General features: G+C 31.8%; 2 protein-coding genes across 3 annotated transcripts; one reads left to right on the top strand and one right to left on the bottom strand.

The window, feature by feature from the left end:
• Positions 1-33,822: 33,822 nt before the first annotated feature.
• Positions 33,823-47,415, bottom strand: LOC139522356 (uncharacterized). The gene is made up of 4 exons (XM_071315885.1): positions 47,209-47,415; positions 38,589-38,781; positions 36,951-37,171; positions 33,823-34,747 (listed from the first exon to the last, which is right to left on the bottom strand). Exons 1-4 carry the CDS (start codon positions 47,333-47,335, stop codon positions 34,281-34,283), a joined length of 1,008 nt encoding a protein of 335 aa, XP_071171986.1. The 5' UTR covers positions 47,336-47,415; the 3' UTR covers positions 33,823-34,280.
• Positions 47,416-51,760: 4,345 nt separating this feature from the next.
• Positions 51,761-69,088, top strand: LOC139523389 (leukocyte surface antigen CD53-like). 2 transcript variants are annotated; one of them, XM_071317400.1, is made up of 9 exons: positions 51,762-51,861; positions 54,157-54,227; positions 61,639-61,869; positions 63,126-63,200; positions 64,833-64,943; positions 65,553-65,753; positions 67,114-67,197; positions 68,327-68,394; positions 68,932-69,088. In XM_071317400.1, the coding sequence occupies exons 2-8, from the start codon at positions 54,168-54,170 to the stop codon at positions 68,387-68,389; spliced, it is 825 nt and encodes a 274-aa protein (XP_071173501.1). In that variant the 5' UTR covers positions 51,762-51,861; positions 54,157-54,167; the 3' UTR covers positions 68,390-68,394; positions 68,932-69,088. The 2 variants fall into 2 exon arrangements, with proteins under 2 accessions (XP_071173502.1, XP_071173501.1); XM_071317401.1 differs by lacking the exon at positions 68,327-68,394 and having other exon boundaries at positions 51,761-51,861.
• Positions 69,089-72,089: the final 3,001 nt, after the last annotated feature.

Raw genomic sequence — 72,089 nt, 5'->3', positions numbered from 1 at the left:
TAGTAAGGATTTTATTAACAGCAATAGATTAAGTGAATGACATTTCCTTCAATAGGATTTGATTAGTACGGAGTGCTTAAAAGCAGCATTTGATCGAGGACTTCTGATTATTTTATAATGTTTGACCTCACAGGTTATGGTGTAAAATGTTTTTGAAATTAGTAAGATGTGTAATGAATATCTTCTGTTTTTGGTGTTAACAGGTTGATATAGAAATATCTTTTGATTCAGCAAACTTAACTAAATTGACTCAACTAGGTTATATCCTTTGTAAAACAAGGTCCAAATGCTGGGAAATATATAGCTTTGTAATGTCATCCAAGACACAGATGAAGTTGTTGTGCAAAATTTTGAAAACCATGTAAAATATGCAATATCAATAACAGATCAAAATTGAATTAAATGTGTAAAGCGGAAATATATGTTATGGATGTATAATTTAATTTTGGATGTAACGCGTCTTCTGATTGGCTGACGTTATTTTGTTATCAGCCCATAGACATAATTTAGTCATGTGACCGTGACGTCATCAATGTGCACCAAATTTTGTATGTTATTTCTTCATAGACAGAAAAAATATTACAGTCATTCCTTATATGTAAAATTGTTGAATATCTTTTAGAAGTATATTATTTAGACAATATGATCTTCTTTACCGGGCCCCATTTGGTGTCTTATATCTTACAAAGTCTATCCATATTATTTTAGCAAAGATTTTCTGCTCAAGCTACTGCTAGAGACCGATTTCAACTTGCAGTGAGATGAGTTTTTTACTCCGTGTTGAAGTCCTTGCTGTGACTTTGAGAAGAAAAACAGCAATAAAAGCGCCGTTCCTGTTTGTGTTTTTGCTGCGCAGGTACTGATTTTGTGTCATACATTGATACCCCATTTCCTTTGTTTTTCTATTTATTTCTGTTAGAAGTATATTATTAAGACTTTTTGATTGTAGTAAACTATCCATATTCTTTGTTTTTCTATTGATGTATGTTAAATTATTGAAAATCTGTTAGAATTATGTTATTAACTTAAAACAACTTGATAATATGAATCTGTGAGAGAAACACATACGGGGAAGGGGGGGGGGATTAGCCATACTTCTAATGTTTATTGAAAGCACTGGTAAAGCTATCGAAAGGACTCTAAATCATTCAGAATTGACACAAACAGGATAAACAAAAAAATGTATTATTGACTTTATAAGTGTCTATCCTTACACGCCTATATTCCATTCCCAAATTGTAAATCATACATAGTATATTTGCTTTCGTCAATCTGCCAATACCATGGGAAAAATCTAGTTGTAGAAATTATATTTATGATGATGGACCCAACACATTTTATTGACCATAATCATGTTACATCTATAAATTGATTAAAGTATTAAAAATGGCTATAACTGTCATATCTAAAAGATGTTTCAATTTCGTATTTTTATAAAGTTCCTTACGATTTTCTATATAAAATGTATGTCAATAGATTATTCTATGCATTGATATGAGACATTCATTTTTAATAAATATATTTTTCATATTATAAAGTGTTGTGCATTTCATTTAACACACTGACAAGAATTTACGACAGTCATTTTACATATAAAGATGTGTTATAATTTATTTACCAAACAGTTAAGATTTCTGCAATTATACCAGAAAAAAAGACAAGATAGGGCAGCGATTCATATTGCCATACAAAAGCAGTGATAAGATATGAATTTGATGACAATAAAAAGACGAGCTCAAGATTTGATTCCAAATACAACTAAAAGACAACTACTACAAGTTTTGCTGCATCTCGCATATTTTAGATATAAATGACACTTTTCCTGTTTTGTCATATTGCTCTTTTCAGAACAAGAGAAAAGAACAGAATATCCATTTATCTTAGGCTAGAGTACTGTAATTCTGGCAATCCTGATATTTTTGGAGAAATTTTAAGTATTCTTCAATGAAATGCATATGAAGGTATTTTTTTAGAATAAGGCCCAAATACTGGGAAATATTTAGATTTTTAATGTCATCCAAGACACAGATGAAGTTGTGGTTATACAAAATCTTGAAAACCTTGAAAATTGTATTAAAAAAAATTAAAATGCGGAATAATATGTCATGGATGTATATAAAATTGTTGAGTCCTTTAGAAGTGTTTTATCTAGACAGAATGTTCTTTTTTTTACCGAACCCCATTTGATGTGTAACATCTTGCAAAGTCTGTCCGAATTAGTTTTGGAAAGATTTTCTGCTCAAGCCACTGCTATGAGCCGTTTTCAACTTGCAGTGAAGTGAGTTTTTTACTCCGTGTTGAAGTCCTTGTTGTGACGTTGAGAAGAAGAACAGCAATAAAAGCGCCGTTCCTGTTTGTGTTTTTGCTGCGCAGGTACTGATTTTGTGTCATACATTGATACCCCATTTCCTTTGTTTTTCTATTTATGTCTGTTAGAAGTATATTATTAAGACTTTTTGATTGTAGTAAAATATCCATATTCTTTGTTTTTCTATTCTAATATGACGTGCTTCTTTCGCTTTGTAAACAACACCGTGATAAAATTCTCGATATATCTATACTTAGCGCAGACTCCAAGATGTACACAAATGGCTGTTTAAATATGCCTCCCACGTAAATCCACATGTATCGCAGTGGCGGATCCAGGGGGTGGTCCCACGGCGCACCGGACCACCCCTATGACGAACCTCAAATTTTTTTTAAAGTGTCTATTTTTTCAATAACTAGCTAATTAACAAATTAACAAATTAACACTTAAGATCAATCCTTTCATCGCACTAATTGGTTATGGATTACCTGGATACCTGGAGGTGTCACAATGATAGAATACGGATCAATGCGTTTCACCTGCATACATGTAATTAAATTGTCAAAACAGCTTGTCAACATGAAGAAGCTGACTTCTTATTTTGAAAGGTAAATAAAAAAAAAATTGTATTTTTAAGTGAAATTTCCATATATAATTGCATTGTCCAACTAACGGAGTTTCGTCTCGGTTTTAAATTTCATTTATGTACATTTTGAAAAAACAATCATTATGAATGAATTAAATTAAATTTGTTTATCTATCTCTTTGAGCCCCCCCCCTCTCCTCCTTTTCTCCTCCCTTTTCCTTCCTAAAAGCTTTAAATGTTTAAGCACGACTGACTGACCTACTATATATTTTAGGTCGTCAAGCTGCCCTAGTCCCAAACGCAAGTTGGAGCAAGATGACAATGTTCAGCCTAGAAAACGTCACAATTCAAATCTGCTATCTATGTATACTTTGTGTAGTTTATATGTTGTATGCCTATAGTTGTTATGACTTTGGTAAATAAAGATATAAGTGACAAGAAAATCTAGATGAACTTTGTGATAGTCGAGGGGGCTCATCTGAGGAGTCACTTTTTGATACAATTGTTAAACCTTCATGTTCACACGCTTGAGACATTGCATTTTTCTACTAAATATGATGTTGGTAATTTTTCATATAAACAGCAACTCAGTGAAAAACCTCTTTTAGATATGGCCTATGCTCACGACAGGCTTACAAAACATTTTGGTAAAGACGGTAAAGAGGCCAAAATATCACATGAATTTGCTAGGGAAAAGGCACTCAATTTTCTTGCTGTGATGGAAAATACCAAAGATAATATTAGAACTCAATCAAACACAAAAAATGCCGAAGTTGTAAGAAAAAATCGCGAAATCTTGTCCTCTGTTATCAAATGTGTGATTTTATGTGGGAGGCAAAATTTGACTTTACGAGGGCACAGAGATGAATCCAAGCATATTGTTGACAAAAACACTAATATTGGCCTTGCTGGACTTTCATACCATTCAATATTCATTTGGGACCAACCCCAAATTTTTTTCTGGATCCGCCACTGTATCGTAACCTATGTGTAAACGGTTGTGGATTTCGCTGTGTTAACAATTACAATTGAATAAAAACCTACAGAACATTTATTCTGATTCTGATGCATAACAAAAAGAATTTACACATTAGAGAACGGAAAAATGGACAAAAACAAAATAAATTAAAATTCCGCGAAATTCCAGTAATGATTTTTGCGCATTAAGGGCATACGATACAGTTTTGAACCTGTATTTACAAGTTGATGAAAATTTGCATATAGGCTATTTTTTACCTGATTAAATCAAATATGTGATAAAAAATATACCTTCATGTGCTACTTTTTGAGTAAAATGAGGTCGAAATTTTGTATATTTGCTCAAAATTAAGATTTGTGTCCGTATTTTCTTTTTCGAAAGAAAGACATAACTTTTTTGTTTTAAAAGATAAACACAAATGGTTTTTTGTTCAATAATCGGTAATTTCTGTACTTTATAAGTATTATAAAAAAATATGCAATTTTTATTGAAAAATAGCTCATATTTATCAAATGTTCATGATAAGAGGAACAAACGTCATTTTTTGCTGCATGTTTATCAAAATTAAAAAAAAATCTCTATTTACAGTTTTATAAAATTTGGGTCACATAATCTCCTTGCAAAATGAAACAAATTGCCGTTTTAAAAAATAGGGGTCCATGAACTCGTTTTCAAATTAAATCAGTTTGAATGATAAAAATCAGTCGAAAAATGCATCTTTTCTCGATATGTCATAGTTTGACGTCGCGAAAATAACATTTTACGTTAGCAACGTCATTACCTACCCTGTAACTGTGTCGTATGCCCTTAACGTCATTTCAAAACATGACGTCATACGGATGAAAACGTCAAAGCTGAAGGTTTTTCTATTGCGTTTGTACCTTCTAAACTCGAATACAATTGCATTAAAATAAAGTATTGAGGTAGGTGTTGCTTGTTTTCTGTTCTATTGCAATATTCCCACATTTACTGATTTCAGCAAGTCAACATGGCGGCTCCTTGGTTACAACATGTCAACAATGAATTTGACGGTAGCTTACGATAAAAAATGCAAATCTAATATTGCAAATGTTGGGTTTACTGAGAAGTAAAAAAAGTAATCACATTTTTTTTCTAGTGGTTAGTTAAGAAATCATTCATGCAGGTTTATTAGATTTGTTTTACATTTATCGAACAGTGGGTAAAATAGAACAGCCACACATACGGCATACCCATCATCGCTTCAGTTTTTTAATGATCGTATTTGTCCTATTAGAATCGAAATAATTCATGGAAGCCATAGATTTGTTGTAAATTTACACATGGCCTGGGCCGTGATATTCGTTAATTTTATCCCTCGCTAACGCTCAGGATAAAATTCGAATATCACGGCCCAGGCCATGTGTAAATTTCCAACAAATCTATGGCTTCCATGAATTATTTCTTAATTGATGTATGTTAAATTATAACAAATCTTTCAGAAGTTTGTTATTAAGACTTTTTGATTGTAGTAAACTATCCATATTCTTTGTTTTTCTATTGATGTATGTTAAATTATTGAAAATCTGTTAGAATTATGTTTTTAACTTAAAACAACTTGATAATATGAATCTGTGAGAGAAACACATACCGGGGGGAGGGGGGGATTTAGCCATACTTCTAATGTTTATTGAAATATTGAAAGCACTGGTAAAGCTATCGAAAGGAATCTAAATCATTCAGAATTGACACAAACAGGATAAACACAAATGTATTATTGACTTTATAAGTGTCTATCCTTACACGCCAATATTGCATTCCCAAATTGTAAATCATACATAGTATATTTGCTTTCGCCAATCTGCCAATACCATGGGAAAAATCTAGTTGTAGAAATTATATTTATGATGATGACCCAACACATTTTATTGACCATAATCATGTTACATCTATAAATTGATTAAAATATTAAAAATGGCTACAACTGTCATTTCTAAAAGATGTTTCAATTTCGTATTTTTATAAAGTTCCTTACGATTTTCTTTATAAAATGTATGTCAGTAGATTATTCTTTGCATTGATATGAGAAATTCATTTTTAATAAATATATTTTTCACATTATAAAGTCTTGCGCATTTCATTTAACACACTGACAAGAATTTACAACGATCATTTTATATATAAAGATGTGTTATAATTTATTTACCAAACAATTAAGATTTCTGCAATTATACCAGAAAATTTAATTTAATACACTGATAAGAATTAACAAAACTGATTTTAATACATATAGATGTGTTATCAATTATCACCAAAAAGTTCAGGTTTTGGCAATTAAACCAGAAAAAAAGATAAGCAGCGATTCTTATTGCCATAATAAAGCAGTGATAAAATATCAAGTTGATTACAGAACGTTCACATTCAAAATTTCATTCCAAATCCAACTACTAACCAACTTCTGAAAGTGTTGCTACATCTCGAAAACTTAAGATATCAATGACAATTTTCCTCTTTTATCGAATTGCTCTTTTTAGAACAAGAGAAAATATAAAATATGTACTTGGTACAGCTGTAATGGTCTCACATCTTCGGTCCCTCATATATGTAAAGCTTACATCTGTTGCTAAACAGAATGACCACACTGAAGCCAGACCATCAAACGACAGAAAGTACAATTCCACTGTAATACAATTGCAGAAAATCAGGAGAGAAATGAAACAAAAACCATAACAACTTACGTTTTTTCATTTTTATAAAGTTTTATTCTTTTTTTTTTTTTTAAGACATATAATAGTTTTATTCTTAAATATTTCCTGTGTACCTTAGTCGTCCAGGATCAGGCTAATGGTCCCTGTTTACAAAGTGAAACCATCTATCCAGGGGAAATAGAAGGTAATAAAAAAAAAGGAGTCCACTTTCAACCTTGGATTTACATTTAGTGTAAAAAATATAACAATATAATGTTAGAAGCATCTAACAGTTCTATAATTTAATACAAAATAGTAAGTAAATAAGTATAAGATACCCACATAAAAGATGTGCATTTACTACAACAAACATGATAGGCTAATACTTTTTTATTACTTTTTTTTATGTTTATATAAATTGATACAATCGATATTCTAATACTATAAACCATAAAAAATGTACTTTGACTCAAGCTATATTATACTATATTAAATGCCTAAATTTTCTTTATTACAGACTCCAAATTTGTCTTATCAATGATATCAACGCCTTTCAAAAGAAGAACAAATTTAAGATTAATTTTCAAGTTTTGTTTCCAGATTTTATAAATATCTTGTGGTGTTTCAGGCGTTTTGTTAAATTTTGTTGAATTCCTAATTTTCCATAGTGTCCATTTAAAATATAAGATAATTATGTTTAAAAAATTATCATATTTTAGTTCTCCCGTGTTTTTACCCAATAAAACGTCCTTTTCACCAAAAGGATTGTTTATTCCTATGTTTGATTTGATAAGTATTTCTTGGAGGTTTATTAAAATTAACTGTGATGTACTACAACTAAAAAATAAGTGTTGCAGGGTTTCTATATTATTGTCATTTTGACAAATGTGGCATTTTCCATTTGATATCCTCATTTTTTTTAATCTTTCTTCAGTATATAAAATATTGTGCAAGGATCTCCATTGGAATTCTTTAACTTTATTTTCAATTTTCAAATATTTTAATCCCGACCACATATTTTCCCAAGGTATATTTGTTCTAAATATTTCCTCCCACTTAATTTGACATTTTGAAGATACATCTTTATTTAAAACCGTACGAATATAATTGAGTTTTAACTTTGGTGGTTTGATTTTTTGGTTGTTTAGGTTAATGATCTCAAGGTCATTTGATATCTTTAATTTACTTTCATAATGCAAATTCTGGTTTCTGCAAGATTTCAAAATTTGCACGAAATCTTTAGGAATTGCCTTTTTTTATTTTTGAAAATTCGGAAATACAATTTCGCCGATCAATCAGCTTCCTATAAATTTCATTACAGCTATCTGTAGTTTCTGAATTCCAAATGTACTGGATAGTTGTGATACCGCTTTTTAAAAAAGAAGAGTGAAACAATGGTTTATTTTTGAAACGAATAGAAGAGTTTCCAAATATCCTTGTATTTAAAATAGCACTTTTATATGGAGGTGAATCAACGTTCTGAATGTCTCCTGCCCACGTATCTATAATTTTCTGATAAAATTGTGGTAGTTGGTTCATATCTAAAACATTTACATACAAGAACGGCATCATTATATTTTTCGTCAAATTTCCGAAGCCAATACTTACCGATCGCATTCCAGCTTTACAATGGCTCCTGAATTAAGCTTACATTGTTGCTAAACAGAATGACCACACTGAAACCAGACTATCAAACGACAGAAAGTACAATTCCACTGTAATACAATTGCAGAAAATCAGGAGAGAAATGAAACAAAAAAACCATAACAACTTACGTTTTTTCATTTTTATAAAGTTTTATTCTTCATATTGTTCATAATGTTATTTTTGACATATTGTATTATTATGTATTCCACACGATTCTAAAACTAAGAAGATCTGGTTTGATTGCAAATAAGACAACCCTTCACAAGAAACTATAGTTTAGCATCGTTATACACCATGAAGTTTGTTTGTTTGTTTTATTTTTGTTCTTCAATTTACCGGCATGCTGTACGCTTACCACTTATATTTACAAGTTTTACTTTGAACTTAACAATCAGTTAAAAATAGGTAAAATGTATGTACGAATTCAACGAATAAGCATATGTTATATATTTGTTTATTAAAACACTCGAAACATTCGCATGAAAAGTATTTATTGTTTTGTCATAGATGACAGCATCAATATGTGTACACACCAATTTTACAGGTCGATATTTATGTAAATAATTTTTCCCGAAATTCCCACGTCGATGAATTTCAAAAAGTATAAGATATTTTATGTTAGTTTAAGGTGAGATTGAATGAAACACAATATGACAAACGCTTACAAATGTAAACCTATCAAGAAGAATGCCATGTTTTATATATTTTTACATTCACTTCAGCTTGTCTTTTCTGTATATAATTGTAGATATTTAACATTATATTGCATTGTATTCTGTTATAAAAATAACAACATTAAATGGTTCCAGTTTGTCTGTATCAGATCAGAATTTCGACAAAAAATTGTGTCGTCAGTAATGCTGAAAGTAAAAATATTTGGAAATGCAAAACCCAATTCAGTGATGCTCGAGGTAAAATTAATTTAAATTTCAAAATGAGATGCGAAATTTGATAAATAATGTATCTTAAGTGATGCACGAGGCAACACTAAATGGAAATTTAAAACCAGACGACAAATCAGGTCTTGTCAGAGATGATCGAGCCAAAACTATTTGAAAATTTAAAGCCATATACGCAATTGTACATCTTATATTTTATAATAATTCTCGAAGCTGGACTATTTGGATATTACAAAGTCAATACCAAATGCAACGTTGAAATACATGTAGTCATAGATATAATGGTGTAATCGAAAAGGGTAAAAACTAATGCAAAACACAGAAAAGAAATGTTAAGGTGCTTTTAATTCTAGATTTCTAAAATTTGATGATTTCCTAAGTCTTAGTACTGAACATTTCATACAATCTAAACTTTTTCTTTCCCTGTTTCAAGGAACATTACTGTGTAAGAAAAAATACTAGTGAATGATTACCAGCAGCAGTAAATCTATTGTTTTAAGTTATAATATGATATGGTAAAAAGAAAAATCACAAAAATACTGAACTCCAAGGAAAATTCAAAACGGAAAGTCCCAAATCAAATGGCAAAATCAAAAACGCATACACATCAAACGAAAGGATTACAACTGTTATTTTTCTGACTAGGCACAGGCATTTTCATATATAATGATGTATTGACCCATTAACGTGTTTAACGTTTCACCCTTATACACTTATCAAGACGCCCACAATTGTGTAATGCTTTACTGAATTTAAGAATCATTGATTAGGTAACCCGGCATAAGAAAATTTCTTTGGAGTGGATATATATATATATATATATATACTGCAGCTGTGCTATTTGAGCAGTCAAATTGCATTGACCGTATATTCATATGTCATATACAGTCACTGACCGTATATCACCTTGTTTATGACGTTGACAATGTGTTTCCGTAGAGTTTTATTTGTGACGTCAATAAAACATACAGGTTCGCGGCAATTTTACGTTGTCAGCTCACAATTAAAGAATGACGGTTTTTACCCTAAATACTTCATTTTGAACAGTTATAAGAGTTGCAGTATATAAAGAATAACCATACATTGTCTCGAAATATCAATCTGTTATTTGTACTCGGCTCGAAACAGGTAGAAATGCTCGGCACAGCCTCGCTTTCTACCTGTTTCTAAGCCTTGTACAAATAACATTGATATTTCGAGACAATGTATGGTTATTCTATATATAAAGTACAATTGTGTAATGCTTTACTGAGGTTAAGAACCATATATTAGGTAAACAAATAATGGCAACAGTAGTATACCGCTGTTCGAAATTCAAAAATCGATTGAGAAAAAAAACAAATCCGGGTTACAAACTAAAACTGAGGGAAACACATCAAATATAAGAGAAGACCTACAACACAACAGAAACACAACCGGCATAAGAAAATTCATTTGTTCAGGCAGATATATAAAGTACAATTGTGTTTTGGTTTACGTAGAGAATAGAACTTTTAATTAGGCCATTTTACAGGCATAACAAAAATCCTTTGGACAGGCAGATTTATAAAGTACAATTGTGTTTTGCTTTACTGAGGAATAGAACCAGCAATTAGACAACCCGGCATAAGAAATTGCCTTGGACAGGCAGCTATATAAATTGCACTTTTATTTTGCTTTACTGATAGAACAGAACCATTAATAAGGAAACCCGACTTTAGAAAATTCCTTTGGACTGGCAGACATATAAAGTACAATTGTTTTACTGCGGAATAAAACCATTAATAAGGGAACCTTGCATAAAAAAAACCCGTCTGACAGGCAGACACTATGCACACTTTAGTTTTGCTTTACGGAGGAATAGAACTATTAATTAGGGAACACGGCATAAGAAAATCCCCTTTACGTGGAGATGTATAAAGTACAATTGCGTTTTGCTTTCCTTAGGAATAGCAAGATTAATAAGGGAGCCAGACATAACAACATTTTTTCTGACAGGCAGACGTATAAAGTACAATTATGTATTGCTTTACTGATGAATAGAACCATTTATTAGGGAACCCGGTATACAAAGATTACTTTTAGATATGCAGACATATAAAGAATGTGGCCCGTTTATAAATGATTGTTAGTGCTAAATAAACCCCTATCTCAAACAAGGGAAATTGGTGACAAACTGACAACGTTGTCAACAACAAAAGAATAAACGTTCAAAATCGATTGGAAGGGCAAAAGTACATGACTATTTTATTTCTTCAGACACATACTGAACAAGAGGCCAGAACTCGTCAGATGGTTACTTAGCACAAAAATAAATTGCAAACACAAGCAGTATCAATCTTATAGTACTCATGGTTATTGACAGACAGCCAATGCTTAATATAAATCATGTTCTCCAAGATTTCTTTTTATGCAAATCCTTCGCAGAATCCTATCAGATTTGATTGATTTTTTTTCTTTCTATTACATAACGTCATGTCAGCATAAAAAAAAGCTATAATGAATTCGCTACACTATCACATTTTCCTAGCCTTTATAGAGCCGAAAAAATATTTTAGAAAAGAGAAAACATCTATTAAAAAGAGTCCACCAAAAACGATAACTAATACTAAAACTCCGATATATCCTATTCTAGCTGCGGATGGCCTTAAGTCTTCAGCTGACGTCTTAGACCGAATAGTTGACGATAACATGTCTTTATCTACAGAAAGGTTTTTTGAAATGTTCCTTGCTATTTCAGCTCTTTGATCTGTTGTTAAAGACATATCTTTACACACGCACTGGCATGGTTCTGCTGTATTTAGAGTTTGTGTGGTAGTAATTGTCATGGATTGTCTTTTGGTTGGTTGTATCGTAGGTCTTCCTTTATTTTTTTTATTTGTTGAAGTTGTTATTAAACTTTGTTTTAATATAGAAGCTGTTCTTGAGTTTTTAAAATCATCTGCAACAAAAATAGGATATCTATTACGTGATAATAAAAATTTGGAATTACACGAAAATAACAAAACAAAACGAAAAGATCTAAAGAAACATAAAAGAAGATATACAATATTGTGTCATTTTAAAACTATAGCTTCAGTCATTTACTATTCCTTATTTAATTCATTTTCGTCATGAATGGGTGTGAACATCCCCGAGGGATATGCGCGGAGTTTTTGCAAAACTTGAGTAGTGGGTCCTTTATATATTGGTCGAACTTAATATTTCAATTTTATCGGTCATCTCATTGTCGACGTTACTCTACTTAGCTGTTAACAAAATTGCATATAACGGCTTTGTGCCGTCAAAAAAGTTGACCCGGCCTTAATAAATGAGGGACGAAAGATACCAGAGGGAATATCAAACTCATAAATCGAAAATAAAGTGACAACGCCAGGGCTAAAAATGAAAAAGACAAACAGAAATACAATAGTACACATGACACAACGTAGAAAACGAAAGAATAAGCAACACGAACCCTACCAAAAACTAGGGTGATATCAGGTGTTCCGGAAGTGTAAGTAGATCCTGCTCCACATGTGGCATCCGTCGTGTTGCTCATGTTATAACAAATCCGGTAAATAGTCTTATTTGGTAGGTCACATTCATGAAAGGGAAGGGGATAATAACTTTGACCCGAACATATCAAAGACGCATAAGTGTTTCAACCAACGTTTATAAGTTTGACCCGAACTCATCAAGTCATTTTCCTGTATGCTTGTGAAACAAACAAACAAAAAACCCCTTCAAAAGACGCAAATACAGCTGGATAAATCTATTATCAGGTTATTTGCATATTGAGATAGTAAAGTAGCAGCTGTTCAACAGAATATTTAGGCTACGCTCATTCGAAAAAAAAGCTTCATATTGTGTCTCGGAGCTGATATTTAACGATATCAATATGCAGACAACCTGGAAAATGGAAGAAACAAGACACCTAAACCATTTTCATAATTATGGATACATATACGCAATGTTGTTATGCAACGTGATCTAGTATTGAATGTATTATAAATCCAAAAAAGTGATTGGATGCATGGAATTTATATTCATATCATTATTATTTTTATGTATTTGGAATGGTGGTTTACTGTTAGTTTTTTAAATATCTTAGTGAATGTTAGAACCATTCTGTTGATTTTTTCCCCTCGAAAATTTTTTGCACGCTTAAATCATTTGGAAATTTAAATTAAAAGTCATTTTCTGTATTATTGTAATTTTGATGATTGATGTTAAGTATAGAGTCCATTTTGCTAGTATACGCATTTAAACTTTATAAAATATTTAAAAAAAAAAAAAGGCCAATTCAACAATAGATGGATGAAATTTGTCAGATACTGCATCATGTGACAAAAAAAACCGGGGAAATAACGTTGTAATACGTTTACCAATCTAATGACTCACATCATTCGACCAACTGTATCATCTGTTCAAAGAAATGATATATACGATACTGAATACCTGACCATCGTGTCAGAAAGTCTTATATCATTATATTTTCTACTAGTTAGAAAATTCTTCAATAGACCAGTGATTTTGTTGTACATTTTAAAATTTCTAAACGAACAGGTTTAGGGCGATTAAACGTAATATTTTCTGTGTTTTAATATAAAAACTGACACAATCTTTTCATAAAATGTGATCTCACGATATTTTTTTAATTTCTTTTCTCATTACTGTAAGAAGGAAGCATCCTTTTACAACAATTATTTTTAAAAATATAAAATATAAGTTAGCAAGTACTCGTATGAGAAATTTAATTCACGTATTGTAATTATTTTTTAAATTATGTTTTTTTAATGAATACGGAGACTTTTGATCGTATTGACAGACGGTCCATGATAATTGAAATCATCCTCAACAAGTGAAGAAATGAAATAAAAATTCAAAAACTCCAGCATTGTGCTATATGTTACTAGTGTTGCATGGATCGTACAAGTCAGTTTGATAACAAATGACACAGTTTGGTTGTGTGGTGTGCGACTCATTGAGTGTTCTTTTACGTGTAAAATCGAACACCTTCTTCGTGACGGCCTTTTAAAGTGGACTTAACGACGAGAGTCTTTAAAACATTTATATAACACTAATCGCAAATTGGGTATCTCAAAATGTGTTCCACCGCTGGAAGCAGTGACATCTTTATAGCGACACTTAAAAAAAAAACTCATCCATTTGCATAATTTTCAAAGCCAGGATATGCTGACAATTTTTTCATTTCTTTTGCAGTCTTTGCTTTTTTGTAAATCTAACCCAAATCAATTGTGTAGAAACTTGATTATTGTTCGAAACCGTATAAAGGCTACCACATTCCTATTTTCAGTTATATTGGCAAGTGGGTATCCTGTCTTATTACCGTATTTCCCCTGTCTATTTTTATACTCGTAAAACTTTTACAATTTTAAATGGGTGTCACTGTAGATTAATATTCTGATTATACTAAAACATTGGTCAATACGGAATACATCTAAAAAAAAATACATAATCATACCCGAACGTTGACAAATTGCCTTAGCTGAACTAGTAAACTTTTCATCCCAGAATCTACCATTTTCAAAACTAGATGATACATATGGACCAGCGCCGTTTGGTTGTCCAGTCTCCCATGCCGCCCATGTCTGTTCTCTACCATCCAGTGTTTTAAGTGAACCATTGACCGTTTGATAACCAATAAAAAATGTATCAAACTCATTTCTTCAACAAAAAAAATAAACAGCCACGTTAATGAAGTCCGTACTGAAGAAATCAAACGTATTAACGATAACATTAACATGTCAGAAAACGATATATACCTTCAATAAACAACTGCAATGTTATAATTGGAAACATCATCGACAATAATAACATATATTTTTTTGTACATACATTTTGTGCAATATTTTTTTGCTGTGTTAAAGATCCTTTATTGGTCGGGTTGTTTTCGCTTTGACACATTCCCTGTTTTCATTCTTTATTTTACATATGAAAAGTTAAACTATACAATGAACCTTCTTTAACAGATTGTCTATTATCAAGAAATTCAAGACTTTTAATTAAAGAATCAACCGTTTTAAAATCCATCTGGATACTTACTTAGGGTACACATACAAAGAAAATGTCTAACACTATCTATATCATGAATAATAAATAATAAACTATGACATTTTCTCAAAAACTTAACTTTTTTACCTCGGCAATAGATAACCTTAGCTGTGATTGTGGAAACCTTTCGGAATTTTGAATACTCAATGCTCTTCAATTGCAACTTTGTACTTTATCTAAATTTAAAAACTTTTTTATACGAGGGTCACTGATTTGTCTTCTGACAAGTTTTGTACACGAAACGCGCGACTTGTGTACTAATCTTTATCCTGGTATCTATGATGAGTTTGTTATCTTGTATTCTGACCCATCAGTCTTTTTAAACCAGTGTGTAATTTATTTTGAATTAGTCCTGTATATTAACTTTTGATACCTGATGATAATGTTTATAGTTCAGGTTTTTTAAATAGTCACTTGAAGACTGCATAACATGAGAAATTGATATAACTTATATTATTGTGTATATTACATTATCTAGGGGGGAATTGGATATTAGGTATAACATCAAGATATAAAGTGAAAATGAGACGTGCTTCAGCTGGCCCCTAAACCAAAATGTTCAGTGATAATGGACGAAATACTAAACTAAAACGGTATGTACAGGTACAAATGTTATATTAAACTAAAACGGTTTGTACACGTCCAAATGTCATATTGAACTATTTGCAACGTATTTACTTACAAAGCTACAACATAGCAGAAACTATTCACTTGTATTGCCTTATACTGACATTTCTCATTCCCCGGTTTAGTTATTTAATATTAGGTTTAAAATTTTAGTTAAGCAAATTGAACAAATTATATTACTATATGTATACCCGACATCTTTTCTAAATGCATTAAGAAAATCAAGAACTTTCTGGTTCTGAATAATAGCTAGGCTTCCATTGTCATTCTGACACATGTGCAGGCTGTCATTAAAACTCTGGAGAGTTTTGACCAACCAGTAACATCCACGATGTGAACTATCAATGTATAGTCTTCCAATTGTACATTTTGATATATGAAACCCTATAATAAAAATTTACAAAAAGTTTAATTGTCATTTTTGCTTCTTTAGCGTTTATCTAAGAATTGTGGGGAGAATAATTGTTTATATTGAATATTTCAGAAATATTGGTTTCAGGTAGAATAATTATTGAGCAACGTTATTCCGAATTCTTCAAAATGGTGGGATAAAGCTAGTTTATTATTTACTTAGATGTATAGAAAGCATACTTAATACGAAAAGCCAACACTTAAATAAATAGAGATTATAATGTAAGGTCAAAAGTAAAATAACTAAAAACAAAAAATGAACTTTAAGGAAAATTCAAAAAGACTGAAACACTGGTCAATTGTTTTTGATGAAGTAGAAACTTTGTTTTGCAAAATCACAAAGTTTTAAGAACAAGTATTATCAAATTTACACCAATATCATTTTATCTTTAATCTGTAAGAAAGTATTTTTTTAAATATATATTTTACATGTACATTTACAGGTATCATCACTAAATATGTTGTTTAATACGCACCTCCTATGTTGGTAACATAAACGAAAATAACAACATTGTACAATGGTACTATATTCATCCGCCTATATTCCAAGATCGTGACCACCAGAATACGTCACAACAACTTGGTGTATTAAATATAAAATAAGTCACTAAGACTATGCTATGAAAAAATTACCATATCTGATAAACAAAATGATAATTGAATTGATTTATGAAAAGTTAAATATACATATTACATAAAAGTCATTGTCGAAATTAGTTAATTTAAACCTAAGTTAACACATATAATATATTCTATGGTTATATAGAACTTAACTTTTTATCATTTTAATCTCACAAAGAGTTTATCACGATTTCAATTAATTTGATAAGAAACGGTACATTTTGGTCAATTGATTATTGTTAACATACTTACAAAATTCATTTTCAAACCTTTATTCCTAGTAACAATACCTGATGTTATCGAAAAGAAAAAGCTAATCACACATTAAAGTTCATTAGATAAATAAGTTACACTATGAACAAACAGTCCAAATTGAACTGTTTCTATTGACTTTTTATTTTTTAATTTATGCCATTTTCCCAACAACTGGTTAATGTGAGAAGTATAAGCTAAAACTAAAACAATCAACTTTTATCTCGAAATAAGAAAAACACTACTGTTTTTATCAACTAAGAAATGAGAAAGTTATTTTTATAAAGTATGTAAAATTAAAAAAAAAAAGCACTATACATAACGATTATGTTTACAGCTTCGATAAGAAAAACTATGAAAAGAATTGATGCAAGACACTTCCTGTTTTGAATACTTAAATATAGTAACTAGTTATAAGGATTTAAAAAAATGTTTTGCAGTCACTCGGAAGATAACAATAGTGATTTAACCTCTGTTTAATCTGATTTAGACTTGCACATGATAGTTTATTCTTTACATCAGGTGTTTTGTATTTGTCTAAACACTTGCTGCATTATCGCCTTTTTTACGACGTCACAATAAGAAAATTAGAAGACCAAGAAAATTTAACGTCTTAATTAAATTTTGAACAATTATTTGCGGAGAACATATATCTCACTAGTGAGGAGAAATATTTTTCTCACACCGATAAGAAAAATTATGAAAATAGCACAAACATTAGAGACTTGATGAGGTTCAAATTTTTGCGATATAGTTTAGCAACAATGTTTTTGATAATTTTTTAAAGTAAAAATTATATTTGTTTTCGTCGTTCAGTCATGTCTTGGTTTCAGATAAAGGCAACAGTAGTTTCTCTAATTTTTGTGCTATTTTCACATTTCCTGACCGGTGTGAGAAAAATATTTCTCCTCACTAGTGAAAAATCTGTTCTCGGCAAATGATTAGTCGAAATTTGATTATGACGTCAAAATGTTTTGTTTTCTTCTCAATTTTACTATTGTGACGCCATGAAAAAAAGGCGACCTTGCCTGATGACGTCGCATATAAAGAGCACAATTTTCTGAAAATCTTTGAAAAAGAACGATAAAAAGCATTAGAGAAATTCCGACACTATAACTCGTGTATTACGATATTTCTCCACTCTCGACAGTTAAATTTTATTATTTAAAGGGCTCGGCAAGCCTCGCGCTTTAAATAATAAAATCTCACTGTCTCGAGTGGAGAAATATCGTAATACACTTGTTGCAGTGTAAGAATCTATATATACCACTGTTCAAAACTCATAAATCGATAGAAGAAAAAAAAAATCTGGGTTACAAACTAAAACTAAGGGAAACGCATGAAATATAAGGAGAACAATATTAAAATGTAACACACACAGAAACAAACTAAGCATCTGGTGTCTGTTGCAGCTAAACAATCATTTACATGTATATTTATTCATTTCCAGCAAAATATTATAAAATCAAGTGAGAAAAAAAAATAAATATAAATAAATATTTAAAAAAAAAGATTTGCTTCATTTCTCGAGTAGCAACTCTTAAATTCTTTTTCATTTAATAAATAATACTTGTATCACTTTATTTCAATAATTTATTTTATAATGTTATGTAAAATACTGTATGTTGTCAATATTAAAACAATAAAATACATGTATTGTTTTCAAGTATTGTGTTGTCTTAACAGATGTAAGGATCACACGAGAACACAAGCTATACACTTTTGATCTCTATTGAGTAATTATTAGATTTAAACATAAAATACTGATTAATGCATAACTACAATTAATTACGATTTATTATGATATTCAATTAAATAATGTTTATTCAAACAACAACATATCTAACAATCAATTATGATTTAATTAAATTATGTTTATTCATACATACATAATCATTAATAGTTTAATTAAATGATGATTATTCTTTTTGTAATGCATATTTTATATACAACTTATAATATCTATGCAAAATAAATTTATTTTTTAAAACGAGATGCCGGATTGTCTTGGTCCCGAAATGTCCGGATACTGAAATGTCCAAAATGGGTGCCGGAATGTCTTCGGACTCGGATGCCGATTTGTCTAGCTGCCGATATGTCTTGTTACACGAAACAAACGACACAAAAGAGGTACACAAGACCTTACATTGGTTTATTCTAATTACACAACGTAAGCATCACGCAAGTAAACTGTAATTGGTTTATTATAGTTACACAACGTAAGCATCACGCAAGTAAACTGTAGTGCAGCAGTTATCTTTCTTTCCATATTCCTTGCTTCAGTCAAGAAGCACGCGTTGCGAACGTCGGTATAATGCGTTTTACATATATCATATGGTTCTTTTGTTGTTTCTCATACTGACAGCCATGAATTGTTATTCTTCGTTTTACGCCTGATGTTTCCATGGTTACCTTTAAGTCATTATCTACCTATATCTATTGAAAAACACCACCACTCAATGACAGGAATGCCTCATCTCCTTCTTGTTATATTCTTAATAACTTATTTTAATTTATTAATTTAGGTGCCAGCTGAGGCTCACCTCAGGGTATGGAATTTTATTTCGGTGTTGAAGACCCATTGGTGGCCTTCTGCTGTTATCTGCATTTTGCTCGGATTGTTGTCTCTTTGAAATAGTCCACATTTCCATACTCAATTCTATTAGGCACTTTGTCAATCGAAACACTAACGTAATCTCATTATCGATTTTACATTTGAATATATTTTGAAATTTAATTAAAAAGTAACGTATCTTTTTTTTCTATTTTTCTGCATTTATTAAATGATTATTAAAGATTTAAATTCTAATTACAATCTAGCTTCTTAAAAATTGAAAATAACACGTTATAATTTAATGCATCAGAAGCGCTTTTCTAGATTATCTTTTATCAGGAACAATTAAAACCAATGATTTGAAAGCTAATGATGTATAAAATTCATAATTAATCAATCCTTTTAAACATTTTTAGCACCACACAAAATATCTCAATCAGCGGCACGATATTTTGCTACCTACATTAAGAACTTAGTCGTCATATGAGAAGTCGCATGTTTCTTTGTACTTACTAGCTTCGTTGTAAATGAACCATTTGTGTGTCTGGCCTTGTTTATTTTGTTATATCGATTTGACCCTAAGAATCTTATTGATTTTTCAATTTAAAAGAAGGATAATGTATGAAAGATATTTTTTACAAAAGCACTGCCCACTGCAACTGAGATGACAAGTAGTCCATACGTTTGATTACTATATTGAACATCTATCCTATCCAAAAAAAAGTAAAGGTCAATGCATATCTTATCGAAATGTACATCTGGTGCAGAAAGATTAGTGCCGTTTATGTTAACTTGGTCGATACTTCTACATGTGGACTGTTAGCCTCTGCGGGTATCACCAAAACAGTAGCAAGTACTTCGGTACCGGCAAAAAATACATATAATATATTTGTGTAATTTTCTGTTTTGAAACTCATTTTAAATTTAGGAATATATCTCCCTCAGGCAAAGCTCTGATTTCTTGTCCGCCTTTGACGATACTGTTGTTCTTTATGGTTTATAATCTTTTTATTTGTTATAATGTTTTTGTACTTCGAGCAATTTGTTGTCGAAATGCGTATCCATCTGGTTCAAAAAGATGAGTGCTTGTTAATGTCTTTAATACAGGTATATCTGTGTCATATCTTTACTTTTATTACATCTTGAAATATACGCTGAGGGTCGGCAAACTTAACGACAAAAACAGATGATTTCAGCTTTCTTATTCTGAAATTTCCCTTTTTATGTAGAAACATTCCTACAGCTCCTGTATATATCCTTCACCTTATACGACATTTTAGAGTTTTCTACTTTTGTGTCCAAATAAGGGCTGCTATTGAACTAAAATCTAAAACGATAAAGTTTAAGTTGTTACTTTAAAATCATGATATATTTGACCAGTATGAAAAAACGCTGAGTGACATACCCCAACACATATGTTCGAATTATCTTAGCTAAAATCTATTTCTCTTTGTCTCGATTGTTACATCACCGAATGAGATTTTTCACATAATTACTATCTGTGATTAATCAAACGAAGGATGCCACTTATTGAACAATCTCTACACACTCTCCCAGAGTACCTGATAACCTCCGTGGTATTTGGTAGAGTTTGTGTTTAGTTTCAAATGTATCGTTTTTTAGACTATTTTTAGAGTTTGAGTTTTCTACTTTTGTTTATTCATACATACATAATCATCAATAGTTTAATTAAATGATGATTATTCTTTTCAAAAGAGGTATATAAAACCTTACATTGGTTTATTCTTGTTACACACTGTAAGCATCACGCAAGTTAACTGTAGTGCAGCAGTTATCTTTCTTTCCATATTTCTTGCTTCAGTCAAGAAGCACGCGCTGCGAACGTCGGTATAATGCGTTTTACACATATCATATGAGTTTGAATTTCTACTTTTGTGTCAAAAAAAGGGCTGCAATTGGACCAAAAAGTCCAAATGATAAAGTTTAAGTTTTTACTTCATAAATCATGATATATTTAACAAGTATGGAAAAGCTGTGTCACATACCTCAACATGTATGTTCGAATTATCTTAGCTACAATCTATTCCTCTTTGTCTCGATTGTTACATCACCAAATGAGATACTTTATACATAATTACAACATGTGATAAACCAAACGAATGAAGCCACGCATGTAGCAGGCACTCCAAACTCTCAAGAGTACCTAATATCCAACTTGAAACTTAGTACACATGTTCCCTATAATATTACATGTCTCATTTTAATTCCAAATTAAAGTTTTGATCCCAATTTCACGGTCCACTGAATATGGAAAATAATAGTGCGAGTAGGGCATCCGTGTACCATGGACACATGCTTGTTTTTATACAAAATAAAGCTTAATGACAGGTTTTGTAGTATTTCAACTATGATGCAAATAGGTATAAGAAAACTTCAAAACATATCTGACAGAAGCTATTTTATAGCTCTGATGCAAATGTGTAAGACAAAAATTCAAAGACATATTGTTTTATTTCTGACAAGAAGTTTCTTTATTAGTTAATGATACTTTAAATATAGATAATGTCGATTTCAATGTGTCGAACATGTGGCTGAATATTACATTTTCATTTTAATTACAATCTTAATAAGTGAACATATATATATATATGTAAAAGTATTAAAAAAAACCAAGACAATATAAATGTAATCTCCAAAAATACTGAAAGAATATCAAGATGTAGGACACAACAGGGGAAATTACGATAATTGTTATTCAATATTCAACAACGTTTCAAATAAAAACATTTAGTATAAAGCATTATTATATATTGAGATAAGACGTGGCACGGTACTTGTCTATCCCAAATTCATGTATTTGGTTTTCATGTTACATTTGTTATTCTTGTGGTGTTTTGTCTGATGATTGGTCTGTTTCTGTGTGTGTTGCGTTTCGATGTTGTGTCGTTGTTCTCCTCTTATATTTAATGCGTTTCGCTCGGTTTTGGTTTGTTACCCCGATTTTGTTTTTTGTCCATGGATTTATGAGTTTTGAACAGCGGTATACTACTGTTGCCTTTATTGATACATATAATAATTGTTTATACATGTAGCTATTAACAACACTAGCAATTAACCTTGTCAGACGTAGTTGTTTTAAACTGAATGTCGGTTAAATAAATATTGACTCAATTTTTACGTGACCTCAACGTATACTGAAACACTCATTATTAAAGTATACAATTTTCATCAGAGATTTATCGTTAACAAAAATCAGGGATTATTGACAAACATTCCCATAGTTTTATTGTCAGAGTAATCAGAAAGAACGACATCGGCAATAATATTTGAAAATGAACATTTTGAATTAGTATTGGAATTTCAAATATTTAGGCCTCGAGAATAACTGATGGGAAATCATATGATCCAGTAAAATTGTTACCATAAACATTGAAGTTTACATTTCTATGTTCATTGAAATTATTTCTATCGTTGAAGTACTAACCCTTTAAAACTGCAGTTATTTATAAAAGAAATTAACGACACTATCGTTTTTTTTATTTCCATTGCTATAAATGCAAATATTTTTAAACAATAGGTATACAAGGGAAAAAAATAGACAAAATAATGTAAAGCATACATGTACGTCAAACATAGGATCCCTTTTTGATTAGCAAAGAACCAATGATGCCTTTAAATTGTTTCTAATGATTTTTTCCTGAATAAGCTTTAAATATTGAAAATTGCGTTTCTTCCATTATTTGATATTTTTTTATAACAAATTGATAATAAAAATAACGTGAATACTACAAAAAAAGTTATCTTTTACTGCGCTTGCATAATTTGTTTGATACAGCTTCATCGATAATTTTGTATGACTTCGACATTATCGGATTTATTTCACAATAATTCTATTTTAGATATAGCATGTCTTTTGACAATCTCCGGCGCAGAGATCATATCCGTTCCTTACGTGCTCCGCAATACTACACTTAATATGATATTGAGTGTAGTGTTACGTAGTATTGAACGGAACGGATATGTGATCTCTGCGCCGGAGATTGGTCTTTTGATTTGCTGACATTGTTTATGCCTATCAGCTCATTTGTGACCGTGACGCCGTCAACATTGTATTATGATGTACTCCTTAAAATGGGAATTAAATTATAAGGAAAGACTAAAATGTATTTTCTATCTATTCGCAGATTATTTACTTCGCATAACATTATGTATGCTATTTCTTTACAGACAGAAAAAGTATTACAATAATTCCTTGATGTTAAATTATCGAATCTTATTTCACTGGAAAATCATAGTATTCATTACAACCAATGTGTTAGTTTAAATCTATATCATATATTTCTAATTTTCTTATCGTAGGGAAACACCAACTTCACCATGTTCCTTTCAACTAGGTCATATTCTGTACCATCATGTGTCTATATATTGTCACAGTACCTAAACTGCACCATGTGCCCAAATTACATCTATTTATAAAATAAATAACAAAGGAAATCTTACAAGTTTTCGTAGAAACTTACAAATTGTATTTATTTTTATGATTTGACATCATGCACGTCTTTTGACATAACCAAAATATCTATGTTTACACAAAATGTTCATAGTATTTATCAACCAATGCAAAATTCACTGGAAAACAGTAAAATCTGGAAAAAATTAGTATATTTTAGAGCTAGAGTTTTGTATCAGCATTTTCTTTAACAACGCATCACTGCTTGTAAGAAATTGGTTTAATCTAAAATTTTATGCTCAAATGACTAAATATTTTGAAGAAATATGTTTCTCGAAGTATTGAAACAACCATGGTTAGCAAAATGCTTGTTCAATGTAATTGCTATTGACATCTACCTGAAGTGGTATTTAATGGAACAACCCTCTAGTTAGAAAATATCAATTAAAAATAATTACATGATTGAATTCTGCTTAACTTCAAACAAAATCATATATGAACATTTAGTTCTTGAGCAAGTTTAACAGTTAAAATTATTAAATTAAAATTAGGAAAACCTTATTCAACACTGAGCGTGGTTGCTGTTATGATTTTTTTTTTTGAAGTTAAATTTAACATTGAATACACTTTGATTTTTTGCAACATTTCAAATTATTCAATCGTAATTTTAAATCTATCCAGAAAACAGGAAGATCTAGAACCATAAGTCCACCAAAGACAATGACCAATAGTATCACTCCTACATATCCTATACTAGCTGATGATGGTCTGTCGTCTTTAGCGGAAGTCTTTGATCGAATAATTGACGACAAAGTCTCTATATTTACAGAAAGTTCCTTTGAAATGTTCGCTGCTATTTCAGCCTTTAGTTCGACACTAATAGTATAGTTAACTTTAACTTTTACTGTTTTACAGTTACACCGGCACGATCGATCTGTCGTAGTCCCGAGGTTATGTGCTGTTGTCACAGGTATGCTTGTTTCTGTTGTTTCTTCACTTGTGGAAGTTTCTATTGTCGCAGTTGTAGAATGTTTTTCTGTTGTTGCTTCATTAGTTGTTGTTGGGTTCCAAAACTTCGCTGTTAATACAAATAAATGATACAATTAAAATAAAGCTGGCTGCATTAATATGTAAATATTTTTATTCTTGTTAAACAAAGCAAACCCTTTAAGATTTTTTGTTATTTATCTTTGTTTGTCTTCTCAATCGAATTATCGGATTTGAAGATAAGTAAACTACTATTACTGAAATCTACCATTATAAAAAATTGAAAACAACACGTTTGATAATTTATTGCGTCCAAAGCGTTTTTTTGGATTTACCTTCATCAGGAACGCTCAAAGCCAAACAATTGAAATCCGAAGATGTATAAATAGCGAAAATCGTGGAATCGTTGTTCCAAAATTAAACACATCGGTTGGGCGAAGCACCAAAATTACACACACCAAAATAAAAATCATGCCTTTTGAGTGAAAACCGCCGAAATATTCCGACGCCAAAATTTCCCAATTTACGGTATATGTCAAAAATACCTAAAATAAAAAGCCAAATTCATTTAAAGCCAACTTTGCCTGAAGGAGTTGAAACCTTAGTTTCATTAAATTTTTAAAATTTATTAACGGACAAAAGTAAAGTTTGTTATATCATGTCAGTAACGAAACACTGACTACTGAGCTGATGATACCCTCGGGGACTGATAGTCCATCAACATCAGCAGAGGTATCGACCCAGTGATGTTTAAAATTGAAAACAACTCGTTTTCTAATTTATTGCGCTTCGTCAGGAACGCTCAAAGCCAAAAATTTGAAATCCGAAGATGTATACGTAGCGAAAATCGTATATACGTACCGCTGGAGGTGAACTGTGTTTCCTTCAACCATCCACCAGCACAGTTTAGAAAGAACTATACTTGTAATTTCAATCATATGTTTAAGTTGTAAACAATCGTTATCAAATTTAATAGATTATGTTTACAAGTAAAATTAAACAGTATTGATTTAAAAAAAAAAAAAGGCCTTTGACTCTCTTATTTAGCTATGTTCTGCACTTCGCCAATTTTTCATTTTACATGAATAATGTAAATACGAATACTTTATTAGAATAAACAGCGAATAATAAGTATGTCAAAGAGACATCAACCCGACCAAAGAGCCACTAATGTGTCTTCAACGCATAGAGAAAATCCCGCACCGGAAAGTGCTAATCAGCTGGCCTCTAATTAGGCCCTAAATAAAATAATGTACTAGTTCAGTAAAAATGGACGTCACACTAAACTCTGAAACATATAAATAAGCCGAAAATACAAAACATACAAGACTAACAAAGGTCAGAGACTCCTCGACTGAATCAATCAGGATTTTGAAATTGTGTTTCCAGTTGATTGAATTAGGCTCGCAATACTTTGAGCCTTTGGATAACCCCGGTTAAACCCACCATTTTTTTCTTAAAATGTCCTGAACTAAGTCAGGAAAATGGCCAATGTTATATTATAGTTCGTTTCTGTGTTTGTTGCATTTTCGTGTTTCTGCTGTGTCGTTGTTCTCCTCTTATATTTGATGTATTTTCCTCAGTTTTAGTTTGTTACCAGGATTTTTTTTTCTAAATCGATTTATGAATTTCAAAAAGAGGTCTACTACTGGTGCCTTTATTTGGATAAAACAGTTTGCAAAGAAGTATTATTTAAAATGCGTAGGTCACAGTAATAAGGATGATAGTCGGAATATATGGACAATTCTCTGAATCAAATTCCTGCTACCTTACTTTTAAACGATTTTGTATTAATTTCCATTTACTTTGAAAACCACCAACTTGAGTGTATAAATCAAACTGAATTGTATAAAAAAGAAGATGTGGTATGATTGCCAATGAGACAACTGTCCACAAAAGACCAAAATGACACAGACATTAACAACTATAGGTCACCGTACGGCCTTCAACAATGAGAAAAACCCATACCGCATAGTCAGCTATAATATGCCCCGATAAGACAATGTAAAACAATTCAATCGAGAAAACTAACGGCCTTATTTATGTAAAAAAATGAACGAAAAACAAATATGTAACACATAAACAAACGACAACCACTGAATTACAGGCTCCTGACTTGGGCCAGCACAAACATAAATAATGTGGCGGGGTTAAACATGTTAGCGGGATCTCAACCCTCCCCCTAACCTGGGACAGTGGTATAACAGTACAACATAAGAACGAACTAAAAAAATCAGTTGAAAAAGGCTAAACTCATCAGATGGACAAAAATACAAGTATATTTAATTAACTATCTCGATATTTAAGCTCATAATTACTAGTCATATGTGGGGAATAGTATAAATAGATATAGGAAGATGTGGTAAGAGTGCCAATGAGACAACTCTCCATCCATGTCACAATTATATGAGTAAACTAGTATAGGTAAAAACACTGTCTTAAACACGGAGCCAAGGCTCATTATAAGTATAGTACAAAATGAATGAAGGTTAATGCATTATGACGATGCCCTCCATGCTTCTGTATCTTTTAAATGAACTAACGCTTTTCTGTGTTATCTTCAACATTCCTTTCTTATGAATGGGTTATATTGGTATCATGCTGTTGGGTATTAATGAACTGTTTAGTTCGTACTGTTGTGTACTGAATCGTTTAATTCACTACCAATATACTCAGATGTGGAAAGATTTAAAGCTGGACAAAATGAATGGTGCATCATTGCAGATCGTTTGAGTTGATTTGTCCGATTTGCTTTGCTGATCGAGTGATGTTTACCCCAAATCGCTTTAAATCATATTGATTTGAAAAGAAACGACTGTTTCATTCAGGTTTTTGAATTTCATTGCTTAGTCCAATCAATCAATGTTTATCGAATCTTAACTTTATTCTATGATTTTATTTTTCAAATTTCCGTAAACAAATTTGAACAGTTTGAGCAATCAAATATTAATATATGTACATTCGATATCAATGCATTTGCATGTAGTACTTGGTCAATATGTGTGTTCCTTCCCTAACTTGAAATACAATTCTAGACTTTAATTCTTGATATAAGTATTCAGGTATAAATGAGGGACGAAAGATACCAGAGGGACAGTCAAACTCATAAATCGAAAATAAACTGACAACGCCATAGCTAAAAATGAAAACGACAAACAGACAAACAATAGTACACATTACACAACATAGAAAACTAAAGAATAAGCAATAAAATAGATACATAACAAGAACATAATGAATATTCACCTTACCAAAATATGCTGGCCATTGACATATAGCATAGTATTTGTCAGTACAATATTCTTCCCAGAAAGTACCATCTAGATTAAACGAAGATACACAGGAAGCACCTGTAGCACCACTTGGTTGTCCACTGTTCCATGGCGCCCAGGATTGGTGTCGGCCATCCAATGTCACAAGATTGTTCGAAGTGTCTCGTGAATAACCGACGTAGAATTCGTCCAATTGTTTCCTGTACAAATATTATTTTCATGATGTATTGTAAGAAAAAAGATTTTTAGAAACAAATTACTGAAATTCCTTCATATTTTTTTTTCTTTTTCCATTATTTCTTTTTTTTTTCCATTGTGTGTTATTAGACATTTCACAAACCACGTACTAATTTATCAGGAAGAGTTAATTAACATGATCTAGTAACTTTTCATTAGCATGGTGTAAACTGAAATAAAACGAAAATTGAGGTATAATACACCAAAGAAAAAGCAATCAATAAAAAGTCCGAAAAGACGTTGATAAGGCGATTTATAATCTTCAACCATCATTTTCATATTATTACAAAATTAGGGACATGTGATATGATTTTTAATTAAACAGCCATCCAACAAATAAACCCATCATAGATACCAGGACTGAATTTTGTACATACGTCAGACGCGCATTTCGTCTACAAAAGACTCATCAGTGACCCTCGAATCCAAAAAGGTAAAAAAGGCCAAATAAAGTACGAAGTTGAAGAGCATTAAGGACAAAAATTCCTAAAAGTTATGCCAAATACAGCTAAGGTCATCTATGCCTGAGGTAGAAAAGCCTTAGTTTTTTCAAAAATTCAAAATTTTGCAAACAGTTAATTTATAAATATAACTATATCAATGATAATTCATGTCAGCACAAAAAGTGCTGACTACTGGGCTGGTGATACCCTCGGGGAAATAAATCTCCACCAGCAGTGGCATCGACCCAGTGGTTGTAAATAAACTCATCATAGAAACCAGGACTAAATTTTGTACATACAAAGACCACATTACGTAGATGTTAACAACTATAGGTCACCGTATTGTCCTCAACAATGCACAAAACACATGCCGTTTAGTCAGCTATAAACATTCACATGACGAAAAAATGTTAAACAACTCCAATGAAAAAGTATCGGCATGGTATTTGACAAAACTGTAGATGAAAATGACAGACGGCGACAAGCCACATCACTAAATTATAGGCTACTGGCTTTGGACAGGCACATTAAAATATAGCGAATTTAAACAAACCTGTGTTTTGATGATCCAAGCAAGAAATCGTCTTTACTAGACAGTTTTGAAAACGATTCTTTCAGTGATTATCTGTGACACAGATATTTCATACCAAAATGAAAAATAATTTAAATCTTCTTTTTTCATCAAATGAATGAAAGAATAAAAACTGTATCACAAAAAGAAATTACCTATCCAATAGTATATAAAAATACGTTGAAATTCCATGCTTATCTTTTATAAGCAGGTTTGCAGCAAAATTTACATATAAATCTCAATTCGGATTTTTCAAATATTAGACACAGCAATTATTATACAAATGCATGTTTGTATGCACTATATTAGGACTCAAGCGTTAAATTAAACTAACTTTTCTTTAGTTGCTAGTCTTTTTTTATGAACAAGACAAACAACATTTTATTAAGTTATTGATGTATTCAGAGGTTCAGCATATGGAGATGATTAATTCTAAATTGAAATATCTAACAATGCCAGGTATGCTGTATTTCCTACTTTAAATTAATCACAACTATTTATACCCAGCATCCGTCCTGTAGACATTAAGCCAATCCAGTGTCCGCTGATCTGGAATAATTCCTAAGCTTCCGTTATCATGCTGACAGAGGTTCAAACTAGTGCTGAAGTTGTTAAGTGTTTCGATCAACCAGAAACATACGTAATTCGAGTTGTCAATATATGGTGTACCTTTGATACAAGTGGGTGTTCCGTCGCCTTAAATAAACAAGATACGTTAATTTTTATGTATTTGCAATAATGGCACACGTACTTTAATATAAAAAGATAATTTAATGAGAATTCACTTGTAAAAAGCAGCAAAAAAAAAAAGAAATAAAAACAAATGTAATAAGTAGTTGTTCTGTTTTGAAAGGTGTCCTAAGTCATCAATACGACGATCGTTACCCATTGAAATGAAAGTATAAACATTTTGGTATGATAGCCAATGTGACAAATATCTACGAGGGACCTTACAACTAGGATGTAAACATCAAGAGGTCAGCGTACTACAGTTTCCAATATTTTTGAAACCAAAAAGCCAATCCGCAAAAAAAAAAATAACATTCGCATCAATAAACTTAACATGCCACACAATTTAAATCATTTCTGTGACTTCAATATAATTCTTGTTTCATAATTTTATCAAGCAAACCAAATTTCGTTTACTACCTATGATGCATTTATCTTTAGCTAAATATAAATGTAATTTTTACAGCACTGTTTCGATCAGTCCCAGAGTGTTTCATCGGCGTAGTAATCAATACTTTGGTTCTCACATTATTCATTGGAAACCTTTCTAAAGTTGTCTATTTATAAACTTATAAGGAGATATAGGTTCCAAGTCACTCAGACAAAATTGACATTATATTGATTTTTAGGTCCTTCTTATAGCTCTTACACTGTTTCGATTCTTAAACATTTTATGCATTCAAATATTTGCCTTAATGAAGATAAACCATTAAAAGCGCTTTGGAAACAAACATATATACCCTGTCACGTACTGTCAGTTTTTTTGTTTGACGTGTTTCTTTGCTTCGATCTGATGACTAACGCCTTTTTTCATAGAATTTTTATAGTTCATTGTCGTGTTTCGCCACTGTTCAAGTTAAGAAGATGATTTGGGTTATCACAAGTATATATTTTAAGTCCGTCGCATTTTTATTTTTGGATTTTTTTTCGTGGTTAAAGACCACACGGTTGCCTATAATTGCTTACATTCACTTTATTTGATCTTTGGTGGATAGTTTTTTCATTAGAAGTCATACCACATCTCCTTAATTTTATAAACGTAATATTTTATAAAATAAAATAACGTCTACATTTCTGGTCGTGAAACATTAACCGTTAGTTACAAGTAACTTCATATTTTTATGTGAAACTGTGTCATAGACACATATTTGTACGAACTTGAAGAGTCTATGAACACTCATGCATCATAATACGCAAAGACCAAAATGACTTGAAATAACACCTGTCAGACAAGATTCCAAAAATCATGCTTTGTGTGTGTAAATCATATAATATTAACAGCGCGATACAGAAATTACGTATTGAATATTAATCTTGGAAAGCATTTAAATCTACGATACTTTCTTCAGAGCAACTATACTCTTCATTCTACTGGATACTTCCAAAGATACTAACTTTAGAAAATATGGAACCGTCCTTCTTATTTAAAACATTTAAGTAAATGAAAAGAGCAAATCTTCCTACATAGCATTCAATATTACTAATAATACTTACGTAAACAACTCCTTAACTTTCATAGGTCTTTCAAAATTCTTTTGATATTTAAAACAAGACGAACAGCGCACTTTCTTTGTAACAATGTATACTTCATACACAAATGACAGTAGTGGCTTTCAAAATGAAATGATATCGGCTATGTCTTTCATCTTTTTCGAAAAAATCATGTATTATGTTATTTTATAGTATTATAGTTTTAACTTTTAAAAATTATTAAGTGGTGTTGGGAAACATATGGGATTTTAAAATCATTTCTAATTTCTGCTAGGATAAATTTAACTTAATCTTTTTTCCTCATTCCATAATTTCAAAACAGTATATATCTCCTGCCATATGTAAACAAGCCTTTTTTCATTTAAACTAAACAATCTAAATTGTTTTCGCGTTGGTCTGCTTCGTTTTGCTCAATGTGGTGTATTGCAAATACAGTGTCCCATAATTGTATATTGGCTTAGTATAGATCATGTATCTTTGTTTAAATTGAATTATGAATATAGGTTTGCCTACTGACATGATCAATATGTAATACTTAAATAATCATTATCTTATCTGAGTTATGATAAATCCTATCATACAAGTACTGCTTTGATCTTTGAACGTTAAGCCCTTTTAACCCAATAAACTACGACTAAAATAGTGTAATAAAACATTTTTGGGTTCTGGATTCGTATTGTTATCCATCACATATTCGTATTCTTATGTTGCATTCTTATTTCGCATAATTTTTGCCATCGTTAAAACAAAAAAATAAAAAAAATATAAAATAAAATATAATCTAAAAAAAAAAGGAGACCACTTATATCTATAGATTAAAAACAATGTATATCAAAACTAAAACATCCAACAAACACATTATGCTACATACATTTTCCAAAGTTCATATCAGTCCAGATAGTAGCATAAACTGTCATGGCTTGAAACCAAGTACGCCATGAAAAATCCATGAGAAAATAAACCGTTGGAATGGTGAAAGAAAACAAATAGTCTCATAACTGTTCTTTCGTCTTTAGTAAAAACACTTATCCGACCATACCGTATCCTCCTATTGTATAAATGTATGTCAGACGAGAACCTACACTGTTTAAAATTTCTTGAAAAATCGATTAGATTTTTTAATGCCGGAAATTTGTTTTATATAGGTCTAAAAGAACTAATGGACAATCAGGAATTGTATCTTTTTTTTCTCTTTTATTCTCTAATTGTCATTGTCCCATCAGTAAATATCAAAGACTCTGTTAATCCCAAATCCATTAACATTTATGTCATTTGTTCAAGCATTTAAAGTTGTATTTATGTATTGAAAATTGTCAATGGAATAAATTGATTTTTTATTGTTATAGTCATTGATATCTTTTAGTTGTAAAATATACACACAAAAAATTCCTGAAAAATAAGGTTTCATGTAGCTTTTCAAAAATTGACAATGAAATGAATGGAATACCTTTTAGTTTTATGGTTATAGTCATTGATATCTTTCTATTTTAAAATATATGAAAAAACAAAATTCCTGAAAAATAATGCTATATGTTATGTTCGAGTTTACACAGTACATTCACCAAGGTGTTGAATTTAATGTCGCGTTCAAGTTGTATTACAAATGTACTTATTTGATCGTCAAATTCATTTTAGCAGGTCATAAATTAGACGGTATACTTACTTTAATGAATCTTTTTTTTCAACAAAATAAAAAGTAAGTGGTCTTCAGTAATCTATAATTTCATTTTATAAAATCTCGTTATTATAATAAGATTTATTGCGAATGCCTTTTCTTTTGCAACATTCCTCATTTCGTTTGGTTTTGTTTCTGGTAGGTTTAAGTTTTCCCATATCAAATTATGACGCAAATCTGGTTGTATTGGAAATCTTATTTATAACTTCATTTCCAGTGGCAATCATTTGGTAAATGTTTTTGAAGAGAACAAATAAACAAATAATTAATTCATAAATGCAATGGACAGGTTCCACAAAGAGTGTGTCCAAAAACTAATTATGAATATTATATTTATAAATACAACCAATGAAACGTATTGAAAACAACTACATGTATAATATACCCGGTAATATTTGTATCAATTCGTTCAATTGGTTGTATTTAGTCGAGAGTCTGACTTTCCCATATCTGAATTTATCTTAGAGTTTGGTATTTTTTCTCATACTTTTATGACGTCAAATTTTATATGGTTTAGTTTTATGTGTTGTAGTTTGGGCTTTCACTTTAATACCATCCGTTGAAAAAACTGTCAAATTCTGAATTGTCAACACATTTGGCTATGAATACATCCGATAATTTCATTGTGTTGCAGTATTTTATTTTTTTTTTAATGAAATAATTCTCAAGGGTATTACTATTTCTTTATTTCTTCACCAATAGCAGTGTCTAAATATTTGAATTTGTAACAACCCTTTAAGGAGAAAATATTGGTAAAAATAACTACTGGACTGAATTTTGTTCGGTTTCAAACCTAATTTGAAATAATATTGACATTCAAGTCCAAATTTTTAATTGATATTATAAATATAAAAACCGTATTGTACATAAAGACTGCATGAGACAGTTACTAGAATTTATTACGATTTGATTTTTTGGCAACACGTTTTCAAATCATAAAATCGTAGTTTTACAACTGTCACGAAACCAGGAAGATCTAAAATAATAAGACCACCAAAGACAGTGACCAAAAGTATCACTCCTATATATCCGATACTAGCTGAAGATGGTCTGTCGTCTTTAGCGGATGTTTTTGACCGAATAGTTGACGACAAAGTCTCTACATTTACAGAAAGCTCTTTTGAAATGTTTGCTGCTATTTCAGCCTTTTCTTCTTTGCTGATAGTAGTGTTAACATTCTCTGTTTTGCAAATACACCGACAAGATTGTTCTGTTGTTGCCCCCATATTATGTGCCGTTGTTATAGGTCTAATATTTTCTGTTGTGACTTCACTGGTGGAAGTTTCAGTTTTGATTTTACTTGATAATGCTTCTGTTGACTCGTTATTGGTTGTTGTTTCACTTGTTGTCGCATTCCAAAATGTCGCTGTTAACAAACAAAAAATGATACAATTATAATAAAACTGGCTTTGTTGATATAACATAATTGTTTTAATATTATGATGTATTTAACACTTTCTTTATTTTTTTCAGATAGAAAAGTTCATTCTTACTTGAAAAACAAACCACAAGTATATGACGACATTACCTACATGTACTCTCTCAGTTATTTGTTCAGCTCCCTTGATTTGTTTTCTTAATCGATTATGAGCCTACTACACGTTACCTTTTCATAGGAGAAAATTGACTTCACTTAATTATTATTATCAATGGACTTTTGGTTAAAATATAGTTTGAAAAAAAACCCAACGAAGGCTTTTTAGGACTTACTTTGGCCATAGAACGTTAAAGAGCAGTTCATATAGAAAGCATTAACCTGCAAATCAAGACTTGCAGGTATTTCGTAATGGATCTATTTTCAAGTAAATAAATTATTCGTTTCCTTATTAATTTCACTTTAATGATTTATAACAACTAGAGGCTCTAAAGAGCCTGTGTCGCTCACCCTGGTTTATGTGCATATCATAAAGTAACGAAAGACACAGATGGATTCATGACAAAAATGTGTTTTGGTGATGGTGATGTGTTTATTGATCTTACTTTACGGAACATTATTGCTGCTTACTATTATCTCTATCTATAATGAACCTATGAATCTATCCCAGTAGTTAAAATATTTTGTAAAAATGTACAAAAATTTATGAAAATTGTTAAAAATTTACTAAAAAGGGCAATAACTCCTTAAGGGATCAACTGATCATTTTGGTCATGTTGACTTACTTGTAAATTTTACTTTGCTGAAGACTACTGCTGTTTACAATTTCTGTCTATCTATAATAGTATTCAAGATAATAACAAAAAATGGTAAAATTTCCTTACAAATTACCAATTCAGAGCAGTAGGCCAACAACCAATTGTCCGATTCATCTGAAAATTTCAGGGCAGATCTATCAGGTTTGCTCTAAATGCTTTGGTTTCTGAGTTATAAGCAAAAATCTACATTTTACCCCTATTTTCCATTTTTACCCATGGCGGCCATCTTGGCTGATTGACTGGGTCACCACACACATTTTTAAAACTAGATACCCAAATGATGATTTTGGCTAAGTTTGGTTAAATTTGGCCCAGTAGTTTCAGAGGAGAAGATTTTTGTAGAAGTTAACGACGACGACGGACAACGCCAAATGATGAAAAAAGCTCATTGGCCCTTTGGGCCAGGTGAGCTAAAAATCAAGTACTGATCCCCTGTAACACAAACGAATGTTTTGATACATCAACCTACCTCTTTCTCACAATATTTGTTATCTTAGGAGCTGATGTATGCGGATCAGGTTGACATGACCCTTGTCTCATTCAATATATTGAATACAAAATATATCGGTTATACATTAATGCATGCAGGGCACTAACATCATATGCATAAGTTAAATTCCAAAATTATATGCGCAGTCAAAATTCACATGAATACTTGTAAAAAGTGAAAAGACGAAGTAGAAATGGGTGTTCATGTGAACTAAATCGTTAGATTGTGCTACTCGGGCTAGTAGAAATTGAATAAAAACCAGAAGTAAATTGTGTATGGTCTACTTGATCAGTCTTGAACGGCAATTTCAATGTGTTGTATGAGTCTGGCTCGAACGTCCTAACGAAAGTCTTAAACATGGCCGTTAGACGTCAGAGAAATCACAATCTACAAACAGGTAAGCCTTATTCAAAGTATACTGTGAAATAGTTTGGTTAAAAAGTAGTACAATAAATGAAGTGAGATATCAGAACCACATGACTTATACAGTAGTAATAATTGATAACAATAGAATTGTCCCAAATGAGTTTTTTCCGAGTTGTTGCAATGATGTTCATTGACATTTATCTCCAAATCTCTTGTATTTTATATTCATTTGAATATTTACCTTATATTACCGGTTTAATGTTAAATTGGCCAATTAAGCAATGTTATGCAAATATCAAGTTCTTCATTTTATGTTGTTTTGTTTTCAAACTTTGTTTTCGTAAATAAATATGAACAGGTTGAACAAATATGTATAAATACATTCGATATCAACGAAATATTTGCTTTATCTCTATGTTCTTGTATTTCCTATCCTGAAACATAGTCTAAAAACTCAGAAAGCAGTTATCCATGTAGATACACAATATGCATATATTAATATTATGAATATTTATCCTACCAAGAAATTTTGGCCACTGACAAATAGCATAGTATGTGTAAGTACAATCTTCATCCCAGAAAGTACCATCTCTGTTAAACGACGATACACAGATATCTTTTGGACCACCACTGGGTTCAGCACCTTCCCACGGGGCCCAGGTCTGCAGACGACCATCCAATGTCACAAGGTTATTTGAAATGTCCCTTTTATAACCGATGTAGAACTCCTTATATTCCTTCCTATACAAAGTAATCTTTATGATTAATTATTGTAAATGTTAATTCGTATTCTACTTGATAAAGACAAATAAAACAAACAAAACAATTCGCCTCATCCGTCCAAAAAAAAAATGACCAGTTTTGCATAAATTCTTTCTTTTAAAAAACACTAATTAAAGAAACCTTGCTTATCATTTAACATTCCGAAAAGCCTCTACCGAAGACTCATCAGTAGCGCTCGAACAAAAGCATTATGAAAGCCAAATCGATACCGAAGTTATAGATAATTGAAAAGTAAAACTCAAAACGTTATGCCATATCCGTTTAAGGCAGAGGTATCGACCCAGTGCTGTAAAAAAAACTATCAAGAAGTTTTTAAATTATATACGTCCGTCACGCCTTTCATTATTTACCATCATTACGAACGGTCAAAGCTAAACAACGGAAAGCCAAGGATGCCTACGTAAAAGGCAACACAGTTGAAAATCTATATGACCAAAAATGATAGAAAGATCCATCTAATGTCAACTTTGCATAAGGGAGTCCTATCCTTAGTTTCTCAATGATTTCTAATTTTAAAAAAGGACGATTTAAGAACAGATTTTTATAAATCATACCCGTACCAAAGAACAAACTACTTATCTAATAATACCATCTTGGCCTGATCGTCCACCAACCGCAGTATATACCCGGTGATGTAAAAACTGAAAACAACACTTTATTTTCATGCGTCCCAGGCGCTTTTTTTAACATAATCGGGGACCTCAAAAAAAACATTTCAACACTGACATGTGGATGTAAATCAAGCCGGGGACACACTGTACTACTGTAACCGAATTGTTCAAATGTTTGTGAATAAATAAAAATACACATTTTCTACGCATAGTGACATAACGTTTTGCATTCTTAAAGGTTTTATGTCGACTCAGCGTGTCAGTTTAGCAAAATGTAGGGTTAATATTCATAATACATAAACAAGCTCTCGTCCTAAATATGCATGTTAGTTTCCCGCCGGACGTTGATTAGCCTCTATCTTTGTCTTTATCATCAATAGCAGAAACGTACCAGTTTGTATCCCGGATTTGTTTCTTTTTCAATCGATTTATGAATTTCAAACAGGGGTATACTACTGTTGCCTTTATTTACCATTGTTTCATATCTTTTTCAGTAGCCTTAGAGTACAGTTTACAAAACGCCAATTATTTTTAAGACATTTTTCTGAGCAAATATATTTTTAACAGTAGACGTGTTTGCTAATTTGGAATCGAATGTTTATACAACTAGCCTCTTTTTTGAAGGATTTTTTAATGTAGCAAGGCAATACAATTATATTCAAAAGTAATCGAATAAATTTTTAAAATTGATCATTTCTTATTGATACTTAACCCTAGATGACAGGTTAGCTATTATTGATACCTTTAATTTCAAATGTACACACCTAACATCCTTTCTGTAAGTATTCAGCCAATCCAGCGTGTTCTGATTTGGAATAATTCCTAAGCTTCCGTTGTCATTCTGGCAGAGGTTCAAACTAGTGTTGAAGTCATTAAATGTTTCAATTAACCAGAAACATACGTAATTTGAGTTATCAATGTATGGTCTACCTTTGGTACAGTTAGGTGTCCCCTCGCCTAAAATAACCAACCTCTATGTTACATTTTATATCATTTTAAGATAATTGAAAAACATTTAAAGGGTTTGAATTTGAGCAAAAACAAACCACATAAAAAACTAAAAACCAATGTTGAAAGATGAAAGAGCACGTCCCAAGTCAGCTATGCGAGTGTCGTCACCCAACTATATAAACATAAAAGATGTGGTATGATTCTTCAAGAAACAACTATCTATCATAGCCAATTGAAGATGAAATAAACAATCCTTCTTGTTTATGTACTTTAATCTAGCACACATCAGATTTTGTATGTTATTGACATTTTTACCTATTATCATAAATGACAAAATGTGGTATGAGTTCCAATAACATGTTTACAACTATAGGGCAAAGTATGGCCTTCAAATCGAATACTTGACTCACATCGAACAGCAAGCTATAAATGACCCCAAAATAACTCGTGAAAAAAACAATTCAAACAGGAAAACCAACGGTCTAACCTTTATCCAAAAACCACGAGAAATATGTGTGTATTATGTCTGTTCCTTCTGTTCACACATTGTTATCAATATATTGGTATTTTATGTTGATGCAACTGTCATACAAGTGAGAGGTTCCACTAGCTATAAAACCATGTTTAATCCACACCTCTCTGAATAAGGAAACACCTGTGCCAAGTCAGAAAAATGGCAGTTGTTTTCCATTCGTTGTATGTGTTTGAGCCTAAAATTTGCAATTTAATAAGAAACTTTTCGTTTTGAATTTACGTAGAATAGTAAAGTGGGTTTTTTTTTTTACTTTTTTCTACTTTTTATTTTAACCATAAAGTTGTTTAGGATATACATATATGTATATTTCAAAGTCAAATAGATTAAATAAGATATAAAACGAATCAGAATTTCATGATAAAGTTTTAGATAGATCGCCTTTTCGCTACATTTGTTCATGTACTTGTGGGTTTTTTGGTGGAAGTGTTCGATTGTTCGTCTTTTTCTTGTCCATTATGTTTTAATAGTCTCATGTTTTCTTCTTGTGATAATTTATATCTAATAAAGTTGTAATGTGATGCATTGTAAATATAAGATTCTAAGTCTATATAGGCTGGCTATTTGTTTAAATTGAATTATGAAATAAAGTAAATGTATGTTAACTGTTATGCTCAAAATTACACTTATATTATATTAATTTAATATCTTCTCATAATAGTTTTAGTACCGATTTGAGAGGTTTAGCTAGCTATAAAATCCCATGTTTAATCCACCATTGCTACGTAAGAAAATGTCTTCACCAAGTCATGAATATGACAGTTGTTATTCATTCGTTTGATGTGTTTGAGCTCTTGATGTTGCTTTTTGATTAGGAAAGAGCTAGGGCCATTTTCCCGTGAATTCTAATCATTCGATAAGATAGGATAAATCATGTTTAAAATAGCCATATAAACCCCTAACGGGAAGGATTGTGCCTGATGTTCATATGATGAAATCATAATTTTCAGTCAGTTTAATTGAAGTCTGGAGCTGGCATGTCAGTTAACTGCTAGTAGTCAGTTGTTATTTATGTATTATTGTCATTTTGTTTATTTTCTTTGGTTACATCTTCTGACATCAGACTCGGACTTCTCTTGAACTGAATTTTAATGTGCGTATTGTTATGCGTTTACTTTTCTACATTGGCTAGAGGTATAGGGGGAGAGTTGATATCTCACAAACATGTTAAACCCCGCCGCATTTTTGCGCCTGTCCCAAGTCAGGAGCCTCTGGCCTTTGTTAGTCTTGTGTTATTTCAATTTTAGTTTCTTGTGTACAATTTGGAAATTAGTATGGCGTTCATTATCACTGAACTAGTGTATATTTGTTTAGGGGCCAGCTGAAGGACGCCTCCGGGTGCGGGAATTTCTCGCTACATTGAAGACCTGTTGGTGACCTTCTGCTGTTGTTTTTTTCTATTGTCGGTTTGTTGTCTCTTTGGCACATTCCCCATTTCCATTCTCAATTTTAGATAGATGCTAATTATAGTACATGAACATACGTCATATTATGTAGGTATTCCTACAAAAAACAAGGCCAAGACTACTGATTTTTTTATATTGACTTTGTTTAATTGTTAATACCCTTTGTGCGCATAAGGTACCATACCACGTAACTTGTCAACAAGCCAAATAATATCGAACAAATTAAATTGGGATGCTGTTTTTCTCATTTTGAATATATGTATATCTGTATTTGTCCTGGTCTTTTATGGTTTTATCGTCTATAAGATAAGATAAGATAAGATAATATATATTTTAACCGGAGAACATCTTAAATCAGTTGGTCATAGAACACCTTGTGTTACTAACACATGTGATATGTGTTATATTAAACCAAGAGTTTCAAATGGTGAAGTTGAAATCATCCCTTCGTAAATTTTACGGACGCTATCAAGAGTTGGTTGACCGTTATGGAATAACCGTTTCACAAATGATATCGGATATGTTCCTTACGTCGTAACTACAATCCCCTTCCCTTTCATGAATGTGACCTACCGAATTAGACTATTTACCGGATTTGTTATCACATAAGCAACACGACGGGTGCCACATGTGAAGCAGTATCTGCTTACCCTTCCGGAGCACCTGAGAGCACCCCTAGTTTTTGGTGGGGTTCGTGTTGTTTATTCTTTAGTTTTCTATGTTGTGTCATGTGTACTATTGTTTGTCTGTTTGTCTTTTTAATTTTTAGCCATGGCGTTGTCAGTTTATTTTCGATTTATGAGTTTGACTGTCCCTTTGCTATCTGTCGTCCCTCTTTTATATGGCCTTTTCTGGCATTTTAACAAATCAGCCCTTCGTTGTGATACAGATTCGATAGCTTCTTGATGCTTTACCTACACTCACGATTTGTAGTGTAATTGATGTGTTCTGTGGTGTTGTTTTATTTTCTGAAGACTTAGGTCCCGGTTGAGGGACGGTGGTAAAAATGTCAGTACTAGTATCTAGAGTTAGTGAATTTGCGACAAAATAGCTGTTGACTGCAGTTGTAACATTTAATACCATGTTCAAAAAAGGTTTCGAAAAATTGTTTGTGTTGTTTTGAAACTTGTATACAATGGCCTCATTTTAAGTTATGTGTATATTACACGCGCAGCATTTGGGCTTCATTGCTATATAATAAATTCCCGTGTTATTGGTTATGTACAGGCACCTACATCAGTTTGGCGGCAGTTGTTCCTTGCATATATGTAATAAATGTAAACACATGAATAGAAAGTAAGTCAAGAGTACGGACAGTCATAGGAGTGCACAACAAGCGATACATTATTTTTTTCTTTAGTAAAATGATATACTAGTATACTATATAGTCAAAATGAACCAAAATGACTCAATGAATTAAGCCAACATCCAAAAAAATATGATAGAAACATTAAAATTTAATAAAAGAACACAAAAACTGCAAAAAGTCTAAGCGAGACTCGAACCTTATCTTCAAAACAATCTTTAATTAGTAGTTATATTCTCTACTGATGGAGCCACGTCGACGCTTGACTATAATGCCTTCTTAAGGAGCTATATCAGTACAATTTAGCGATGTTACAATTTTTTCATTAAAAATTTGTTTTTATGTAATAAGGACTCATCAAACCAATTTCATTTTTGAGGGGAAAAGTAGTATAAATTACAACAGTCACAAAAAACATAACTTTTTTGGGGATTTGAAATTTCCTTTTTGGCGAATTCCCAGTTTTTCCCACCTAAAAACACCCTAAATTCCGCATATTGGACTTGCAGCCTTTTTTAAGGTTAAATTAACTATTTATCACACATATCATAATATATGAAAATCGAGAAATTGATCAAACATTTTTTTTTTATTTTTTTTAGTAAATTATATTCTGTCGGCACTTTTTGAAATTGGCCCATCTGTGAAAACAATTCACGGCAAATTGGCCCTTCCTCTTTCCTTTTTGAATTTTTCTTGGAGATCGATATTTTTGTTGTTTCAAATTTTCACTGTCCGAACGTTACGTTCTCAATTAATCTGTCAATATATTTTAAAATTGAATAAGACGAAAATGTTAAATAAAATGGTAGTTACTTTTTCAGGCTTCAAACTATTATCCTTCATATTTTTATATAACGTTTGCCATAAGTAAAAAAGGAATAGAAATGTCATTCTCATCCAAACTGTTTTTTTTTCCATAATAATTTATTACAAATTATTTTTTTTTGTATTATCATCGTCATTTTGAAATTAAACGGAATAATAGACATTAACAAGTACCTGTACAGGTCTTCCAAGCAAACGGAATAATAGACATTAACAAGTACCTGTACAGGTCTTCCAAGCAAACGGAATAATAGACATTAACAAGTACCTGTACAGGTCTTCCAAGCGAACGGAATAATAGACATTAACAAGTACCTGTACAGGTCTTCCAAGTAAAAAAAAATGAATAATATGCAGTAAAACATATAGTATCGAATTCATAACAGTGTGGCTATGGACAATGATTGGCGCACTTTAATATCGCATTGACTGGGACAGATTAGGTGAACGTTCGTCTATAACGTCCATTGCTCACGACGTCCTTAATATAAACATTTAAACCGTGGGGTCACCAAAGGTTCTCAACGCCTATATAAAATAATTCGAAATACTAATCAGGAATTTGTGTTTTGATTTATATTGATTAATTAAACGTCCTTTACTTGTGTTTTTGTTATGTTTCGACAATCAATTTTCATAATAAGATATCGCAAAGCCATGTTCTTTCAGAAAAAAGAATGACTTACTGAATGCATGTATTGATTGATTATCTTTTTCGGATTTAACAATTGCGATTGTCGAGTTATGTAATCTTTAAGGTGGCACGGTAGTATTTGCATTCCAGAATTTAGGTTGCTCTTTTGTGTACCCTACTTAGGTAAATGTATCTAAACAGTGTGATTGGACAAAAAATACAGTATCAACTGAACATAATTTCCCAAACTGCGGGATGAATCAGGTGTAGAAAAATATGAAATAATTTTACATACAGATGAAAATGAATTTTTGAGATTTTTTTTTAAATTTTGTATTCACTGCACCATAAAATACCTAAAAGTACTAGTGGCCTTAGGTTTTTAAAAATAGCAAAAAAAGTAAACGGTCATGATACATATTCAAATTCATTTCTGAATAGTAAAATGAAAGTACTTCAGTTAACTGTTAATGTAGAATTTTTTGCAGTGTTAGAAAGTGGTGAAAATTCTAAAAAGGCTATCATTATCCCTTATGGGCCAGGAAATACTACCGTGCCACCTTTAACTTTTATCTGGTCTAATTTTATTTTAGAACGAATGTATAGTCCACTTTCAAAAGTTGTGCAAATACGAAACATAAAGACAAAATATACTTCTGCCCTGTCTTTTTCGTACTTGAAAGTTATTGGATAGTAAGAAAGCTATTTGGATTAAACCTTGTGAAATTTGCATGCATTTACGTTATTGTATTGGCAAAATGTATCATTTGGTGGATATAGGAAACTTAAACCGTTCTGCTATACTGCTACTATACTTGTGAAAAACACTTGGCAACAGAAACGCATTCATCTTATCTATATACAAAAAATCGACCCAATTTACATAGAAATGGACGTCTTCGTGCATTTGTGATCGCAAATAAAATATGTTCCGGACCTTATGAGTATTTGGACCATACGTGTATGGTTGGACCATATTAGTATACCCTTATGGTCATGATATATGCGTATGGTCCAAATACTCATATGGTCCGGAACACATAAATGATATTCTGTGCGTTGTCGGTCGTCTATTAATTTTTTTCTTTTGTTGATGGATTTGACGTCTTTCTGTGAGTGATTATTTGTTCATGACTTAAAACTTACTTGCAAATAATTTAAAAGCAAGACTTGATTTATAAAAATGTCCAAACAAACCATGATTTTTTTTTAAACATACATCACATCCATTGCAAAAGGCTAAAATTCGCCAGGTCTTTAATTTCAACTAAGTGAGTTGACTAAATTAATGTTGCGGACCATTTTCCAATTTCCATGCGGTATCCCTATTTTTTTTTTCTCGCTCATCTTTTATGTTTGTTTTTTTCATCCCAAGACCTCTTGGAGCTTTCATTCTATAAAGTGTTTATTTTGCTAATGGTCGAAGGCCATACGGGGACCTATAGCTTGATAACGCCTGTTGGTCCCTGGAAAGAATGTGTCTGATTGCCTATCACACTTCATATTCTTATTTTAACATGCAGTTATATCTATGATAAGAATGAAAATTGAATTGTCATTGAGACAAAAACCCAACTAAAGAGCAAAAAAGAAAAGAAAAAAAAAGCCCAAGGCAACATGTAGATCTTTCGTATCAAGGGAATTGCTATAAATATATTTATTTCAGGTTAATAGTATTAGGCCATACTCAAGTTATAAAATAGATCTTGTCGTCAACTTTTGCAACCGGCTTCTATGTTTCTATAATGCACTGTTCATCTTTTTTGGCTTCGACTTTTCCATTGGACAGACAATTTTGTTTTCGACTGTTTTAAAAAGATGCATTTTTTTACAAAATCAAAAAGTAAGGAGTCTCTGGCCTTTGGTAGTGTTGTATGTTAATTAATTAATGTTTGTTTATTTATTTGTTTAGGAAATAAGTATGACGTACATTTTCACTGAACTAGGACACTTTTTATAATAGTTTTTCGATATCGCTCGGGCAAAAATAATCACGAATATAATGCCTACCCATGTTAAAACTACAATAAAGTATAGTTTGCATCAATTATTTCTTGAACCTACCATTTTTTTTGTCTGTGTTGGATTTGTGTGGCATTGAAAAAAACGGGTATAAACTACACAGTGCAGCTTCCAACAAGAATACAAGATTTATTGATTTTCAAAATGCGACCAAAATTAAAAATTTGCTCGCAGCGGAAAAAATTCAACAGTTTGATTTTCATTGAAATAAAATAATTGTTATGATTTCTGAAATAACGCGGGTCTCTATTAACTTAAAAGTTTTTTTGTTTTTTTTTTTACCATGAATAAACTTTTTTTTTTTATTATTATTTATTGATATCAGCTCTGGACATTAATATTCTTAAAAGTGAAACTGTTGTAAGTGATGGTATAACAATTATTTAAAATAAATTCCTTAAATGATATGTGAAAAGAAAGTTTCATTTTATGTATCAAAATGTGTAACAAATGATTATTTAAATCCCCACTTGAAGGCCTCCGATAGACTGAGTGAGCATAAAATCATCGCCCACGACAAACAAGTTAAAGGTAAACTTTTCAGTACAATTACTAATAAACGTTTTACTGTCGACCACACTGTTATGAATTTCGTTCTATTATAAGATTGACAATTTTTTTTTCTAGGAATATCCGCCACTAGTTTCAAAACTTTGAATTTTTCGAAAAACTAAGGATTTTCTTATCCAAGGAGTAGATTACCGTGGCCGTATTTGGCACATTTTTTTGGAATTTTGGGTCCTAAATACTCTTCAACTCTGTACTGTTTTGGTTTTGCAACTGTTTTGATATGAGCGTCACTGATGAGTCTCATGTAGACGAAACGCGCATCTGGCGTATTTAATTATAATCCTGGGGCCTGTTTATCGAAGCTCTCTTAGGATTAGGACGGGTCCTAAGACCAACTTAGGACACATCTTAGTCCTAAGTGGGTTTATCAAACATGTCTCAACTTAGGAAAACCCTAGGAATTGTCCTAACTTTAGGATATCAATTTAGGTGTCTTAAGATGGTCTTAGGATGGTCCTAACTTTTGGATATATTCAATTTCGCTTTTTGATCATTTTCACACGTATTGTTGTTTTTACCAGTAGTAAAATAGTTGAAATACTCCGGATTTATATGAAAATTGCACGAGATTTGTCTTTGGACTAAAAATATTGAAACCTTGACACTTCGAATTCAACTCACTCACAAACATGTAATTATTTTTACCGATTATATATCTAGTTTACAATTAGTTTGTTAAATTTTTATATAATACGTAGTTATTATTTTTGTCTTATGTTTGGTTTTATACAGTTTAAATGTACAAATATTATTCAATAATCATTTATTATCTTTTATGTAACACTAATAATTAGTTTCTAATTAACTATATTTGAAAAATCTAAATTATTGATAAAATATGATATCATATTGTATTTGTTCATATCTAATTTGTATTTTCTTTTCCACCAATACTTAGGACATCGGTAAGGAGATCCTAGCTAAGATATTCTTAAGATAGCTTCGATGTGCATGCTGAGACGTGTCGTAAGTCGGTCCTAACTTTATCCTAAAGTCTGTCCTAAGAAATTCTTAGGACGGAACTTAGGACAGTTTCGATAAACAGGCCCCTGGTACCTTTGATAACTATTTGTCTGTATTATATTTAAGATAAGTAGATTAAAAACATAAGCAACGCACACATTATGCTACATACCCTTTCCAAACCGCATGTTCATCCAGATAACATAATAAAATGTCAGAGCATGAAACCAAGTACTCCATGATAAATCCATTCGACAAAAATAAGTGCTGGAATGCCGACAACAATCAAATATTTTCATACCAATTCTAGCATATTTAGTTAAATCACAAATACCAACTACCCTTTTCCTGGTAGTACAGAAATGTCTTTGAGATGAGAACCAACTGTTTTAATTTTCGATTTAAATTGTTTTCAATGTCGGAAGTTACTCATTATATAAGTTAAAAGATTTAATTGATACTCAGGAATTGAGGCTATTATTTTTTCTTTAAATATTTATTTGCTATTGTCCAATCAGCCAATCCGCAAACATAATAAAATCTGTATATTCGAAATCCATTAACGTTGAAATCATATTTTTTGATAAATTCAAAAGTTCTTTTTAATGTAATTGGTAAATTGACAATTGAATGAATGGATTGTTTTATATTTTTATATTTTTTTAGACATTGATATCTTATCACAGGATAATATAATAAAAGTAGACGACCCCATTACGTTGGAAAATAATGATTTTTAAAAACATGTCATTAAACGGAACTTTTATGTGAACATTGTTCAAAACCCTGGAACTAAAATGTAGGATGATGAGTTCAAGTTGTATTATTTTCTGTGATCTGCATAACATTTCAAAATTCTAAAAAAAAAGTTAAAAAGAAGGTATTTCAATTTCAAATAATTGATATTTTTTCTATCGAAAGATATTAAGTAATCAGTAGATCGTTATAACTTTATGTCTTTTTGGAAATTCAATTAATATATGAATGGCGATATGCAACTATTTTCTTCCATTTTGAAATTTTGTATGTTAAGTTTAATATATAATTATTAAAGGAATGACTGTAATATGTTTTCTGTCTATGAATAATTAACATAAAAAATTATGTGCACACTGAATAAGTCGCGTAGCGGGTTATTTTAAAGTGTCGGCACCACATTTTTTATGTTATTTCGAATAGACAGAAAACATATTACAGTCATTTCTTATAATTTAATTCTAAATTTCATTTTAAACCGGAGTAAATCATTAACAAAACGTTGACGACGTCAGAGTCACATGACTAAATTATGTCTATGAGCTGATAAACAAAACACCGTCAGCCAATCAGAAGACGCGTTACATCCAAAATTAAATTATATATAAATGTTGCTAATGTAAACATTTTTAGCATTACACATCTTTTTTTTATAATTTTTGTCCATACAAAATGTGAAACAATACTGTCCAACGTATTTGACATGGTTTTATATAATGTTATTGGTCGGTTCCTCGACCAGATGAAAAGTCGACAAGTTCAACTAGTACTGGAAAATAATGATATTTTAAATGAGTACCAGAAATTTGCCTTACCACAGGCCATTCACTGACCTTTCTATAAATTCTAGTTAGAAATCTAGGTTTATTCCAACATTTTTCTATATGCCTCTACCAAGTCTGGAATTTGACAATTTTTTTCGTTAGTTTGATTTTTAATTTTTTTTTATTTTGTCCTTTGACAAGTGAATGCCCGTTTTAATTTTTCTCGGAGTTCGGTCTTTTTGTAATTTTTCTTTTTATAACTATTTAAATGATAAAGTTTTTTACTGCTAAACCTCTCACTAGTATAACACTTGCATACAATTCAATTATATTGACAACAATGTGTGAACAATCAAACAGACATAATAGGTAAAAATGTCAAAAATATGCGTACCGCAGTCAAAATTGATTTATACTCATAATAAAAAAAAATATATCAACAACAAAAAACAAAAATTTACCATACTATCACAATGACACAATGACGGGATGTATAAGTACCGAACCAAGTCAAATGGATATTACCAAAAAAAGCTTAAACAGTAAAAGTAAATTGTATGTTTGGAATTTTTAGTATCTGATTCACGCCACCTCTAGAATAGGCAGTTTTATAATAACTTTGAAGCACTAAGAAGACCAAGCAATATATCGTTAACGTTGTTTGGAGGGACACTTATGTAGTTTATGTACCCCAGAACAGTGATGGAAGGAAGATCCAGTTCTTAATCTTTGATTGAAATTCCAAAGGAACGTGAAACAGAATTATGATTTTGCAGGATTTCCTCTTTAGTAAGTGTCGTGGGGGTATAGGTTGTGTTTCAAAGTGAATTAGCAAAACCTAAGTCAGTTATCAAGTAGTTAATGTAATGTGATTTAAACACGAACACTATGGGGGCTTTCCATTTCTATGTAGCAACATTCCAACAGCGCCTGCATATACGGGGTATATATCTCCAAATTGATACGATATTCCCGGGCTTGTATTTCCATTCATGATTTATTTGATAGAGTGTTGCTGCTAACAAGGAAGCTATTAAACCAAGAGTTCAAAATGGTGAAGTTGAAATCATCCCTTCGTAAATTTTACGGACACCATCACGAGTTGGTTGATCGTTATAGAATAATCGTTCCACAGAAAATATAGGATATCTTCCTTATGTAGTAACTACAATCCCGATCCATTTTCACGAATGTGACCTACCGAATTATACTTATTAACAGGTTTGTACTTATATGATTAACACGACGGGTGTAACATGTGAAGCAGGATCTGTTTATCCTTCCAGGGCACCCGAGATCACCCCCAGATTTTGGTGGGGTTTGAGTATTTTTTTATTTTTTTTATGTTGTGATTTGTGTAACGTAATTTGTCTGTTTGTCTTTGTCTTTTTTAGGCATGGCGTTGTCAGTATTTTTTTAATAATGAATAATGGGTTTGAATGTCCCTCTCTTTTCGTCGACTGTGATCAATGCCGGAATAGCATTTGGACTGCCACTGGTAAGGTATATATAGAACATTGAAAAATTGCGTTATTTACAGTTTTTGAAATATGTAGAAAGTGTGTTCCTTTCCACGTGACACCGGTCGTGTCCATGTCTCTATCAAACAACATGAATAGCCAAAAAGGACAATACCTCAGCATGGGTCTTACCGTCAGTCGGAAAATCAAGATGATCATATTTTTACAACCTATACCTAATGCTAACTCTTTTGGTACTTGATATTTAAGCATCATTGATTGAATCACGGTAGCTTTTGTACCTGCTACTTAGGTCGTGTTCGCCTTCTTTTTTTTTTTAGAATACCAGGTCCATGGATTTTTTTAGAAATGTTGATCTAAAATGTAAATAGGTACGGAATAAATTGCAAATATGTAATATTTAATGTCAATATTATATATTTAACAACTACGTAATTTTCCCTCGTTGTTTGTTTACTTGATACTAGTTCAGGTTAATGATCTTAAAATCGTTAGTGCAAACACGGGTGCAGTAGTATACTATAATCGTTTTCATAGCAGTGTGAACGAGAACATTTCAATTGTGAAATTGTGAACATATGTTCCCATAGTTCAGGACATTATTCATTTTATGTTGAAAAATACAGCCAAATTTTTTATGTTTATGCAGTGTCCTATATTTTGACTCTAGTGGAACCTTAATAAATCAATACTTTTCAATGAGAAGACATCATTTTGTGTGTCGCTTCTCTTCCTTCCACAATTAATCGACCATTATGACTCTGTGTCCTATAGGTACCATGCATTTGTCATCCTAGCTTATGAATATTCAGTTTGGGTTATTTTGGTAGGAAAACGAAAATAATGACATCCGGATATTGTTTCCGTCATCGAACGGACTTTTAAGTCATAGACACAACTTTCGTTTAATGCTGTTTGAAATTTTCTTGGTACTTGGGGACAGGACAAATATTTTAACATTTTTCTTTATCCTTTTATCATACTTATACAATGAACAAAGTATATTTGCTATTTACAATCAATTCCAAGTGTATGATATATTATAGAGTTTCAGAATATCAGTGACTGTTGTGGATAGTAAGTAAACTTTTAATAGGTAGTAAACAGCAAATACACTTTATTTTTAGTATATGTATGATCATGTTATACAGAAAAAGAGAAAACTAAAAATAACCGACTTTAGAAAAAGGAGTAGCGCTAAAAAAAATGTATCCTGTCACCACTGTACCTGCAGTCTGAGACTTCTGATACCTTGCCTTAATTTGCCTGAGTCATAAAATCGTTATGGAAAATTCATTCTACAACAATTAAAACTGCATCAAGCACTAAATACCCGCGATTTCGCGGGTGTGTTCTATTCTATATTTAAGAGAGGACTATTTTACTGTTGACAACTGTTTAATTGAAAAGATCACGTTATCAAAATTTTTACTGACCTGATTATTATTTTTCTTTCCGTCATTCTTTTTCGTTCTTATAGAAAATACATATCATTGAATTTAAATGTTTTCGTTTTAAAATGTTAACAAAAGTTTTCGTTTTCAATAGTCTAACTTGAATTACTTCAGTTTAATTTTTCACTTACATTTATTTCAAGATTTTTTAAATCAAATGGTCAAATAATAGTTCCATTAGATTACTTAACCTTATACGTGTCTGGGGGATTAAAGATTGAATTAAGATTATGTGTGACGAAAACAAATAATTAAATACATTTATTACTGGACAGAAGGAAAGGTCAGTGATTTAACTAAGTACTAAAACATATATGTTTACTGAATTCATTCATTCGAAGATATTTGGAATTATTAGTTTCAGTTTTTGGTAAGACAATTTCAATCTATCAGTTTTTTCAGTTTAAACAACATTTTATTCAAATAAATTGAATTGGATTGGGCAACAGGCATAGCCTATGTAAGCCCTCTCTACAAAACAAGGTACAATATATTACATTCAAACAAAGCAACACATACACAAACATAAGGACAATCTATCTCTCGAACTACCTAGCTGCTCATCTTTCTCAGTTGTGATGAACATCTTTCAATGATCTGCTCGTGTTTTGTCTGTCTAAGTGTCATCCAGTTTTATGTTGTTGAATGATTCGAGATAACTGGACATGCAAAGTCATTGTATACGTATTTGTGCCCATTCATTTTTAATTTTGGAAACAAGTGGAAAATAATATATAAAAAATATACTAAAGTATATCTAAATGTTTTAATTTTTATTTATACAGTCGAAATTTGGTGTCAATCTCTTCACATGATTCCCATTGGAACAATTTGGGGAATGAATATCATATTTCGTGCTTGTTGTACAAGTACTTTTTCAATTAAAAGGCAATGAAGGGTTCAATCTAGTTAAAAATACAAATTCCTTAAGTATAACCTCCTTCTTATATTTTTCATGATCGAATTTTTTTTCTTTCTTTTCCACCTTTGTTTCAATGATATGTCATATACTTATATAAAAACAAATTCTTATCATTAAGTTTTGGCGGTACATCTTTAAAGTTATGTCGGTCATTTATGTGTGAACATATATAAAAACAATGGCGAAAAGACACAGACACCAATGATTCTAATTTGAAACAGACGTACAATCATATGATTTTTTAAAACCTTTTAAAATACGATATTAAGAAATTCTATGACTTAGAAAAAGACATAAGCAATTTGAGAGCCGATGTCAGCATAACGGTCTTTCTGTTCTATTCGTATATTGACTTAATTTTTGTTATTGTTTTCAATATTTTGGCAAGGTTCCAATTTCAACAATACCAGAATTATTACCATATACATTTAACCCATATATTAAGTTTAAATGACGATTCACTAATGCAAAATCAAACAAAAGCGACGATCCCTAATATAAATATTGTGAAATATAAAACAAGCCATTACATAGTTAGTCAATTACATAGTTGCTGACTTGAAAATCAATTATCAAGGATAAAAAGATAAAAGCAGTTTAATGGTAAAACATTAACCAAAATTGTATAACAGTATAATCAATTAGATTAAAATATCGAAATTTAAAAATTCAATTGATACCTTGAACCTTTTTGTCTTATCACAACGAGTTTTTATTTCAAAAATATTTTTCCTTTCGAAAATACGTTTATGATACAAGTTGCTTTCAATACAGTTTGTAGAAGATTTCTCTTCTCAGGTCAAAAGTACCAGGATTATAATTTAGCAGGCCATACGCGCGTTTCGTCTACATAAGACACGTCAGTGACGCTCATATCAAAATAGTTATAAAGCCAAACAAGTACAAAGTTGAAGAGCATTGAGGATTCAAAATTCCAAAAAGTTGTACCAAATACGACTAAGGTAATCTATTTCTGGGACAAGAAAATCCTTAGTTTTTCGAAAAATTCTAAGTTTTGTAAACCGGAAATTTATAAAAATGACCACATAATTGATATTCATGTCATCACCGAAGTGCTGACTACTGGGCTGGTGATACCCTTGGAGACAAAACGTCCACCCGCAGTCACATCGAAATTTGGCAAATAAATGAATTCAAAGATGAATATCAGACTTTTATTTTAAATGTTATAAAACAGATAATTTGTTGTAGAACAAAAGATATATAATTGATTTCTCCAAAAAGCTAGGTAGGCGCAAAGATATTTACTGTCATATTCAAATTATGACTAACATGAAAAGTCAACTTAGATGATGTTAGCAAATTTGAGGAATTATATTAAACAAAATAAGAATAGCATTGCAAACTATAACAAATTATCTACCAAAAGTTTGTCGATGTAATATCTTTAAATAACAGATGAACTCGGGTAGATTCTGTTTATTCTTCAGAATCAGTTTAAATCTAAATTCAACTTTTTCTTAAGCGACTTCCGTTTCTGAGTGAAACAAATGTATGGACAGATGGTCATATCTACTTACAAAAAATATGATTATGTATTATGGAGAAGACTTCATAAGTATGATTTACTTGTGTCTAATCCATTTTGCTTTAATTCAGCAAATACAATATGTTTAAACTAAACAAAAAATAGGAGTGAAATGATTAAATTTGAATATTCCCAGTTTAACACTTTTATAATGAAACCATGTTCAACTTGAATTGCGTATAATTATTTTGCAGAAAATACAATCATGTGTTGGAGTGAAAAAGTGAGCAAGATTCTATTGATTGTGCTGAACATACTGTTTATGGTAAGCTCTGTCATGATTATTTATAACAGTAAATTCGTAACAAGCTACCTAATAAAATATACACAAACAAACATCTATTATACTAGTTGTGTCTGGTAAAAGGAAGGTAAATCACCGTATTACCTCTACTCCATGACTAAATATAACTAAAACACAAATATAAATTTGCCGACAGCCCGTCGAACGTGATAGACGCCGTATTTAATTTGTATCTCAAATAATTTCCAGCAGTACACATTTTAACAAATATTAAAACATATATACAATATTTCAAATATCAATGTATCCACAGTGTATTCGCTTAAATTTCTGAATGTTACCCTTCATAGATAGTCAAGGCCGTCCAGGAAAAACCAACAATCGTTCACATGATATATGAATATGAATGGAAACCTGTATCCGTGCCAATGCTCGAGCCTATCTCCGGATAAAAGTGGCGGACCACACCTTTAATTAGCAAATACATATACAAATACAAAATCAGAAAAAACAACTTTAATTGCAATCAGCAATTAAAGATAAAGGAGCTTACTATGTTGAACGACGGCTAGAAAGTGAAGCGCTTGAAAAAAACCAATATATCGAAAGACAAAATTCAACTTCTGATTGGTCAATTTTGTCATGCCTTATGAATATTTATGAAAAACGTAACGACAATACAATATTTTCCCGCTTTACTATACGAACCGCGGGAAAATACAAGTATTACCTCTACTCCATGACTAAATATAACTAAAACACAAATATAAATTTGCCGACAGCCCGTCGAACGTGATAGAAATATACAAAGAAAGGGTACACGATCCCAAATATGAAACTATAAACCTAAAACTGCCGTGTTTTTTCAAACACCTGTCGCTAACGTCTGCGTTAGCAGCCACTGTGGCACCACCTGATCTGAACGAGTGCAGACCTATGTTACAACCAGGACGAATAATTCTAATTCTCTTAAGAAGACACTCCCTAGCCGCCGTGTAACTGAGTTTCTTATCCTTATTTATCAATTTACACAACTCTCCTGACCTGTAGATAGGACGAAATAAAAATTTATTCTCATGACTACTAAAACCAGCCAAACGTGTGTATTTAACTAACATATTATAGGGACATGCGATTGTAGAACCTTTTGCTATTATAACCTCATTGCTTTGCCTGTATTGGTCAGTTTTGCTCTTAGTTATATGTAAAATCAGAAAAGAATCTTGTATATCAATGTCAAGGAAACGCAAAGAACTAAGTTCATCGTATCTAAGGAAACCTGCAAAACAAAGTAGCATCATAGTCAAATCTCTTAACACAAGTAGATCAGAACAATCTTTAAAATTATCACAAAGTTCTATCAAAACGTCTGTAGTTACTGGATCTTTCTTGTTAGTCTTCTTTGGCGCAACTCTTTTAGACGCTTCCAGTATTGAAGTAACAAAAGTGTTCGTGGTAGGATCTTTTAAACTGTTGATTTCGTGTGCCCATTTTATACCATATATTGCATTATACACCGGATGATAAGTGGAACCGTTGTTAACTAAGTCTGTAAGGTAAAGTGCGACGTGCACTGGTTGAGCTGGTAAAGCAACTTGTCCATGGAGAGATATGAAACGTTCCCATCTTTTAAAAGCATTAAAATAAGATTTGACTGTGTTGTCACTTCTGCTGTTTATTAAAAGTTCGCACATTTTTGGATAAAGCCCATAAAGATAACTGTCACCATCGATGCCGCTATTTCTAATGGCCTCCTTTACTGTACGATCTAATTTTGTCCCTGTTAAAAAAAGAATAATCATAAATATTTTGATCTAAAATTGTAGTCTTAAACCAATCAATCTAAATTTCAGAAATTGTTGTCCAAATATTCCGCTTTGACCGCGGCCTTCCTTGGTCAAGTTTTCTCCCTGAAAGAAAATGTGTGCAACTATGAAAACTTTCATGTTCCCTTTCTCATCTATTAACATAGGCCAGTACGGTGCAGAGGTCCACTCTGGTATAACTAAAGTAGCATTGCATTTTTCTTGTTTTAATTTGTTTAACACTTTAGGAATCAAATTTGGTGGTGGTACAAGCCAATTATTTTTACCTTTCCAATCAACTGTGAAAGCGTCAATACCTGATGTTCCTGGACACCAATATTTTGAATTGAAATGCTTACACTTGGTGTTGTAGTCATGTGCAAACCTATCGGCGTTGTGCGGACCCCACAAGTGATCTAGATATGTAAATATTTCGTCCTGTACCTCCCAATCATCACAATCTGACCGTCTACTTAACATGTCAGCGTGTGTGTTTTGTTCACGTGGAATCCAAACAGAACTTAATTTAATTGATTGATTCTTACAAATTTCATGTATTTGCATCACATTTTCATGTAGTGATGCTTTTCGACTTCCGACTCTGAGTATGTGCGTTACGTTTTTGTTATCTGTGTATACCCTAATGATTTTATCCTTTATTAAATTTGTAAAATTGTGTAATACTCTCTTTACTGCTACTAGCTCTCGCCAAGTTGAGCTTTTGTTTTGTTCATTTACTGACCAACTTCCAAACATTTCCAACGGTTCGTCCTTTGAACCTGCGGTCAAATGACCGCCAAAACCCTTGCCAGATGCATCACAGAACAAGTGATAATCTTGATCTTCATTAAATGTCAACTGACACAATTGAGATCCTGTCTCGTTTAAACTACATATATTTTGTAGCCAAAATGTGCACTCTTTAAGTGCTTCTGTACTAACTAGTACTTTAGCATTCCAACTTGCTCTATACAATATAGATTCATATAAATATCTAGTTCTTATTCGTGCCTGATCACCTAATACTGCCTGCATAGATATGATTTGGCCTACAATACTGGCCACAAATTTTACTCTGAATAGCCTAATACCACTTCTAAACTGGTAAATGAAAATAACCAAAGTGCCTTTCAATTTAGTTATGCGTTTCTCTGTGAGTCTTAAAACCCCTTCCGACATGTCCCATAAAAAACCTAACCATTCCAACGTTTGAACTGGCAACCAGTTGCATTTCTCATGTGCCAAAACAAATCCAAACCTTTCTAAATCGGATTTGATTGTTTCACTTGATTCTAAAGCACTATCAAAACTGTTACCTCCACCTAGGCCATCGTCCAAATACATAACGATTTTTATGCCTCTACCTCTCCAATGTTTAACGATCTCTCTCATTACTTTGCTAAATATATACCCACTAGAGGATAACCCGAATGGCAAAACATTATACTCATAGTATTCATTTGCCCATTTGAAACCTAAAAAAGTTGTATCTGCTTGACATATTTTTATGTGGTGATATGCACTTTTTAAATCGTAGGAAAATACATAGTTTCCCTTCTCAAACAACTGTCTGGCAGTTGTTGCGTCTTCATACTTGTGTTTGAATTTTACAATATGTGGGTTTAAATGCCTCGCATCTAAAACCAATCTTAATTTTGAGCCTTTATTATTTGCTACAGTTAATGGATTGACAACGTGAGGTTTACTTTTTACTCGACGTATGCAACCTTTTTCTAAAAGTTTCTCTATCTCATCGGCGACAAAATAAGAGTTGTCGCGTGCAGTTTTGTTGTTTTCTAATTCTGTTTCTCGAGGTACTGTGCTAAATGGTATTTTATACCCGTTTTCTATTATATCAACAACGAAAATTGTAGCACCTATCTCTTTCCACGAGTCTACCTTTTCTTTTAAATACCCTACACCTGTACCGTTACCTTGACATACATTAGTGTGTGTACTTTTCATTGATTTAAAATCAGCTGATATTTGTTTACATAACAGAGGTGCGCTCGATTCTATGCGACTAAAATTGTAAGTACTATTTATACTTATCTTATTCTTTTGTTCTGTTGTGGCTTTTGGACACTGCCTTATCCAATGCCCACTCTCGTGACAATAAAAGCATCTCCCAGGTCTTCCAAATCCACTGCTGACATTAACAGGTATCGACTGACTTCCCGTAGAATTTGATGTCGTTGGTTTGTTGTATGGAGTTGTCCTTTGGTCTGTACGTTTTTTCAGTTTTTCTTTTTTCATCTTGGTATCTGCCCGTGACTGTGCTTTGTACATTTTTCTTTCGTCCTCGGAATTCTCAGCCAAAGGATTAGCAATATACTCAGCTACTACCCGCCACCCTGCGTCTGACGAATCAGCTAATTTTATTAGCTTTTGTCTGTTCTTGATTATGTCCATACCTTCAGTTATCTTCCGTTTCGCGTTGTTAACATTTGTCTGACTGATGTTGTCTGCTTCCATCTCGGTTGTGGCCTCCCTCATCTTCACGAATACTTTGTGGTTGTGTTTGTACTGCTCTTCATTACCTCTTTTGCGGAACTTATATGTGTCGGACATATTTTCATCTATCTTGGCTATCTGTGTGTCTGACAAGGATTTCTGGTTTTCCTGAATTCTTCTTTGGAAACCGTCTAAACGAGACTCTAGTAAAGTTGTCATATTGTCCAATAACTTTTCTTGGGTGTTTTGTACAGCATTATGCACTTCGGCACGTATAGTTTGTTGAATATCGGCGTCCATGCAGCTTACTATGTTGAACGACGGCTAGAAAGTGAAGCGCTTGAAAAAAACCAATATATCGAAAGACAAAATTCAACTTCTAATTGGTCAATTTTGTCATGCCTTATGAATATTTATGAAAAACGTAACGACAATACAATATTTTCCCGCTTTACTATACGAACCGCGGGAAAATACAATTATCCTGCAATAAGCCATCTATTGTGCAAATAACAGGTATACAAATAAATTATTGATTTATTCGTACATGTACGAATAAAATCTCATATTACCCCGCTTCCATGGTGAGCACGAGGTAATGTGGATTTTTCTTTTCGGCGGTCCGTGTTTAAACTGTCGATTTCATTGAAAATTAGAGGCAATAATTTACATTTGAAAACGAAATGTTTAAGAGTTGCGTGTAAATTCTATCTCACTTTTGAATTATAGTTTTTCATGTGTGACGTCATGCTGTTTCTAAATTTCATAAATTCAAATGTGGCATAACGTTTGCCTTTTCGCCATCGTATGTGACGTCATTTTTTTTAATTGCGTTGACGCCTGGACTGATTCGGGTGTGTCTATGCTGTATTGAACTTGGCATCATGTATTCGGGTTTAGTTTTCTGTAATAAGTTAATACTTCAGTTTCATTATGAATATATCTTTCACATTCATTTGTTCAAATTTACTGTTTGCAATACTAGTAGCATGAATCGTTCTATATAAAAGTGTTCTTATCCCGGGCATAAAAACAATTTGGCAAAACCTTTTCAACTTTTGATCTTCAATGCTGTACAACTTTGTACTTTTTTCAATTTCGATCTTTTATATCTGGGCGTTATGTATTCGGGTTTAGTTTTCTGTAATTAGTTAATACTTTAGTTTCATTATGTATATCTCTTTCATATTCATTTGATAAAATTTACTGTTTGCAATAGCATGAATTGTTCTATATAATAAGAATGTTCTTATCCCGGGCATACAAACAATGCCGTATTTGGCAAAACCTTTTCAACTTTTGATCTTCAGTGCTGTACAACTTTGTACTTTTTTCACTTTCGATCTTTTATATCTGGGCGTCACTATTGAGTCTTGTGTGGACTAGACGCGTTTTGGCGTATTGAATTTTAAACCTGATGCTTTTTGTTATCTATTAATCATGCTTTTCTTTGTCTAATATGGTCTCCTTTTTATTTGCATTGTAGTCCTGTAATATTATGTTGTCATTTCAATGTTATATTTAACTTTGCCATTAAAGTGCGAGGTTTGGCATGCCATAAAACCAGGTTCAACCCACCACTTTTATTCCCCTTTAAAAGTGTCCTGTACCAAGTCAGGAAGATGGCCATTGTTATAATATTGTTCGTTTCTGTGTGTGTGTTGCATTTTAACGTTGAGTCGTTTGTGTTTTCTCTTATTTTTTAGATAAGACGTGGCACGGTACTTGTCTATCCCAAATTCATGTATAAGGTTTTGATGTTATATTTGTTATTCTCGTGTTGTTTTGTCTATTGCTTGGTCCGTTTCTGTGTGTGTTGCGTTTCGGTGTTGTGTCGTTGTTCTCCTCTTATATTTAATGCGTTTCCCTCGGTTTTAGTTTGTTACCCCGATTTTGTTTTTTGTCCATGGATTTATGAGTTTTGAACAGCCGTATACTACTGTTGCCTTTATTTAGGATAAAAACAATATATTTACATTGAAGACCTGTTGGTTACCTTCTGCTGTTGTCTGTTCTATGGTCGGGTTGTTGTCTCTTTGACACATTCCCCATTTCCATTCTAAATTTTACATTGTCGGAAAATATATAATTTATTTGTACTCGCTACGAAACATGAGAAAAGCTCGGCGGGGCCTCGCTTTTCGCCCATTTTCTAAAGCTCATATTAATACTCGCTACGAAACAGGAGAAAAGCTCGGCAGAGCCTCGCTTTTTCGTCCTGTTTCTAAAGCTCGTACAAATAAATTTTACATTTTCCGACAATGTACATATATTGTATATTTAAAATGCTTGTTCAATATTAGTTATCAATGATATATATGAGGAATGGATGAATGGAGGGCTGTTTAACGTCCAGTAGCAAATTAGATGTGTATTCAATACAAAGAACATGTTATTTTTTTTTCAAATCAAACTTTTATTGCTATATAAATCAACTTATACGATTTGTGACAAAAACAATGTGGTATAAATGTGAACGCTAGTTTGTACTAGACCGACACGCCGTGCCGGAATTTTAATGCTAGTTCACAATGTAGCACAGTCCACAGGAAGGTGCTTCAGAGCCGACCATTTTCTCTTACTCCTTAATGCCTCGAGCACAACAGAGAAGCAGCGAATACCAATATTAGAGTATTTGATTTTAAAGGCGTTAAAACGAAAATTATTCTGTTCAGTAAATTTGTGAATTGGAATTAATAAAAAATAAATGGTTTATTTAGTCTTAACCATATTGACAGTTTGAAAACCAGGGCCAAAATCTAACAGAATATACGCGTGGATATCACGTACAAAACATAAAAAAATGTACTTGAATATGTATATCATATATGTACAACATACAACGTAGTTCATATATATTGATACAATATACCCTTCCGAGATTAAAACAACTAATGTAAACCGAAAAGCAATCATATGAGACAGCAACTTATGAAAATTATAAGACTACAAGAAACTTTAAGCGGTTAAGGACAACCACATATAAAATATGAAATGGTTAGAATATTAAAGAGTGCTTTGAATTACATCCTCTCTACATTTAGTCAGTGGTGTACCAGTACAACATTAGAACAAAATGTATGCATAGGTTAAAATGTAGGGTTTTTTAATTGATTTTCCTCTCTATCGTTTCAAGTCATCACTATATTCATTTATTTATCATTTACTTGTAGCTCCTTGGTTTGGGAATATTGATCCCTGGGTTGCTGATGATATTAAATGTCGACATTATCAATGACAAAATCTTACCATTGATGCAGCAGGTATCAATTGGTACATCTAACCTTGGTGACCTAGCTCAAGGTCTGTCGATAACCTTGATCGTCCTGGGAGGATTTGTGCTGATTGTAGCAACTTTTGGTGCTTGTGGTGCGTGCTGTCAGAACAAAGTGTGTCTGATTGTAGTAAGTATGAAAACAAAAAGAGATAAATTTGAGTAAAAGGAGAAAGATGACAGACAAGAAAACTCAAAGATGATCATTATGCAACTGTTTATAATAGTTTTAGTAAAATTGATTTGCACGTACTTGTCCATTGAATTTAACTTTACAAAAAAATGTATTGATATATCTCCAGAAAGGTTGTTTGTTACGTTTATAGTTTCAGAGAAGTAAGAGTTAATTAAACAAGGGAATACCAGGGGCGGATCCAGCCATTTTAAAAAGGGGGGTTCCCAACCCAGAGTAAAGGGGGGGGGTCCAGCTATATGCTCCCTTTCAAAGCATTGATCGGCCAAAAAAAGGGGGGTTCCAACCCCCGGAACCCCCCTCTGAATACGATACAAAATGTTGAATTTTTCATAGCATTCCTAATTTTTAAATGATATTTCATTTGCTGATTCCTATAAAATCATTGCTACATGTATATGTATAGACTACTCTTTCAAGAAAAATACGTGGTGTATTTTCGCATTCAATAAGAGTTTGGGTTTTTTTCTTCAATTGTTCATTGTCGACATTTTACTATTGCAATTCGCTGCGTCTAGCATTTCCATTTTGTTTTATCTTTTTAATATGTTTCAAAACGTACTGTATGTGTTTTTTTTATTTTTAACTTTTTGGCATACCTGCTGAAGTCTATTCAAGAAATACTGATGTTGGCATCGAATTAGGTATTGTTTATGATATTCCTTCATGTTTTAGATATCAACAATTTAAATTAGAATAAAAACAGAATCAACAGATGTTTTCATGTTGTGTTATTAACATGATAAATAGAGAATAATACATGGCAAAATCCGTATCACATGCCGTATCATCCCGAGATACCAATATCAGCCAGAGGGCCTTTTTTAAATCTTTTTTATGCATGTTTTATACGCTTTATCCTATATTTCAACAGGAGACTATATATAAATTTCTTTCTGATCCCTAGCATCTTGGTTACCTTCAGTTCAACTTTTGTTTTGTTTTAAAAGCTTTAGAAGAACTGCCCAATTACTTATCCGTAGCACCTGGGTAACCTTACAATTTGCGTGCTGTGTTTTGAAATTTGTTTTTTTATTGTATTTTTTTGTTTGTTTTGTATGGTATTTCATTGAGTTCTTTTTTATAGCTGCATTTCGTGTGTCAGAAATATGAAAACTCGACGTTTGTGACGTCACATTCCAATATATTATGTCAGTTATGATATCTGAAAATAATCTTTCTCTGTATTTCAGTACGCCATTGCAGTGGGGATTCTGTTTGTTGGTAAACTTGTCATTGTGATACTGTGGTTTGTAATGAATGATACGGTAAGTTGGATAAATCTGCCATGTTGTAAAACACAAAATCGTATTATTTCCCTTTCATAGGATCAAATTCAAATTCAAGTTTGTAATCATTACAATGTATGCTTAGTTTTTGGTTCCAGCCATTTTCAATAAAATATGATCGCTATCTAGTTCATGTATACCCCCTGTCACCATTTATTCTGATTTGTATAATCATTTTGTATAAAAAAAATAGATTAAGGAAAACTCTAACCAAGTCTTATTATTTCTGAATATTAATAAAAATCATAAAATAGCATAAGCAGAAATAATAATTACGTTATAAAAAGTAGCTTCCTGAATCAGAAACTGTATAATGATAACTTAAAATTGATAAAAATGGGAAACCACGTTGTTTTAAAATTGTCGTCACCTCAACAATATTTGATTTTTAAGAACAAAGCAAGGTTAAAAATGAAGAAAATAGAAATAAGGATATTCAATTTTCGGTACATCATTTATAGACTCTTGTTTCCTCATTGTTTTTAGTTGTTGGTTAAAAAGAATCTCAATGTCGCCTTTTTTCGTAAGCATGCAACAATGACACGAAAAAACAAGAATGTGTCCCTAGTTCACGGATGCCCCAATCGGACTATCATTTTCTATGTTCTGAACCGTGAAATTGCAGGCAGAACTCAAATTTGGCAAAAAATTAGAGACATCATTATCATAAGTAACATGTATGCTAAGTTTCAAGTTGATTTGACTTTAACTTTATCAAAAACTACCTCGACCAAAAACTTTAACCTGAAGCGGGACAGACGGACGAACGGACGAACGAAAAGGCGGACGAACAGACGGACGGACGCACAGACCAGAAGTCATAATGTCCATAAACGGGGCATAAGAATAGATTAGGAAAATTGCAAGTAAGAGTTATTTATTGTTACTGGCACAAGGGCGGCAACACTGAACGCAGTTTTATATTGATACGAACCATGTTATTTCCCTTTAATCATTCGTTGTCCTCTCATTGTATTTATGATTGAATCCTAAAAATCATAACTCCGCAACAATGCAACGCCAAATCAGAAAGCACAATTCTGAGAGTACATGTAGTTACGGAAAGCTAGTTCCAAGCTAATAACAACAAGTAAAAAATATGATGTATATCAGACTGTTCAAAGCAAACATTGAAACAATTTCAAGATATGGTAAATATTTTCGAATAATGGAAGTTGATTCAAGCGTGTGGGTTGACTGTAATTACAGCAAATGTCTGGCAATGTTGCTTATCTTCTTCTCTTTTATTTCACTGTAATCTTTAAAACTACTGCCCATCAATTGATAGATAAAGATGCCAAGGATATGGGGAAATTAAGTTTGATAAAATTGAGAATAGGAATGGGAAATGTATCAAAGAGACAGCAACCCGACCAAAGAGCAGATAACAGCCGAAGGCTAAAGATGTATATTTACAAAACAAAAATCTTACCTTTAAGTTTCCATGAACAAGTCACTGTTTTCATACCAAAGCATAATTTCTATCATAATAAAAAAAAAAAATGAAATAGTTTGAAATCTTTTTTATTGCGTTAAAAGGGGTGGGGTAGCATATTAGCAACTCAATGCAAACCAAACAACTGATTGATACATTTTGTATTTTTTTTACAGATTGTGAATTCACTGAAGTCTGAATTAAAGTCAGCGCTCCTGAACAAGTATAGTCATGACGATCTTACCTCCAGTGAAGTATCAACTTCTTGGAACTACCTCTTCATTAAGGTAATATTCTAAAATTTATCTACAATTCAATTGTGGAATTGTTTTTAATTCGCTTGGTCAGTTAACAGAGTCGTCGCAAATATAAAGTATATACAGTATATATAAAAACATTCGAAACAAAATGTATAGTTGCTATAATCTTAAAGATAAAGTGATGTAGTGTATGATGGCAAATAAGACCAGTCAAATTTCACAGCAGCTTCTATGTTCTACTCATACTTCTTATCTAGAAGTCCACCTTGAAATGATACTTTATGTAAACAACAGCATATCAATCAATCACTCGTTAGTTTCTTTTACTGTTAGGTATATTACTGCGCATTTACTTGTGAATTTCTATCTGTGCTATTCAATCATTTCAACCTCTTTTTGAAGACCGACCTACTAGAAGCCTTATCATTATGATTTAAATGATATATACGTTATATTTTATATTAATGAGAATGAAAATATGCATACTTCAATGCATCTGCACTGTAATAGTATAACACTTGTAATAATATTTCGTTGCCAATAAGGAATTCATTTGTATAAAAAAAATATGCTTGTATGTTTGCGGGATGCAAAGAATATTTAAACAGTAGTTTGAAAACTTCTTTACATTTCCAGCTCGAGTGTTGTGGAGTTGACGCCGTGACATCAGCAACAAATGACTTTGATTCAACATCCTGGCAAACTGGAAGTCCAAACACCGACATTCCATTGGGCTGTTGTCCTGGTGTTACCATAGAGTCCTATCTGTCTGCTTCTGCAACAAATGCTGGATGTCCATCAAGTTCAGGGTCAGCTCCTGTTGGTCAGTACTCTAAGGTAAGGCTATTTCAATCATGCAAATATGCAGTAAAGATCATAATCTCGTCGGTATTCTGGACGAACCAAATTGAATATTAATAGCAGACGAGCAAAACAGTATATCACAAGACAATAACAAAAGCTGGGAACAAAGTCATATTTTATAATACAAGCAGCATTTAAAATCGAGGTACTCATAACTTACATTGAGTGCAAATTAAAAATGATAACAACACGTTACTGCGTTCGAGTTGCTAATATTTGACAGCCGAGGATGTATAAGAATTAAGGGGTAAAAAACTACATAAATATATCACCAACCGATACCTTAAAATAGCCAAACCCATCTCAGGTCAACTTGGCCTGAAAGAGTTTAAACCTTAGTTTCTTTATAATTTCAAAATTTGTAAACGGACAATTTTAGAAAGTTTTATTATTAATCATGTCAGTATCGAAGTTTTGACTACTGAGCTGATGATACGCCCGGGGACTGATAGTCCAACAGCAGAGGTATCGAGTCAAACTCTGAGACTATGGTAACATCATGCTACGCTTCTTTTTGTAGAGAAAGGGAAGTATGACAAGAACGATAACGCTGTATGGGGTTTGGTATAGAGCTAGTGCTGTACAAATGAAGAAAAAAACACGTTATCAATTGTATGCGTATACATTCGTACATTTGTATATGTGTACTGGTTAAATGCAATTGACCTAGCTTATCTCATCAATTTTCCTTTACTTGAAAATTGTTGATTTATTATATCACCTTTTATTGTTTACTACATAACCATACCAAGTCGATTGATATTAATATATAATAAGTGTTTTATTTGTTTATACTTTCGTTGCCGTGGTAATAATGGAATTTACCACTACGTTATTACATAATAATTCATTAAGATAATTTCTCTTGACAATGGATAAAACTCGAAACAATTCAAGGCGAAAAAAATAATGTCACAAATTCAATTTCCAATATAGTTGAGGAATTTTATCTATCGATGTGCGTATTACATGAAAAGATCAACAAGTTTTAGTCTTTATAAAAAAGCATTAAAGTACATAGAAAATGAGAAATTTTTAACTTCATGTTTTTTAAAAGTTTACAATTAAATTTATTTTTACTCATTTCATTTTTGTATGTTGTACCGCTTAAAGCTAGTGCAACACATACATACATGTATCTAAAACGCATAAAATTGTAATAATTATTCTAATTTTTAACACCAACATGGTTATCATAATATATCTCTGTGTTTTAGTATGCCATGAAGTCGGAATTTTATTTCTATCCACACCTTACATTGTATCGTATCCCTCATAACATCATCCTCACCTACAAGTTAACCTTTGACCCATGCATTGTTACTTCTTTCAGGGTTGTTATGATGCCGTTTATGACTTGATCAGAAGTTACACGATAGCTTTTATAGTGTTTTTGGTTATTATCTTATTGGTAGAGGTAAGTCAAATAAGCACATTTTTATCTTTCTGTGACAATGTTTTACTCTCGGTTTTACCCAAATTCTCAAGCAGTTCCAGATCCGATCTGCATAGTACCGGAACGATATCGACTTTGATTGTATATGAAATAAGTTTTGGGATGTACATGAAAAAGAAAACTTCAAGAGTTCATACAAATTTTTGATAAAAATAACGAATACTAGGGTACAAATTAAGTTTTAAAAAAAAGTTGGAAGATACCAAAGTAATATTCAAACTCATAATATAAAAAAGATGTAGTAATGTAGTATGATTGCCAAACATTCGTTTATTATTTTGTAAATGGATAAGTCGTTAGTTTTCTTGTTTGAATTGCTAAATGCATGTCATTTTGGGGCCTTTTATATTTGACTATTTGCTCATTGTTAAAGGACGTACTATGTCATTTTGGTCTCTTGCGGAGAGTTGTTTTGGTTTTCTGAAAGTCTTTTACAAGTATACTATGGAGCGCAGTTACCCTCAATTTTCAATGTAAACATATGAACAAATAAATTTTGGCTCAAAACCGTCTTCACATGTTTTTTCAACAACAAAAAAAGACAACACGTTATCAATGTCATGCGTCCGAAACGCTTTTCTGGGGTTACATTCATCAGGAACGCTCAACACCGAATATTTCAATTTCGAAATCTGAAAAATAAGTTTTATTTCTGCAAATTTGCTAGTTAGGTTAAGTAACAATGACATCAAAGCACCAATTTTGTGTCAAGAAAGGTATTTTGAACTTACGTTCTAAATTAGAGTGGATGAACTGGTGACCTGAAACTTGCATAATCAATGACATTGCGACCATAATTTTTTTTTTTGGAAAAAACATAAAGCCCCCCTTGAAGTTAAATGGTCGTTCTTAATCATCTTCAAATAAAATGCGCGATAGATGAGATGATGAATAAACGGACATTTAGATGCCTGTATACACCCGCTTATTAATACCGGGTAAATTAATATCATTGCAGTATAGTGCTATTTGTTTACTTGTCGTCAAATAGTTATGATATTTCACCAAGCGTATAATTGCCAAGTAAAAGACCATTATTACACGTTACTTAATTTGTTCTTACAAAATATGTTCTATTTTCTTTACACAGATTGCCACAATAGCGAGCGCTCTTATAATATGTAAACGGGCTAATAAAGATCAAATAGTGTAATACATGTACGTCAATATTGTTTACTCTTACAGCATCTTTGAATTTGCCTTTAACATCACAGTTTTGCATTTTGGAAAACACTAATAACACGCCTACTATATTTGCAAATATTATAGTGTTCCCTAAAACACCTCATCCCATAAAACAAAACGGATTATTTTATATTAAATTAAAGAACTTTACACATTTAGTTTGCACCAATTGTTTGTTTCTCATCACTAACAAATGTTCTTCGATATTCCGAATGTTGATTTTTATATAAATCTTGAAAATCAGTTTATTTATAATGCATTCCAAGCTTAATGTAAATACTATTCAAAGTAAATAGTCATAGTTGGAAATATTAATGTTTGATCCACTCGAATTCGCTCGAATTTAAAGCCCACCTTCAAAGTTTATATATGATGTAATTATCTAAATGATAGATCTGAAAAATGTATTTCTTACTCAAAACCTGGACAAGAGAAGCCCTCATGTATATTTTGATAGTTTGAAAATTGATAATGGTTGTAGTGTTTATTTTTATAATGATATATTTGCAGGTTCTCGGGATCACAGCAGCTATATCATTATGTAAAAAGACAGGTGGAAAGAGTGTATGAGGTGCTGCGAGAGCACGAACAAATGTCACACATTAAGACTTGCATGCGATATAAATACTCATGTTTATTTCTTGAATATATTATTTCCTAAACGAAATCTCACAGTTGTAATTATATTCTTATATGGTAACATCCCCTCGGTTTGGTTTGTCTTCTTATTCGATCTATGAGATTTTGGCATTCGTAAACTACTGTTGCCTTTATGTTTAATGTTTCTATAATAAAAAGAATTATGTATGTAAAATTAGTTAATATGACATCCTAAAAGAAGAAAAAAGCAAATGAATTTGATATTGAACCACCATTAGGATCTAGATATATTCCAAAGAAAGTGTCCTGGTATTAATATTTATCAAAGGTACCAGGCTTATTATTTGATAAGCCAGTCACGCGTTACGTCTGAATACAACTCATCAGTGACGCTCAGATCAAAATAGTTAGAAAGCCAAACAATTATATAAAGTTGAAGAGCATTGAGGCCCCATAATTCCAAAAAGTTGTGCCAAATACAGCTAAGAAAATATATGCCCGGGATAAGAAAATCCTTAGTATTTCGAAAAATTCATACTTTTGCAAACAGTAAATTTATAAAAATGACCGTATAATTGATATTCATGTCAACACCGAAGTGCTGACTACTTGGCTGGTGATACCCTCGGTGACGAAACGTCCACGCGCAGTGGCATTGACCAAGTAGTGTAAATATTTATCAAAGGTACCAGGCTTATAATTTAATACGCCAGACGTGCGCTTCGTCTACATAAGACTTACCAGTGATGCATTTTGTCTGATGTAAATAAACCGTGTTACTATATATATTATTACTACCACTTGGCAGATACCTCTACTTGTAAACTGTTAGTCGACTAGAATGTCATCAGCCTAGTAAGTAGAACTTCGGTAGGGGCATGAAAATACGTATATAGTTTGATTTGATTTTGTTGTTATAACATGACGAAATCATATTTGATTATCGAATGTATCTCTCTCATGCATAGCTCTGATTATGTGTTTAGGTTTTGATCAAACTTAATCCCTTTTTCAATTTTTCAATTCCAATATGTTTATAATGCTTTGGATTTTCAAGTATTTTGGCCTTGAGCAACACATAGGAGATATTATTTGTCAAAATGTGAATCTTTTATTACTGATCGTTCTTTCTATTTAATAGAATGAAAATGTTCCTTTTGCTACAAATGCGTTCATTTCTGACTACCTCGTTAAAGCAAAACCAAGAAATTGTAACCAAACTTCTTGGTCGTATGCATTTTAAGTTTGTTGATATCAATTTATATAGAATTATCTGGTCGACTATGAGGCAACCACAATACGAAACGCAACAAAAACATTTCATAGGGCAAAACAGGTTTTTAATTAAAAGAGGACCGTCTATATGCCAAGTTGTAGACCAAACGCAGCACTGATCTTAAACAACATTATACTTCTAAAGTGGTAGATACATGTAGCATTCGGAAATGTTGTGATGCGTTACATTCAACGAACTGTTTCAATCAAATGTGGTTATAACAAAATCTCAAGACCTACACCAAAATCTTCCATCACTATAACATTTTACAGAAATGTTAACAGATTTCTACGGTTTACAATACTTTTCGTAATGCTCAATTAAAAAGGCGACCACATCGTCTCATTAAACAGCTATTTTTCACTACAATTGATCTGAAAATACAAATTCCTTTTTTTAAACGTTTTTTTTTTTTTTTTAATAAAAAAAAATTACTTTATGAAGAACCACATTGATTCCAATAACAATTTGAGATATATTAATGATGTCAAATTACTCAATAACTCACATTTCAGCTCGAGATTGCATCTCATATACATTTCCAAATGATATTGGAGTTATTGATACTATCAAAAATATCACAAACGTGATAATTCTAACTTTCAAGTTGTCAACTTAATATTTCTCAGTAGGAACATACATATGGTGTATTCATATCACAATTTATAACACTCGAGCATCTTCGTAACCAACGTACTCCATAAACAGAAATAAAATATAAGAAGATGTGGTACGATTCCCACAACTCTCCACCAGAGACTAAAATATACAAAAATTCTCTTAACACAAAGACTGATAAAAACCGATACAATGTATGTTAAACTCTCAACTAACTAAAGACGTGGTTTTTTAGATCTTAATTTACAAAGCATCAGAATAGTCGATTGAGCTCCTCAGTGTAAATTCATCAATTGTCTCATATTACCTCATTGTGTCATATATAACGGATTGTAACATTTTTAGTGAGTGGATTAGAATGGTCCCAATTCTTTTTTTACAATGATTTATATCTCCTAAATGGATTGCTGAAATTTGAACATCGGAAATATACTGTTGCCTCAAATTTATATGTCATGTAAGAACAATTCTAAATCTTGAAAGAACCCCATTTTTTTACGCCACACATTGTGCATTTACTGCATCAAAATAACTTAAAAAAAATTATATTGATATAGATAAATTGTTGGTGTTGCTGTCAAAAGCACTGTTTGGTATTATCAAAGTATAACACCGGTAATTTAAATCGGGTTGTAATGTCCACTTTAATTCGCGTGTTACTGGACTGAAATGATGTTGCGCCGTTTGATTATTTTCTCACTCCTTTGTATTCAGATGGCGCTAACAAAAATATGAACGAGTGCCTTTGTTACAAAATTTTTAAAAAAGCATGCAGTGTTTAGGATTAATTTCATAACCGGTCGTACGATACCCTTATGGTTGTCAAAGTCGTTAAACATTCGTGTAGTAGTCATAGAAGTAGTATGTGTTCTATCGAGAAGCACGGGATAGCATCAATGAAAATGAAATTTTCAAGTTAAAATCTGTACACTTTTTTTCCCGTAACAACAAAATTTGTTCTGACAAACGTGATGGAGTTAGTTCTATTGCCTTATTGTAATTTCTCAGTAGTAACTAATGGCAAGGAATTTGTCTGTGTGTTTATCGTATTAAACACCTTTTTTGTCCAATGTTTTAGTTATCTTTTTCATATTGTTTTGCATCTCAACATTTGTTTTTATTAATATTGTATATGTATTGTGTCATAGATCAAATTTGTTCGTTCATTGAAAGG

The sequence above is a fragment of the Mytilus edulis genome, chromosome 5 (genome assembly GCF_963676685.1).
Source record: "Mytilus edulis chromosome 5, xbMytEdul2.2, whole genome shotgun sequence".
Taxonomy (NCBI): domain Eukaryota; kingdom Metazoa; phylum Mollusca; class Bivalvia; order Mytilida; family Mytilidae; genus Mytilus; species Mytilus edulis.
Note: the sequence above shows the minus strand (reverse complement) of the source record. Positions and strands in the feature narration are given on the sequence as shown.

Bases quoted from the DNA above. Each gene is read 5' to 3' on its own strand.
- LOC139522356 (XM_071315885.1), bottom strand. From the start codon at position 47,335: ATGAAAATATTTGATTGTTGTCGGCATTCCAGCACTTATTTTTGTCGA. The intron at 38,782-47,208 runs GTATGTAGCATA...TGGTTATTTTAG, and splicing joins GAACATGCGGTTTGGAAAGG to GCGAGGGGACACCTAACTGT. The intron at 34,748-36,950 runs GTAGGATAAATA...GTTTGTTAACAG, and splicing joins TCAGTGGCCAAAATTTCTTG to CGACATTTTGGAATGCGACA.
- LOC139523389 (XM_071317400.1), top strand. From the start codon at position 54,168: ATGTGTTGGAGTGAAAAAGTGAGCAAGATTCTATTGATTGTGCTGAAC. The intron at 54,228-61,638 runs GTAAGCTCTGTC...ATTTACTTGTAG, and splicing joins TGCTGAACATACTGTTTATG to CTCCTTGGTTTGGGAATATT. The intron at 61,870-63,125 runs GTAAGTATGAAA...TCTGTATTTCAG, and splicing joins ACAAAGTGTGTCTGATTGTA to TACGCCATTGCAGTGGGGAT.